Source organism: Silurus aristotelis (assembly GCF_946808225.1).
Source record: "Silurus aristotelis genome assembly, chromosome: 20".
Taxonomy (NCBI): Eukaryota; Metazoa; Chordata; class Actinopteri; order Siluriformes; family Siluridae; genus Silurus; species Silurus aristotelis.
Window position 1 is genome coordinate 16,093,965 of NC_139593.1, and position 72,089 is coordinate 16,166,053.

Consider the following 72,089-nt stretch of genomic DNA (forward strand, 5'->3'; position numbering starts at 1 on the left):
AGCTGGTGTTGGATAAGTTGCTCAGTAGCTCCTAGTTTTTTAACCACAAATGACTTTCAAGGACTGTAGAAAGAACATTAGTCATAATCTTACATTCCAGTGCTCATGTTAAACCTCACTCTCCAGTGTTCTGTATTGTTTAAATATGTCACCCAAATGAGGATGGGTTCCCCTTTTGAATCTGGTTCCTCTCAAGGTTTCTTCCTCATTACATCTAAGGGACTTTTTCCTTGCCACAGTCGTCATGGCTGCTCATCAGGGATAAATGCACACCATTCACTTTAACTCTTAAAATTCTGTAAAGCTGCTTTGAGACAATGTCTGTTGTGAAAAGTGCTATAGAATTAGTGCTTAGTATTCAGTCTAAGGCTCCCACTGGTTTGGCTGGGTTCTGCTTGATTGGAGTGGTTTCTGTTAAATTCCTACGTGAGTGAGGTGTCAAGGATGCCGATTAACATCCACCAAGCATCATTCATCTACTCTGTAACCATCCCTGTCAACAACAGGTTGGTGGGGGAGTGAATTATTAAATTTTGTGCTAATTTGGCCTATATTATGAATCTACTCCAGCATTGCTGATCTCTGTTGGAATAGGTTTGTAGGAAGCATCCTAGTTCCTGATTCACTTGTTCAGCTTGGGAGTGGTATCCAGATTTAAGGCTAACTCAAATCCCCATTAGATTGCAGAAGGGCTGTCACATGTGAGAGGTGAACTGGGTCCCTGATTAGATCGCTGACACTATGTCTTCCGATAGGCCATAGTTCCTGAAGACATGTTCTGTTAAGAACCTGGCTGTTTCCATAGATGTGGGGAGGTCTTTTAGTGGCACAAATCTGCAGACTTTAGAGAATTGGTCTACTGCAACGAATATGGTAGTGTCCTTGTGAGTTTGGAAAGTCGTTGACAAAGTCCACCTCAATATGGGACCAAGGCTGCTGTAGTACAGGGAGTGGTTCTAGTAGGCCAAACAGGAGCTGGCATGGGGTTCGTGCTTGGGTGCAAGTTGGACAGCAATCGACATATTTCTTGGTTTTGGATAATAGGGATAGCTAATAAAAAGTATTTTGAACAAGCCTGGTGGTGCGGTGGATCCCTGGATGTCCTGTGCTGAGTGATGTGTGTACCCAGTCCAGAACTCTGAGTCATATTTCAGCAGGGACATACTGTTTGTTGGGTGAACAACCAGGAGGAGCGTGCTCTCGGTATTTTCTTCCATGATATCCCAGTGACCAGGGGTGATGATAAGGGAAGTGCTGACTGTGTCGAAGAAAAACCTCCTGTGATGGTATGAGGAAGAAACCTTGAGAGGAAACAGACTCAAAATAGAACCTATCTTCATTTGGGTGGCAACAAGTATCCATTCAATTTAGTTTTAGCATTGTAAGGGTGCACTGTTTAGTGATAGGCGCTTAAATGCAGAAATGTTCACCGCAGTCCTAAGACATTGTAGCAGACTGTTTATATTAATAAAGTCCAAATCCATCCTTAATTGTTATCCCACTTATTGTTCAGGACTCAGACACAGTCTCAGTGTTCAAGTCTCAGTGTTCAAGTCTAGGCTGAAAAAAATGTGTTTAGTCATACCTTTTGTAAAGAGCAGATCTGGAGGAATCATGAATAGACTGTTATGGTGAACTGGGATGTTTGGATTCTGTTGTCTCCCCACTCTCACATGTCCACTCAGGTTTGTTGACATTGGTGTAGCAGTCTGTCTCTTTTCCCAGGGATTCCTCATGTGTTAACATCTGGCTCTCCCTTTTAGATATGCCCTCATAGTTTGTCTTGCCGGAGTCCCTACTTGCAACCTAATCACACTGTTCAGTGGTACATACCTCGATTTTCAAGTCATGGTCCGGTACAATTTCGTTACAGTTAGGGGGAAGAAATGCAAATCAAAAAATTGCTTGCCCTTTTTGATTAAATCAGTTTATTAATAATAACATTTTTAAACATAAATAGTTACATTTTTAAAACAACAATATAATATAATATAAATAACATTTAAAAAATAATATTTTATACAAAACAAAATATAATACATCACATTAATGCAATACACTTTTTATTATTTTGATTACATTGTCAAAAATGAAGTTGATTTAAATAAAACAAATGTTAACTTTTAATTAAATATTTTAGATTTGTTAGACCCCATTTGGTCAATTCAGATGTGTATGTGAGTGTGTGTTTCACATTTAATTATCTAAATATATTATCTACATAACTGTTCTTGTATGTAAGTGTGTGTGTTTTACATTCAATTATCTAAATATATGATCTACTTAACTGTTCTTATTTTAGCATACTTTAACAAATGTCTTCATTCTTCCCATCCTTCATTCATTTATTCACTCCTCCGATATGTGAAATTCTTGACACTGGACATAAAACACTACAGAATCCATAGCACTATTATTAGCCGCTAACCAGGAAGTGACTAGAGGCTAACACTTGCGATATGGATTATTTAGTGTTTTTATGCATGCGCAAAACAAATGAAACAAATCCGGTATGGATTAAGTAGCCACAGTGACACTTCATTGCCACACTAGTTTCTTTTTTATACCCCAGGCATTGTTGTGTATGATTTTAAGTTAAATAATAATAATAATAATAATAAACACACTGTTGGTGCGAGGCGAAGACTAAACAAACTTGCGGTCCGCCACTTGATACATTCCTGAGGGAAGATTTTAACTCAGATGTTCCCCACATAAAAATTATTTTGTGTGTACTGCACTGAAAGCCCTGTACAGAAAAATTCCGGTATGAATATGTGTACCGTTACACCCCTAATAAGGATACAAAGTAATCCTTATCTCCTCTCCCTGTCACCCCTCTATACTCTTTCTTTCTCTCTCTCTGTCAAGTGAAACATGCTCCTGAGGTACCAGTGTCCAATGATCCTGTTCCTACCTCTGGATAAAGTTCTCTTCAAATGGAGACCACTCTGTGCAGCTGAGAATGGCTCCACATGAACAGCCTAAATATCCATGAAGTTACTGAGCAACTCAAGAACTATGAGGATGAATCTGGACTGTAATTAATATAAACAGTCAACTAAAATGGCTTCGGAACCCAGCCATTATGGATGCACAAGCCAGTGCACTCTTAGTGCCGGTCCCAAGCCCAGGTAAATGGTTAGGGTTGCGTTAGGAAGGGCATCCAGGGTAAAACATGCCAAAATAAATATGCAGATCACAAATGAGAATTTCATACAGGATCGGTGGAGGCCCGGGTTAACAACGACCGCCACAGGTATTGTTAGCCGACAGGGTACCGGTGGAAATTGGGCTACTGTTGGCCGAAGGAGGAGAAGGAGAGGAGGAAGACGTCTACAGAGACGGCAGGGAAAGGAGCAGTGTAGGAGACTGGAGATTCGGGTTGGTACTTTAAATGTTGGTACTATGACGGGTAAAGGGAGAGAGGTAGCTGATATGATGGAGAGGAGAAAGGTAGATATGTTGTGTGTCCAGGAGACCAAGTGGAAAGGGAGTAAGGCCAGGAACATTGGAGGTGGGTTTAAACTGTTTTATCATGGTGTGGATGGAAAGAGAAATGGTGTAGGGGTGATTCTGAAGGAAGAGTACAGTAAGAGTGTAGTGGAGGTGAAGAGGGTTTCTGATAGGGTGATGATCGTGAAGGTGGAAGTTGAAGGAATGATGATAAATGTCATCAGTGCCTATGCTCCACAAGTTGGCTGTGAGATGGAGGAAAAGGAAAGATTCTGGAGTGAATTAGATGAAGTGGTAGATGGTGTACCTAGGAAAGAAAGATTGGTGATTGGGGCAGACTTTAATGGACATGAAGGTGAAGGGAACAGAGGTGATGAGGAGGTGATGGGTAGGTATGGTTTTAAGGAGAGGAATGTGGAAGGGCAAATGGTGGTAGATTTTGCTAAAAGGATGGAAATGGCAGTGGTGAACACGTATTTTAAGAAGAAGGAGGATCATAGGGTGACGTATAAGAGCGGAGGAAGGTGCACACAGGTGGACTATGTGCTATGCAGGAGATGCAACCTGAAGGAGATTGGAGACTGTAAGGTGTGGCAGGGGACATTGTAGCTAGACAGCATCGGATGGTGGTCTGTAGGATGGTTTTGGAGGTGAAGAAGAAGAGGATGAGAGTGAGGACTGAAAGAAGAATAAGATTTTGGAAACTGAAGGAGGAAGAGTGTAGTGTGAGGTTCAGGGAAGAGGTCAAACAGGGGCTCGGTGGTGGTGAAGAGGTGCTGGATGATTGGGCAACTACTGATGGAGTGATGAGGGAGGCAGCTAGAAAAGTACTTGGTGTGACATCTGGAAATAGCAAGGAAGACAAGGAGACATGGTGGTGGAATGAGGAAGTGCAGGAGAGCATGAGGAGAAAGAGGTTGGCAAAACAGAAGTGGAATAGACAGAGTGATGAGAAAAGTAGGAGATGCAGCAGCAGGTAAAAAGGGATGTGGCGAAAGCCAAGGAAAAGGCATATGAGGAGCTGTATGAAAGGTTGGACACTAAGGAAGGAGAAAAGGATTTATACCGATTGGCCAGGCAGAGGGACCGAGCTGGGAAGGATGTGCTGCAATTAGAGCAATAAAGGATGGAGAGGGAAATGTGTTGACTAGTCAGGTGTGTCAGAGAAGTATGTGAGGGTGATGCAGGACATGTATGAGGACAGTGTGACGGCAGTAAAGTGTGCAGTAGGAAAGACAGATTGGTTCAGGGTGAAGGTTGGACTACATCAAGGATCGGCCCTGAGCCCTTTCCTGTTTGCAGTGGTGATGGACAGGTTGACGGACGAGATCAGACAGGAGTCTCCCTGGACTATGATGTTTGCAAATGATATTGTGATTAGTGGTGAGAGTAGGGAGCAGGTTGAGAAGAGCCTGGAGAGGTGGACATATGCGCTGGAGAGAAGGGGAATGAAAGTCAGTAGGAGTAAGACAGAGTACATGTGTCTAAATGAGAGAGAGGGCAGTGGAGTGATGCGGTTGCAGGGAAAAGAGGTGGAGAAGGTGGAGGAGTTCAGGTACCTGCGGTCAACAGTGCAAAGTAATGGAGAGTGTGTTAGAGAAGTAAAGAAAAGAGTGCAGGCAGGGTGGAGTGGGTGGAGAAGAGTGACAGGAGTGATTTGTGATAGTAGGGTATATGCAAGAATGAAAGGGAAAGTTTATAGGACTGTGGTGAGACCTGCGATGTTGTATGGATTAGAGACAGTGGCATTGAGTAAAAGACAGGAGGTGGAGCTGGAGGTAGCAGAGCTGAAGATGTTGAGGTTTTCGTTGGGAGTGACGAGGATGGACTATAAGAGATAAGATTAGAAATGAGTTAATTAGAGGGACAGCGCATGTAGGATGTTTTGGTGACAAGGTGAGGGTGGCGAGATTGAGATGGTTTGGACATGTGCAGAGGAGGGACATGAACTATATTGGTAGAAGAATGCTGAGGATGGAGCCACCAGGTAGGAGGAAGAGAGGAAGGCCAAGGAGGAGGTTCATGGATGTGGTGAGGGAAGACATGCAGGTAGTTGGTGTTAAAGAGGCAGATGTAGAGGACAGGGTGGTATGGAGACGGATGATCCGCTGTGGCGACCCCTAATGGGAGCAGCCGAAAGAAGAAGAAGAAGAAGAAGAACTAAAATGGCTTCGGACAGCAGTGCACATAAACAGTTCTGCACTTAAGTGCCTATCAGTGAACAGCGCATATCAACAATTATAAAAACTATTGTCAGAACTATAATGAAACTATAATGAATGGACATGAGGTCCCACCCAGATGAGGAGGGTTCCCTTTTGAGTCTGGATCCTCTTAAGCTTTCTTGCTCATATCATCTCAGGAAGTTTTTCCTTACCACTTTCACCACTGGGGATAAACTTATAAGGGATACAAGCAATAAAGCAAAATAATTTCAACATCAGGTTTTTCTTGTTACATAAAATGAAATTTAAATTTTAACAAAGTTTTTATACATAAATCAGATCAAAGTAAATCATTTTTTAAAGACATCATTAAATAATGAGCTCATGGTTTGAGCATCTAGGTAGAATTGAGTTGCTACTTTCTTTACCACCAAGTACAATAAAGATACTAAATCAATAAGACACTCAAGTAAGTACACTAAATAAGTGAGGAGATTAGCACAGAACAGATCATTGTGAATTTAAAAGGTCTGTGTGTGTGTGTCAAACAGGTGTTTTCCCAAGGTGTCTGTGGACTCCCACAATACTCCCCATCATATTTCCAATTATACATAAGTAGATTGGCGACGTACAAACGTGGACATTTGCTTTCCTGTTTCTGCTTAGTTGTAAAATGTATGATGGAATTCATTAGCATATTATGCAGGCAGGCTTCTTAGTGATCTTCACTTCCTATCTCTTTCATCTGTCTTCCCCCTACTAAAACAAGATTCAGTTTCACAATAAGTCACTACCTGTTTCTGGTAACTGGAGGACAAAAACCCCAATTCAGAACTCTACACACTATTTGCATGATATCTGTCTGTAAAATAGGAAGTGATATCATCTGTTTGCCACACACATACACACACACACACACACACACACACACACACACACACACACACACACACACACACACACACACACACACACACACACACACAGCAGCCACTTGGAGAGTATACATTTTACACATATTCACACACGTCACATATTGTACTGGCTGGTTTAAATATCATTTCTTTATTTTTGCCCTCAGTGAAGTTTGATATTCTGTGAGCTTTAATGACGTCTTTTTTCCTGCTTACTGGAAGTTTTGGTTAGCTACTCTCATGACAGATCGAACAGCGTAGGTCATAAGTTTCCAGATTTTATTCAAGGGGAGCCCCCTGCGTGTCTGTAAGTCCCTTCTCTTACTGACTTAAGACTTTTTTCACTTCTTTCTCTTTTTCTTATTGCTCTGCCTTAACCAATAAATCCCTGTTTCGTTCACTTTCACTTGCCTTTCATTTTTTTTGACGACTGAACACTGTTGAATGAATTGGATTCCTGTCTGTGTCAAACCAGTGCACTCCAGAAAATGTTGACCAACTAACTTTAAAAACGAATACAAACATATGTAACAGATTTCTGTTATACACCGATCAGGCATAACATTGTTACATTCTAAAATTATGACTGATGAAGTGATAACACTGTTTATCTCCTCATCATGGCACTTGTTAGTAGGTGGGATATATTCGGCAGCAAGTGAATATTTAATTTATAAGTCGAACCCATCCATCAGGGTTGCACAAGCCAGTGCACTCTTAGTGCCGGTCCCAAGCCCAGATAAATGGGGATGGCTGCGTTAGGAAGGGCATCCAGCGTAATAACATGTGCCAAATCAAACATGCGGATCACAAATACGGATGATCCGCTGTGGCGACCCCTAATGGGAGAAGCCGAAAGAAAGAAAGTTGATGGTTAGAAGCAGGAAAAATGGAAAAAAGATCGAGCGAGTTTGACGTGGGCCAAATTGTGATGTCTGGACGACTGAATAAGAGCATTTCCAAAACTGCAGCTCTTTTGGTTCCCAGCACCATGTCTATCAAAAGTGGTCCAAGGAAGGAACAGTGGTAAACTAGCAACAGGTTCAGTATGTGTATAATGATACACTGTGTATAATAGCTGTGTACTCTTTGATAGACCTTTACTTTCCCATTGTTTTCTAGATTTGAACAAGTGGATTTTTTTTCTGTCAAAAAAATTAATCTGTGGCAACATTCAGCTGCAATCTGGACAGCTGCCCAATTCTGACCAAATTACTACCAACAATGTTTGTTTCTGAACTTTATATACATTAAAAATGCCAAACCCATATATTCTGTAATGTCAAAAATAAAAACCTTTTTTATTAAAGAATTTAGATTTTTGCTTATGATGATCATAATGATTATTAATATTATTATATTTGTTAATGCAATAACCTTTAAGGTGTCTTTGCATATATTGTGTGCATTTTCCATCAGATCGTTTGCACTTCCAGGGATGTGTGTTGTCCCTGAAGTTCTTTTAAATTCTTGTCAAATCCATTCTCCAATCCATGTTCCAAACTTTGCATAACTTTCTCCTTGACCCCCAACATCCTTCTAATCTTAATCTCCAGACCTATATATTTTTAGCTTTCTTGTATATGGTGCTCTTTTTATCTGGGATTGATACACTGATCAGCAGTCATTGTTGTCATCCTTGTAGCGGATACCAACTCAGGGTGGTTTGCTGAACTTGTACAGTCAGTCTGCATTGACATCAATACAAAGCAATGCTTAATGTAAGTCTTCTTACCATTTCTTAGGCATTTGTCCACTAAGAATTTGTTCACTGTTGTTTTCTGTAAAGCTGCTTTGAGACAATGTCTGTTGTGAAAAGCGCTATACAAATAAACTTGACTTGACTTGACTTAAGCTTTATGTTGATTGACCTGCTGGTGGTGCCTGGTGTTCAGTGCCATGTCCTGTGCGGCTATAATTAGTTTTTAATTAGTCTCTACTTTCTGTCTTATTGTCAAGTGAAACATGCTCCTGAGCTACCAGTGACCGGTGATTTTGTCCCTTTCTTCTTTAGATCTGCCTGATCCATCCCGACGCCCTACGTCTGGATGGAGTTCTCTTCAATTGGAGACCAGTCATTGCAGCTGGGAATGGTTCCACATAAACAGCCTAAACATCCATGGAGTTAATAAACACCTCAAGAACTAAAGTATGGTTTTGGACTGCAATTAATATCAAGTCTACTAAAATGGCTCAGGACCACAGGTTGCACAAACCATTTTGCATTTAAGAGAATGAAGAATCACTGAAAGTACACTTCAACGATGGAACTATAATGAATGAACATTAGGTGTCACCAGATGAGGATGGGTTCCCTTTTGAGTCTGGTTCCTCTCAAGGTTTGTTCCTCATACCATCTTACCACAGTTGCTGATGGCCCACTCATTAGGTATCTCTGTAAAGCAGCATGTCCAATTAAAAGTGCTGTGCAAAAAATAAACTGAATTAAAACAAACAAGTACTTGCTCTTTATTTCTTTCGTCGTTGTTCTAAGGGAGTACTTTGCTTTGCTTGCCTCGTGAGATTTCACAAGCCTGGTGAACAGCTATCTGGCAAGCTTGATGTAGTCGCTCAAGCCAACAATGGCACTGTTGTACAGAGATACTATATAAGTTTGGTGACTCCATGGCCACTATTAAATTCTTTATATATACTGATTTAACATCTGCTGTTGGATGGCAAAGCCTAAGAATGGTCAAGAGCTTTCCTGCGTTGGTGTCTACTCTACTATCTCAGATCTCTTTCATTCAATTATCCCTAAACTGTACATGGGGACTTGAACGGTCATTCTGTAAATGGCTGACAACCTGTTCTTTGAATGGCGCTCATACTTTAGGACCAGTTTTTTTTTTTATTATTTGTTCCTTGTTGACATCATTTGTACATCATTTCTTCATCTTAGTGTGGTGGATACTATCACTGTCTGTGATGCCATGTTACTTTCAGACATCTTGTTTGAGCTAATTTTCAGCCCATCTATCTAGATTTCATTAGCACAATTGTACAAATTTTACTTTGAGGACACTATTATTAGAGTATGGATGGTTACCCATTTGAGCTGATATTCATCTTTGGTGAACAGCTTGAGATTGTCCCTATACAGCTGACTGACGCTGTGTTAGTTGTTTTGTTAAGTGCATAACAATGGCTCTATCCTTTCCGGATGTTTGTCAGTAATATGTAAAATAACAGTGGAGAGAATGAGTCACCCTGGAAGATTCCTTTGTGATCGTGATTATGATCTTTTCTGTATTGGTTGTCCATCGTAATTTCAACTCATTTTATTTTTATATTGCTTTAAACAATGGATATTTTCTCAAAGCACAGATAAAAAGGTTATAAAGTTGCATAAAAGAATGTATAAGTTTAGTGCCTATAAGTTTATTGCTTATAATTGTACTTTCATCTTTAATAAGTGAGCCAGTGGTGACTGTGGCAAGGAAAAACCTCCAGAGATGGTATGAAAACAACACCCTGAAAGGAACCAGCCTCAAAAGGGAACTCATCCTCACCTGGTGGCACAGAATGTCTATTCATTACAGTTCCATCATTGTTGAGATATACTGTTCAGTGTTGGGCACTTTAATGCAAAACTGTTCATGCAACTTGTGGTCCTGAGCCCTTGGAGTAGACTGGTGATATTAATTACAGCAGTGGCGGGCTGTGCATTTGGTACCTGGGCCTTCAGTCGGGACTTACCTGACTTAATTCACCTCTTAATACCACAACCATCACGTCTCAATTATAGAAACTATCAATACTATACAAAAACGCAATATAACAACACGTGGCATTACAGAGAGAGGAATGAAGGGAGGGTGAATGCCATTTTTACTAAAAAAGCAAGCTCCAAACCTCTAGACTACAACTGCAACTGTGCACCTACATCATTTGGAGCCAGTGGTACCACTCGTATTCAATGGTTTGGAAGTGGCGAACAAACCCTAGCTAGCTTCGGGGTTGACCGACCTCTCCTCACAATGTCTAGCTTTTCTTGGAAATGTATTTTTAAGTGTGTCTGAGACCAAATCAATTTCTCTTCATTCGTAGGCAAAAAAAAAAGTCTATCTTTTATGTATTAATGTGTGCAGAGCGCTACAGACGTGTTTTGCTAGTCAAACTTGGCTGTAACAGTAACAGTAACCCTCTGACCAACCAATCAGAGGACGGAAAAATGCTGATGCTATTCTGGGCCAGCTGGCTTGTGCTGTGAGGTGAATTTGAAAACTGATTGGTTAAAGAAAAAGACTAATTTCTTATAGAGACTAAGGTAAAAAAAAAGGCCTGACGGCCCACCACTGAATTACAGTCCAAATCCATCCTCAAATTTCTTGAGTTGCTCAGTAAATTGGATCTTTAGGCAGCTGAAGGAGCACCTTCTCCAGCTGCACAGAGTAGTCTCCAATTGAAGAGAACTCCATCCAGATTTAGGGTGGCGGGATGAATCAGGCAGATCCGAAGAAAAGAAAATAACAGGGCCACTTGTGGCTGGTACCCCAGGAGCATGCTTAACTCTACAGAGAAGGAGAAAGTGAGAGAGAGAGAGAGAGAGAGAGAGAGAGAGAGAGAGAGAGAGAGAGAGAGAGAGAGAGAGAGAAAGAAGGAGAGTAAATTGGTGACAAGGACCCCAACACTTATGCAAGCTATTCTATATTGTTTCTCATTTTTCCCTAATTTAAAATGGTTACATTTTCATTTCTAACATGATTTGCCTTTGTTTCATTTATTTTTTACATGACAAAACCTGCCAGGGGTGTGTCGACTTTATATCCAGTGTATGTTCTTTAAGTAGGACTTATAAGGTAAAATAACAGGCGTGAGAATGGTGTCTTGGTGTGGTCTTAACTGTCGGTTGTGAAAAGACTCAAAGTGAAAATCCCTGTTTGACTCATTAAAACTGAAAAAAATATTTTTTTTTTACCAAAATCTTTAAGTGTAAGTAATAGGAAATATTTTATTTATTGAGTATAGCAAATAAGAAGATCCTCTTTCACCATTATTATATTTAACTTTGCATCATTGATTCACAGCATCTTTCATTCATTTAATCACACTGATTAACACTGCGAATCTGGATACCGGTCACCATGAAAACGCACCTTTGCACAGAGGGCAATTAAGTGCAGCCAAATATGGGAAAAAGCATACCGCCACACAAAACCCACATTATATGATTTTAAGGGCACTGATTTGATTTTTGAACCACTGAATCTGCTTTAATATGAAATAATGTCACTTACAAAATGCAACAACAAGTAACTGAATCTTATACAATGTGATATGAATCATTTCAGTATTTAAGCAATATATGAAATTAGTTTTTTTTTTAATCTGGGGTAGCCCTACTTTTACATTGTGAACGATATTGACGCTGAGAAGGAGTTAAGAGCAAATCAACTTGCAAGCACATTTACAAGTTTAAGTAAAAGCATATAGTTAAAAAGTGTCCTGGGAGTAACAATTATCTAGTAACAATATAGAAACATTAGGCATTGGATATAAACTGTTTTAAGGTATAACATTTTGACACTGTTGCCCTGTCTACACTTTTTTTATTTAACCTTTTTTAATTTTTTTATTTTATTTGTGGGTTACACAATCTGACTAATAACAACAGCTTTCGTTTCATGTACGTACAGTCATTACTCGCCAGTAATAGCCAATTACTTTCCCAGCTATGGAAAATTTTGTGACTCACCCCACCCAATATATAAGAAAAGCACATGGGGCCCCTGTAGCTGTGAACACCTAGTTTGTTTGTTTGTTGTGTATGTACGTATTTGTGTGTCTGCTGTGTGTGTTGAGGTGAAACTGCAGAGCCGTAATAACAGAGGAATACCACATGGACATGGACACTTACTTAAGAGAAACCCATATGTATTCGAAAGGAACAGAGGAATGATCGCCAACTAGAGACAACTGTTTCTGAACAACACTCATGACTGCGAAAAGCAAAAGGAAGGAAGGAAGTGAGTTTGAGCAGGTAAATGAGTTTAAAAAACCCGCATGGCCACGTGGTGCTTTTCTACAGAAACTGCATGCTGTGGTTAGTAGCCACATTTCCTCCATTCTTTTTTCTTTCAGTATTTCAGTCTCAGTTTTGAACGTTTTTGTCATTATGAAAGGTAAATAGTTCAGAAAATGTCCAAAAGTGTCTTTTACTTTATGGTTGAATGTTTATACCAGAGGCAGGTTTTTATTAGGAGTTTTATTTAGTGAAATAAAATGTCGAATTAAAGTGTAATAGACAACAAAGCAACTTGATTTTAAATGTTTTGAACTGTTTGCTATTGAAACATGCACCAAAGAAGAAATAACAGCGATTCCAATGATCACAATCAATGATACAATCGAGAAGAGTGAGAAATTGGTGAGTGACAACCACTTCAGAAAATGCTGTTAGAGCAAAATGACTCAATGTTACCACATTTAAAGGTCATTGAATTTTGGATGGATGTTCCTCCTCTCTAAAGGAAAAAACTGAAGGTGGGGGCAAACACGAACCATGCTTGCGGATGTCATTTTCCACGACACAACCTCATTTAAAGTCTTCTGAGTTGCATTTAGGCTCAATCCGCCTTGAGCTTTCATAGAAAGAAGTTCAGAACAGGCGATTATTGCAGATAGACATCTCGTTTACTCTTGTGATATGATTCACTATTTATTTTTGAATGTTATCCCTTATAACTTGATTTCTCTTTATTTATCCCATAGGTGGCTTTCACGGCAGCCCTTTCACAGCTAAGAATGACCTGTTCAGTTCAGGGTTAATGCTAATCGTGATAGGGGTTATATCTAAGTGAACACCTATGCTGTTAGCATTATTCCTGCATTGATCAGCTTACTTCAGCCTTGATATATTGGCGCATCATGGAACGCATGAAGAACATTGCTGCTTATCAAACTTTGTCAGACACAGCTAGTTTTCGTGTCCCATGCTCGTTCTTCAGACATCGTGTTAATGCTGTTCATGACTGGGGTTGTTAGAGCAGAACCTCACTCCAGCTTGATAGCATTCACACATTCCAGCAAGCAAGAGAATCCAGTCAACACAACAGTAATGTTGTTATTAGTCAGTTTTGTGTTTTATTATTTAAAAATGTATTTATAGCATTTAATGAAGCATCAGCAATGTCTCACAGGTAATGATGATAATTAAGATAACTGATGTTATGAAGGAGTCTTGTGTTTAAACTTTTTAAATTATTTGTAATAAATGTTCACAATGTCCTTGTTAGTTTTAATTGTTTTATTCTTTCTTTATAAGATCAGCAGTGAAGTCCTATTGTGTATAATCTATATTGTAGCACTATTTTGTTACTCTTTTGTGTTTTTCTTACCTGGATCATGTATAAATCATTCATTATTCATTCATATAAATGATACATTAAAGATATATGCATAATCCAATATATAAATGGCCCTGGATAACAATTTCTAATGAGATACTTGACCAGAAATATTTGAGCAATCACACTGACCACATGGCTGTTGCCGTTGCACTTCACACCTGTATCTCACGTTAAAAAATATATTTTATTACCCTTTTCCTAGAAACCTGTTGCTGTGTGGCACCATTCTAAAAAAGAGCATTAACCCTGGTTATTATTTGGGTTTCAAAGAATATATATTTAAGCCTGCTTTTAAAAATAGAAATTGAGACAAAGCAGAAAATGTTAGTATCTTATCAAAATTATTTCACTATTTCTCACTACCTTAACCCAGCTTCATCTGGATAATGCATTCCAACAATTGCATCCATAAAAGAGATTACCTTTGCACTTACACCACTCAGAGATGATTGCATTCTTGTAGAACCTTAGAAAAGTGCAAAGTGAAGTCCAGGTAGTAGCAAAATGTGCTTCCTGAAGTGGCATGCCTGTATATAAAACTCATTAGAAGCTGGTTCTCTTCGTAGGGTGACACCTACAGGCCATGGTAAAGTCAGACAGCACCCTGTGGCCTAGCCGCTACTTTTACAGTAACACTGAGATATGACTCAAGGTAGAACTCCTACATTTTAAGATTTCCATTCAGTTTAGCATTCGTCAAAGTCTTGTAGTGAGGTGTGACTGTCACAACCAGGAGATCCCTCACAGGGAATCATTTAGATTGAAGGCATTACAGGTCTCTCAGTTGCTTTGGAGCATTTCTCAGATCAAAAATAAAATTCTCAAAACTGTTGATTAAAAATATTATATATTTTGATCAGCATGACATAAATACCTGATAAAGTAGGAAACAGCAGCAGTATACAATCAATTAAATGAATGTACCAAGCATTCGCAATTTGATAAAAGCAACGAGAAATGTTTTTATGATGTGCACAATTGACTACATGATGTGAAGGTTCACCAAGTAGTTTTAAGAGGTTCGTTTTTGATCTGAGAAACGCTCCAAAGCAACTGAGAAAAACTGTAAACCAATTGTCATCATCTGTCATCTAAAATTTCCATTAGCTTAATTCTAATAAACATTTTCATTTTTTTTTATTTTATTTATTTAATTTTTTTTATAAATGTCACTTGAATTGATTCATTGTGCAGATAAATCTTGAATATCACTGGATCCTGTACTAACACTTAAAACCAAAATATTTTCTGACTTTTGTACTACTCCTCTTACCCCACTTCCTATAAATGTTACAAAGAAAATACATGCTGTTTCTGTTGGATTAAACACATAAATTGCATTTACTGAGAACTGGTCATGAGAATGTAACACCATGGTTTTCACAAGAGTTTAAGAATAGCAAAGTGCAAGTTAAGCATTAAGCAAGTGTCTGTAACAATAGAAAGCTCACTCTTTTTATTTTTTTTAAAGATATGATGTAGAATGGGGCATTGAATTATTAAATATACATTATTCAAATATAAATTATACAAAAATAATTTTCATGGATCAGTACTTTTATATTTGACATTTTCAAAAGCAAGAACTTTTGCACTTTTACTCCAGATGGTATGTGAGGGGAGAACTTTACTGAAATCAGAATATTTGTACTTTTACTCATGTACAGCATTTGTGTACTTCAGACATTCTCTCTATAAATAATCTATCTTCATCTATCAATTCACAAGCAATATGTCTGTCTGTTTGTCTGTCTGTCTGTCTGTCTGTCTGTCTGTCTCTCTCTTTTTCTATATAGATAGATAGATAGATAGATAGATAGATAGATAGATAGATAGATAGATAGATAGATAGATAGATAGATAGATAGATAGATAGATAGATAGATAGATAGATAGATAGATAGATAGAAAATTGTGTTACGGCGGAACCTAAAATGTGGTTCCTAGTTTGAACACGGAGGTATTATAATGGACACATTGCGGATGTCACAGCATGGAGCGCTGCACGCACAGTAACTGATGAATTATTAAGTTTACAGCGTTTTTTACATGTGTATTTTTTTATGTAATTGTTTAGTGTTGGCTTGAAACAAGAGTTCACATGGCGTCTCAGCGAGTTTGTCAAATGGTGCAGCGCCGTAAGTTTGTCTTTTATTCTCATTTCCACACTGACGCTGCTGACCTTGGCTAACTGATGTGGTGGACTCATTTAAATCTATATGTTCATCTTAAATAATATGTACATAATTAACAATCGTATTATTAGTAATAGTAATAATATTATTAATAATAATAATAATAATAATAATATCGCTTTAACAATAGCCGTAGACCACAAAGCACAATTTTTTAGATTCCTATGGAACAAGTCAGAGGTGACAAAAGAATAAACTCCCAGATTTCTAGACATAAAACTCTTTTTTTCTTTCATCTAAAAGGCTGATATATACCAGTATACCAGATATTGACCGGCAATATGCATTTCTCCAACCAGGGAAAATAAGCTTTAATAAAGGATGAGTGCAGGTAAGCATGTTGGAGGTCCCTTTGGAAATGACAGCTGCAGAGAAAAGATATATCAATTCAATTCAATTCATTTTTATTTGTATAGCGCTTTTAACAATGAACATTGTCTCAAAGCAGCTTTACACAGATAATGCGGTGATTAAAAATGAATATGTTCTTTATGAGTAAGTTTGTCCCTGATGAGCAAGCCGGTGGCGACTGGCGACTGTGGCAAGGAAAAACTCCCCGAGATGGCATAAGGAAGAAACCTTGAGAGGAACCAGACTCAAGAGGGAACCCATCCTCATCTGGGTTACACCGAATGTCCATTTGTGGCGGGTATACAATGTTGCGGGGTGCAGTGATGATCAAAAGCGAAGTGTATTTCTGAGTCAGTGTAGGAGACTGTTGACATCAACTACAGTCCAATCCAGGCAGGCCTGGATGAAGTGGGAAGATCCACGGGGGGGAGAGGGGCAGGAACAGTGGTCACTGGAGCCTCAGGAGCATGTTTAACTCGACCGAGAGAGAGAGAGAGAGAGAGAGAGAGAGAGAGAGAGAGAGAGAGGAAGAGAAGGATATGGATTATTAAGTGTACCTATTGTTGCATGAGAGTTAAAGTCACTGTGCAGTTTGGACTCCGGCAAGACTCGCTATAGCAGCATAACTAAAAGGGAGAACCAGAAGGCAACACAGACATGAGGGATATCATGCTGACATCCTCAGAAGCTCCCGTGTTAAGAAGAGCATCACACAAACAATTGTGGTGCAGAACAATAGCAGCATATTCACTGGACGCATGAGTCAAAATGAAATATTTACCCTAACTGATTGTATGGGGCTGCATTTCTACAAACCGAAAGAATTTAGTCGAAAGAAACGGTCTCAATTTTTACTGCAGAAAAGTATAGGCCGATGCCATCCATCATGCTGAACCATCAGGTAGGCAGCTGATCGACCTCTAATTTATTCTGCAGCATATCAATTACTCCAAACATACATCTATAGTCATAAAGGACTATTTTCATTAAAAAAAAAAAAACTTTCCCTCGTTCTTTTCCATTTTAGTGTTTGCTTTTTAATACAACAATCTGGAGAGACATAATGAAATTTATGTTCATTGATGACAGTAATCGTTTTAAAGAATATGCATCCGATCTTAACTGGTCCTGTGCCTTATTCCTTTATTAACACCGACTAGGCATAACTCAGTTTTGGAGATGCTCTGACCCAGTCATCTAGCCGTCACAATTTGGCCCTTGTCAAACTCGCTCAAATCCTTACACTTGCCCATTTTTCCTGTTTTTAACACATCAACATTGAGGACAAAATGTTCACCTGCTGCCCAAAATATATTCCACAAACAGGTGCCATGATGAAGAGATAACCAGTGTCATTCACTTCACCTGTCATAATGTCATAACGTTATGCCTGATCTATATATCGTGCTGAACTACTTGTGTGTCACATGGTATTTATTTTGTTGTCTTTTAGTTTTCTTAATATGAATGTGTATTCCTTTCAGGTTTGGTGTCCAGTGCAGCAGCCGAGCGGCTTTCCGCGTCCGAATTGCGCAGTTGGCGTAGCACCCTGTTCTCCAAAGAGCAAGCTCGACAGCGCTCGCTGTATCCTCGCATTGAGAAAATCGAGGTCACCATGGACGCACCGGGGCTACAGGGAACACTTCTGGTGATGAACAAGGGCATGTCCACACCATATAGCTGTGCAAGACGTGAGTCGGGCGAATATTTGGCATGAGTGTTGTGCATGGAACTGTCTAAGGCATCCCTCACACTGTAGCGAGTGTTGTAAATCTAGTGCTTTATATAAAAATGGAAAAATAAATGCTTAAAATTGTTGGGAATGAAATCAAATTGAGTGTTTGTGTTTTTAGTTTTTGTTTTTTTATTTCTTCATTCTTCTTTCAGATTTGACAGAGTGGCACTTGTCTAGTGCAGCTCTCGCACTGGTGGACGGAGAGCCATGGCACATGCATCGCCCACTTACTCACTCCTGCTCCCTCACACTGCTCACGTTCAAAGACACCAACCCTCAGCTCCTTAACCAGGTACTAAACCTTTACTGAAATGCTGTGAATTTGTAATGCAGGATTGGGAACAATATTTTATTTTATGTATGATCAAAACATGACTTTGCGTCTTAGGCGTTTTGGCGTTCCTGTTCAGCCTTGTTGGGACAAGTTCTTGATAATTCCTTCAAAGAGGAGTACAGTGTGGAGCTGCTGAAGATTCCTGAAGTTCCTGGTACACAGTAAAAGCTTCAGAACATGAACACAGCACACAGACAAGTGTTTTAACAATCCGTTGACGGATTACTCAGCGATATTACAATGTACAAAATATTAGCTCGCTCTGTTGATTACATTTACTCGAGTGTTAGTCAGAATTATTGGCACCCCCTATTAAGAGGATTGATAACAAAAGACTTGTGTAAAATAATCATGCAGCATAAACACCTAGTGATTTCACTTGTCTATCGAACAAGTGAATAAATTCACTCCTATAAAAATTATCTACATATGTAGACATATCAGATACACACATATCGTGTATTACAGGGTGCCAATAACTCTAGCTCTAGAAACTGTAAAGTAAAATTATTTTTAAAAAATATAAATAGTTTATTAGTCAACAGTATGCAAATGAATAAACATTGGCTGTGACCTTCTCTGCCTCTACCAGGTACACCTGCACACTTTAGGGGAATTTGTAGGCTGCAATGTAGTGCATAAATAAACAGTTACCAAACAGGTGCTGAAAGTGAAGGATATAATAAGGATAATAAAACGCTTTCATTGGCTGAAAGAAAAACATCTGCTCTACTAAAAATCTGAGATTGCTGAAGTTGACTAAATTAAAACAAATCCAACCATGATTGAGGATGCTTTTCTTGGTCATGCAGAAGTCTCAAGGAAGACAGGTCTTTCCACATGTTCTAGCTCATGTGCAGAAGCATGAAGCCATAATCAGCATTCATGATGCACTGTTCGATCAGAAAACATAGTGAAGCAGATGAACGACTTGTACAAGAACCATAGACACCGGTGGCACCATGACAATCTACACTCTATAGAAGTATGACCAGAAATGCTCAGCAAATTCCCTGGGAATATCCAGTGTATCCATAAAAAAAAACAACTGTGGTGCAGAACAGTGGCAGCAGATTCTCTGGAAGGATGGATTAAATATTTGGCTCTGAAGAAAGGCAGGTTGTTGCATTAGAATGGACATTACTCATAATCACACATTCGCTCATGATATTTCTCGCTCTCCGGTGTTTGTAATGTTGTAATAATGTACATGCTTGGTTTCACCCAAATGAGGATGGGTTCCTCGTTTAAATCTGGTTCCTCTCAAGGCTTCATCCTTATACTGTCTGAGGGAGTTTTTCCTTCCCACAGTCGCCCCCAGGCTGCTCATCGGGGATAAGAACATGTAAATTTAATTCTATTAATCGAACATTCTTTAAAGCTGCTTTGAGATGATGTCAATTCAATTTCTATAGCGTTATAGAAATGTAATTGAATTGCCAGACTGGCAGAGAGCAGTACAAGAATGAGTGTCTGCAGGCAGCACATAAGCGTGGTGAAGGTTCCTATGAAATTTTGAAGCTGCATTTAATTAAATAAACTTGACAAATCTGGTCAGAAGCAATTGTGTAAATCTTTACTGCTGGAAAGTATAAGTAGATTCTCATTTATCAGGGAGGAAGCTGATCAGTCCATGGCATTGACATCCTGCAGCATGTCAATAACTCTAACATACATCTATTTTTAGCAACAACAAATAAAGAAATCTAAAGGAGGTATTTTCGAGAGATGGTATGGCCACTACAGAGCCCTGATCTCAACGTCAATGAATCAGTGGAGGATTATATGAAGGGACAGAAGCAACTTGATACATCCTAAACCCACATAAGAACTGTGGTTAGTTCTCCAAGGTGTTTGGAACAACAAACCAGCTCCTGTGAAAAGCCTTTTGCAAGTATATCATGGAGAATTGATGCTGTGTTAAAAAAACAAAGTAATTAACCCAAATGTTGTTTTTATTCCATTTGTATGTTGGTAATTGATAACTACAAATAAATTAAATGTACACATTTGGTAGTCTTCATTTGATAGGATTTCTTAAAACTTTTGCACATCTATTTAAATAATATTTAAAATTCTTTGCAAGTTGTGATCTAAACCTGTTGTAGCCAAAAGATAATATAACAAGTGTAGACAAGACGTATGTGCCCATTTTGCCATGTGGTAGTACTGGCTGTAATGTTTCCTTGTGATTTTTTTTGTCTCTAGTGACTGCTGGTGCTTTCTGCTCTGATGTGGTCTTGGATCCTCGGTTAGATTCCTGGACTCCTTCAGAGGTGGGTATTTTGTAAAATGTGTTGTATAGTATGATAATCTGAATACTCAAAAAAAAAAAATAATTCAAACTGTTTGACTTTTATTTTAGCCATTAAGTTTACCTTAGTAGTGATTTTCATTGAGATTAAATTCAACGTTGTTTTTGTGCAGAGTACAAATACAGTCCCAATGAAATGCGGTTAGCATCTAACCAAAAGTGCAAATAGCAATTTATTTAAATTAATTAATTAATGAAATGTAAATATTAAGTTGCATCTAATGATTAGTTTGATAATCGATTAATCGGGCGGTTATTTTTTTCTTTTTTCATCAATTAATCAGATAAAATAATTCTTAGATGTTTTGTTTATTATAACTATATAAACCCCTAATTTAGGGTATTTATGTATAAAAGTGTACTTAATTTAAATCACTATGTGAATTGTTTATCTTTAATTTAGTCATTTTAAAGCTTATAGTGGCCGCTTGTTGAGGATCGCATGTGAACAAATTCACTCATGCTGGGTTGTTTCCTTCTGTAAACACCCCCCCCCCCCCCCCCAAAAAAAATAAAAAAAACAGCGTTTGATTATAAAAGGTGAAGCAAATTGTGTAAATTTTGCAGATGGCAAATTGACAACTATACTTAAAAGAATCAATATAAAATATAATAAAAAATTTTAAACAATTTTTGTTTAAAAAAATTTAGATCTAGATTATATAATAAATTAGATTTTTATATATTATAAAATATTCAAATATGGTCAAATATTTAAATTATATTTGCATCAATTAAATACACAAACATTAAAAACATGCGTTTGAGTGTAATAAAGTCGCAGTAAATCACGTTTAAAAACAGATAAGTTACTGTTGTAGTAGACAAATGCTATCCCGAAGTCACAAACCAACAGTTCACACAATAGCACTTCAATAAACTGCGCCATTTTCACATGATGTGATGTGACACCAGTGTGTTTAATATAAAATGCTCCCATACCTTGGATGACTTGGGATGCACACTTTTTTTTGCCATTTTCTCTTATCACACAAACCTGTAACTTGAGCAGCCCAACTAATCGAGAACGGGATTTATTATTAACGAATTACATTATCGATAATAAATTTTATTGATTAGTTGTTGCAGACCTAGTAAATATATAAATATACAACTATACAAATAAATATACAATAACCCTATTATGAGCGTGAAAAGGTGCATTATTTCTAACAAATAATACAGTATAAGAATGTGAACTGCGCTGAAAACAACTAAGCAGTTAAGCATTTTATTCCGTGCAAGTGGGAATCACATCCTTTTTAGCACATCTCTCAGAAACGAACCTTCCACTTAACTGTTAATGATCAAAACCTGTATGCAACTGGCTTTGAGTCCTTCCCTAAATACCCTACAGGAGAACATGCGCTCATTCACTCGTGAAGCTCAGCAGCTAATGCTTAAAGATATACCCTGGGAGCCTCTGGATGTGGCGCCTCCTGTAGCACTGGAGATCTTCTCTCATAGCAGGTATTTTTTCCTTTCTGACTAAAGAGCAGTTAAGTTAAAAACCAGGCTGAATGTTACTCATAAGTTTCTGATCTCTGATTCAAGTCTGTGGTTCCTGGTGCTTGAAATGCATAGGAGATACTGAGGATGAAATAACCAGTCCTGATTGAATGTGTAACTCGTGTAACATGATAGTAATGTAAAGGTTTCGCTTCTTTGTGTATGAGTCACTTTAAATAAGAGCTTCTGGCAATTTCCGAAAATGGTATTTAAATGGATAGTAAATGGAGACCATTTAGGTAAAAGAGGTGCAATTGAGATGGTTTGGACATGTGCAGAGGAGAGACATGGAGTATATCAGTAGAAGAATGCTGAGGATGGAGCCACCCGGACGGAAGAAAAGAGGGAGGCGAAGTAGCAGGTTTATGGATGTGGTTAAGAAAAAAAATCAAGGTGATTGGTTTGAACGAGGAACATTAAGAGGACAGGGGGGTATAGAGACAGATGATCCCCTAACTGGACAGGCAAAATAAGTGATTTGGTGCCTTTGTTTGTGTTTTCCATGTTAAGATTTACACGATTACACGATTGCTTACACAAAGCTGTTGCTCTCTGACACTTTCCTTTTCACACCTAGTTCGATTAACCCTTTCAAACAATCCCTTAGCGGTTCAGCGTGTATTTGTGAGCAAACCATGTGAATTTAATGCAGATTTAAACTGCTCAGTAATCTGTTTGTGATTGACTTGGAAAGCGCACCAACCAACCTCCAAATGGAGCTGATTGAACTTCAGTGTAGAGACACGCTCAAGTCAAAGTGCTGCACAGTTTCCATGTTTCCTCCCCGACACACTGCTCCAACTCCGTGCCCAAGCTGCTTAAACGCGGAGAGAGAGAGAGAGAGAGAGAGAGAGAGAGAGCGAGAGCGAGCGAGCGCGAGAGAGAGAGAGATGAATAGCACTGATGTGTGTTTTTATTTAAAAAAATAATTTTTCATGTGTTTACAATATTAAACTTTAGTTGTTTCCATATGAAAAGGTTCAACATTACATATCTGGATACATGGAAAACGCACAATTGCAGTAAATTTTTCAATAAATATTGAGTTTGGCCGCGACTTCGTCCCAGTTTTTTATTTTGGCCCACTGTGAATTTGAGTCGGACACTCCTGACCTAACTGAACTGTGTTTGGTTCTTTTAAAACAAACTATATGTGAAAACACCTTTATGCAAGGTTTCACTTCCGCTTTGTTACTTTTGTGAATGTTTGTCTTGTACTGTATTTGTTGCCTTTAGCATATAGATTAAAAAAGGAAGAATTTGGTTTCCAGAATCACACACCAACTGTATGCTCTGGTTCAGTGGATTCATTATTGAGCTTCCTGACTGACAGAAATGTACAGAATGTTTTGTTTTGAACTTTATCTGCACTCTTTCTGCCCTGTTAGATCCTGATTATGGAAAGGATTTCCCTTCAATTATCTTCAGTTGAAATCTGAGTGCATACATGGCATCATATTTCTTATAGTAACTCATTCAAATCACATTTTTTACTATACAGATATAAACAAGAGGAGGTGGAAGAAATGGCTGCTAAATGCCCTAGTGGCACAGTGTCATTATACAGGTCAGTACACACAATACAAACACTCATGGTTCACTAGACAATGGTGATTTGGCATTAGTCTCGAGTTTCCATCAGTGGACAGTTGATGATATCAACAATGATGGAACTATAATGAATGGACGTGGATTGGTTCAATTCTAAATCTGTTTTTTGGTATACATAAGAATAGACAATTCTTCTTAAAAAAGAAGAATTTTGAGAAAACATGCAATTATCAGTGCTTTTTAAAATCTAAAATCATGTGATAAAAGGACAAAACATTAAAATATGGAGCAGGTGGTAGCTCTTAAGTAAGGCCCTTAACCCTTGTTGCTCTGGGTAAGGGCATCTGACGTTAAAATTTGCCAATTGTCTTTATTGGTTTTTTTGTTTGTTTGTTTTTTGCAAGGTGTGGGGAGCATGTGACTCTGTCAGAGGGCCCCCTAGTGGTCAGAACAGGTCTGTGCTACCAGTATGAAGTAACAGCAATGCATACCCTGGGAGAAGGACAGTGGGGTTTGCATCGACGAGCCCAGGGCCTCTCACTTCCCCTCAACCTCACGGTAGAGTAATAATGTTACAGTTTATGTGGGTGCAGAAAAAAGGAAAGAGCGTGTCCTTATCCAGATATAAGATTAAATGGCTTACTAGTACAAAGGCATACATTGTGCACAGAATGTAGAGAGGTGCATGTGTATCTCATAAAGAATCATGGTGTTGTTTATTATTTTGGTTATCTCTGACTATTTTTTTTTTCCCAGGCTCACCATACAGTTTGGCGAAAGCTGAGGAAGAGAGCTGAGAAACTGGTAAGAAGGTTTAAACATGATTTACCGAGCACTTTTGATCATTCTGCTTATACTGAAATTATAAGGACTGAGATTTCAAGCCATTAATTTCTCTGTCTTACAGGTGGAGATTCCTTCATCTGCAGCCACTAAACCGGAAACCACATCCCCTTCTCCCAAATCTATTCCCTCACCATCCCAACACTGACCTGCAACTAATCCTGTTTATACATAAATATTGTTTCCTCATTGTGTAATTTTGCTGAATAAATCACTCATCATTGTGATTTTCTTCTATTTATTTTAAATGGATGGATGTAATATTATAGCATATCTGTGGAAACTTTAATTTAGGTTGATTAATTTTCAGAGATACTGAATTATTACAGATTCAATCTTACATTATTACAATTCATTTTTATTTGTATAGCAATGAACATTGTCTCAAAGCAGCTTTACACAGATAATGTGGTGATAAAAAATTAATATGTTCTTTATAAGTGTAAGTTTGTCCCTGAGCAAGCCGGTGGCGACTGTGGCAAAGAAAACTCCCCAAGATGGCAAAGGAAGAAATCTCTTCCTTTGCCAGACTCAAGAGCAAACCCATCCTCATCTAGGTTGCACCGAATGTCCATTTATTGCAGATTAAAAGACCAATTGGTGGATAAATTGCAAACTGATGGCAATATTTAAAGTTATAAAATACATAACTATATAGCAAAAAAAAAAAAACTGAATATGGAAATGTCTTAAATGCGTTAGTTTATAAAGTAATATTTGTATTATAAGACAATTTTGTGAATGTCTATAATTTAGTATTAGAAATTCTCTGTATTCTGTAAATATTCTATTAAAAAAAAAACCATGCTTGAGTGTTAATGTTAAAAAATTGGTTTAATTAACTTAGGTTAATTGTTATTTATAATAAATAAAAAAAATTCTGTGGTAAAAGAACAATCTCCCTGAGATGGCATGAGAAAGAAACCTTGATAGGAACCAGACTCACAAGGGAACCCATCCTCATCTGGGTGGCACAGAATGTCTATTCATTACAGTTCCATCATTGTAAAGGTGTGCAGTGCTAGGCAATTAAATGCAGCCTGTGATCCTGAGACATTTTAGTAAACTGTTGATATTAATTACAGTCCAAAGTTATTTGGTTGCTCAGTAACTTTGTGGATCTTTAGACTGATCATGTGGAATCATCCACAGCTGCAACAAGTGGTCTCCAATAGAGGAGAATTCCATCCAAAGCTAGGGGGTCAGGATAAATCAAGCAGATCTAAAGAGAAGAAAGGGACAGGAACACATTCACTTATATTCTTATCTTTTCAACTCAAACAACTTCACGAATAGGCTGTGATACAGTACGAATTTCATAACAAGGATGGAGCAGGAAACTAATATGTACCAGCTGTCCAACTCACTCTTCAGCATCTCCATCAGTCCTGAATCTATTTTCAGACTTTCACTCCAGTTTGGTTGTTGACACACTCATTCTCTTTTCTATCCCTCTCGTCTGATTGACTGCCAGCTCTTGCATATCGCTGTGTTGTTTTTGTTTAAAGCTGTTGCCTTATGACATTTATCATAGGAACAGAAATTCTCGACAGGTAGAGCCTCTGATACAGCAATCATTTAATATTGCAGGACAGTAGTTTAGAATCATATTGTGTGTCCCCAAACTCGTTTTATTATATAAACATGCTCCAGAGGTTTCAGTAACCACTGTTTCTTAGAGTATTGTAGTTTTATATATATATATATATATATATATATATATATATATATATATATATATATATATATATATATATGTATATATCTCAGTTATATATATATAAATCATGGAGGGGTCTGAAATTGTCATCGTAGGTGCATGTCCACTGTGAGAGAGATAATCTAAAAAAAATAAAAATCCAGAAATCACAATGTATGATTTTTTAACTATTTATTTGTATGATACCTCTCCTTAATACAGTGCAGTCGCCCTGTCCCATGTGCAGAAAAACACCCTTAAAGCATGATGCTACCACCCCCATGTTTCACAGTAGGGATGGTGTTCTTGGGATGGTACTCATCATTCTTCTTCCTCCAAACACGTTTAGTGGAATTATGACCCAAAAGTTCTATTTTGGTCTCATCTGACCACATGACTTTCTCCCATGACTCCTCTGGATCATCCAAATGGTCATTGGCAAACTTAAGACGTGCCTGGACATGTGCTGGTTTAAGCAGGGGAACCTTCCGTGCCATGCATGATTTCAAACCATGACGTCTTAGTGTATTACCAACAGTAACCTTGAAAACGGTGGTCCCAGCTCTTTTCAGGTCATTGACCAGCTCCTCCCGTGTAGTTCTGGGCTGATTTCTCACCTTCCTTAGGATCATTGAGACCCCACGAGGTGAGATCTTTCATGGAGCCCCAGTCTGAGGGCGATTGACAGTCATGTTTAGCTTCTTCCATTTTCTAATGATTGCTCCAACAGTGGACCTTTTTTCACCAAGCTGCTTGGCAATTTCCCCGTAGCCCTTTCCAGCCTTGTGGACGTGTAAAATGTTGTCTCTAGTGTCTTTGGACAGCTCTTTGGTCTTGGCCATGTTAGTAGTTGGATTCTTACTGATTGTATGGGGTGGACAGGTGTCTTTATGCAGCTAACGACATTTTAAAGGCAGACTAACAGGTCTTTGAGGGTCAGAATTCTAGCTGATAGACAGGTGTTCAAATACTTATTTGCAGCTGTATCATACAAATAAATAGTTTAAAAATCATATATTGTGATTTCTGGATTTTTTTTTTAGATTATGTCTCTCACAGTGGACATGCACCTACGATGACAATTTCAGACCACTCCATGATTTCTAAGTGGGAGAACTTGCAAAATAGCAGGGTGTTCAAATACTTATTTTCCTCACTGTATATATATATATATATATATATATATATATATATATATATATATATATATATATATATATATATATATATATATATATATATATATATATTGTTAAGCTGATCTCTCTCATCTGGCTTTGCTGAAATATATAGCTGTGTATCATCAGCATAGCAATGGAAGTAAATACCATGTTTATGTATAATTTCACCCAGAGGCAGCATATTTAAAGAGAAAACCAGTGGGTCTAAGACAGATCCTAAGACAGTGTGGAGAACTCACCATTTACATTAACAAACTGATAATGATCAGTCAAATTAAACTATGCCAGGAGAGAGCTGTTCCCTTTAAGTCTAGCAAGCAGTATAGTATGGTCAATAGTGTCAAAAGCTGCACTAAGGTCGAGCAAAACAAGAAATGAGACAAAACCCTGATCAGAGGCCAATAACAGGTCATTTGCCACCTTAACTAGCGACATCTCTGTGCTATGATGAGGCCTGAATCCTGACTGATACATTTTAAAAATGTTATTCATAAGTAGATGTGAGCATAACTGCTGTGCTACAACCTTTTCAAAAATTTTGGATATAAAGGGGAGGTTTATTATTGGCCTGTAGTTGGACAGCTGACATGGGTCAAGGTCAGGTTTCTTAATTAGGGGGTTGATAACTGCTGGTTTGAAGGATTTAGGTACATAACCAGGGCTAATGGAATGGAAGTTCCATCAATTTTAAACCGGTTTAATTACCTCTGGAATTATCTGTTTGAAGAAACTTGTAGGCAAGGGATCGAGAATGCAGGTTGATGATTTTGATGAGGAAATTAATAAAATTAAGTCATTCTCTTGAATAGGAGTAAAACTTTTATAATTACACTGCTGTCTTCAGTGTTATTTGTAAAATAGTTTTAGATTTTCCCTAACTGAAGTTTCATTTCAGAAGTTTACAGGCTCCATTTTAAGATTTAGAGTCCAGTTTATTTAGATAGACAGAGAAGTGGTTGAGGAGACTGAGTCAGGGACTGAGTCAGGGAATGTTAGCACCTCTGACCTTGGTGTGTTTGTCACAGAAACCCAGTATATCAAGTCACAAGGAAATAAGAAATACAGCAGAAAGGCATCCTGAAGCATAAACTATCTTGACAGAATTCTAGATGGCTAAACCTACCAAAGATGACTGCCTCAAAATGAAAAAGTTTTTACTATGTAGTTTTATATAAATATTTAAAAAGATATCAGCAAAGTTAAAAAGCATTTTCAGTTACTTTCTTGGTATTTATTTTATAATTATATGTCAAATAAACAAAGGTTTATTGACAGAATTCCCTTAGACCTTCATTAGTGTTTTGTAAGCAGGGTTTCTGTTTATTTTTTCAGAGATGTCAGTGTCCAAATTTTCTGTCTGGTAATCACATGCTCTATCACTGTACTTTTATTAATTTTATTATTATAAAGCGTATATCCTAAATCAATAAATGTATGCAAAACTGTTCTGTGACAATGGTGATTATTAAACGTGTTATTCAAATTGAATTGAAGATGCAGTAGAGAGAAATGAGTTTGAAGTGAGCTGGAGGGGGCCAGTGAGATCACATGACATAGCCCACCTCTGCATCTGTCAGGTTTGAAAGCCCTTGAGGAATGTCTCATGTTGTAGAGTGCGTGTGTGTTTGTGTGCCTGTACATCACTAGGGTGTGTTACTGTATTGCATGTCTGGCCTTGTCTTGTCAGCTGAAGCTGTCTGTGCGCAAAAGTGAGAGTGTGTGTGCGCATGTGTGTGCAAGGCGAAGTCGGTGGTCAGCACTTTGGCTGAACTGAGACAAAGGCCTTGTTGTGTGACTGTCAGCCTCTCAGCAACTGGTGCATCTGTTGTGTGGGGACAGGTGGCGGGATTTAAATGCCTGTGCAGTTGACAAGTTGCGATTCCACAATTATTTCAATCCACCCCACATATGAACTGTAGAGCATGTTTTCTAAAGCTTAGAAAAACTCATTATTGTTCATGTAAAAGTTTAGCATTGTTAGCATCTTTAGGTTTTTTTTTTCCTATAGTTTTCTATTTATTCATATTGTGTGTCTGGGGTTAAAGTTTGACCAGGTTTGAGGTAAATATCCACACTGCAAAAAAATATAGCATCCTTTCTTTTTGTCACTTTTATTTTACATTTTTATTTGCTTAATGTACCTGTACAATTAGCTTTAATCCTGAGTGCTGCATATTTCATATTCCAATTCCTCAACGTACAATTGCAACGTACATCTGTTAATATTACACAATATAACGCTGTGATATGTGATGATTTATTTCAAATTCAGTCTTAACATAAACTTAAGACTGAATTTGTGAAGGGTGAAGGGATTTTGCAACATTAAACAAGGAATTGAAGTTTTTGAGGTTGGCTTGCCAGCTGTTGTCTTTTCTCAAACTTCAGACCACAAGCAAGTGTGTAAAGGGATACTTTGGTCCTGCCCTGAAGAAAAACACACTGCCTGCTGCATGTTGTCGAGCCAGTGAAGATGTTTGACCCACAGCCCATTAAGACCAACAGTGTTAATGCCTTCATGATGCCAACACATTCTTAGCATTAATCTGTCCAACAAATACCCAACAAAGGTTGAGCAATAAAGTGAATGGTTAAACTGAAATTTGCAAAATGTATTTTTTTTTAAAAACAATCAGAATAAAATTTTAAATTGTTAAAATTGCATTAATGTCAAAAGCCTTGTTGGTGTCTCCTAAATCTTTGCTGCAAAGTTTCTTGATATATGAATGGTTTCCAAAAGAAGGCTCTAAAAATGTCAAGCTTCTTGAGAACAGATAAACAATTTAATATTGGACCAGTTTTATTTAGAATTTCATTTCAACATAGCACAAACAAACACAAAATTCGATCGGTTCAATTAATTGAATAGAATTGAATTGAACTCAAATCTTTTCACTTTGATTTCTATAGCGCTTTTGACAATATATAATGCTTTTGCCCCAAAGTATCTTCACAGAAACAAATAGTTTATAAACTTTAAATAAAAAAATTGTCTCTATACGTTTATCCCTAATGAGAAAGCTAGTGGTGATGCTGATATTGATGTCACTGAAGTCTCATTGATGGGTTATCTCTTGAATAAAGCTGATTTCCACATGGTGTAATGGAAGTAATGTTATGCCTGAAATCTCCTGTGTTAGAGACAAAGTTCTAGTAAGTATCTAGATGGCAGTTTCCTTCCTTTCCTCACGCCTAGCAGGAACAGTGGATGAACAGAGGCTTTGGAAAGCCAAAAGGGTCACACAAGAACACACCGCAAACCCCAAACGCATGAAGTATATCTACACTTACTCGGGCCAGCCCACTAGGATGTTCCGAAGTAAAAATGTATACCCAGTTGACACGTAATTTATAAGCACATGTCTCGGGTGCCTCGTTAGCGTAGTGACCCTTTTGGCCTGCCTGAGCGCTCTTTGAGCTTTATAGGGTACTGAAACCCAAGACAGGAGAAAGCGCAAGTCGTGCCACGGATTAAAAGGACTTGTCTGGTGTCCCTACACCTGTTTTTAGAAAAGAAACATCATAAACTCTAGTACAGAAGATTGTTCTCCTACTGAGCTCCAAAAGGTTGCATACTACTTGGGCTGAACACTTTAAAATCAGTATAAAATGAAGATTGCGGTTTTCCTTTCAGTCCTTCTAGCGCTGTTAATACACAGTAAGTAGCCTGACTTTTCATCCATCTGTTCTTCCTAAAGCTTCAACAATGGAATTAACTTGTAGGCTGCTTAGGAAGTGGTTGATTGTGAAGTCTGGTCAGAAAATAAACACATTCTATCCTGGATGTGCTTCTTTTCCTGTCCTAACACTGTTTCACATATTCTTAAAATATTATTATTTTTAGATATAAATATGAAAATATTGAAATAGGCTTTAGGAAAAGTAATATGTCAAATGCATGTTTAGAAAGAATAAAAAATGAATGTTTATAAAGAAATGTAGGAAAAAAGAATTCAAAGGATATAGAATTTTTTTCCATAAACAAATACATAAACTTTAATTCATTTTAAGGTACATTTGGAACTAATTTTACTGTTAAGTACATGTTTAGGGGGAAAAAGAAATAGAGCCAAGTCAAATAGCCAAATATACAGCTTTTAAAGGTCTTAACAATAAACATTTTCTGAAATCAGAATCAGTAACTAGATTAAGCAGGTAGGTAAAGTAACATACTATTAAAATGCTTTACTTATTATATATATTTTTTTTAATGTTTAAGCTTTTTGTATAATCTTGTGGACAGCAAGATTTTACAGAAAGAAGAGTTAATGTTGTTCAAGACCATGTTGACGAGATTCTAACAATAGATATGTAGCTGAAACATTTAATAAACTTTATTATTTAATAGAATAATAAATTATTTGTATGAAATTGTAAAATTGTGTATGAAATTGTGATTTTCATGATTTTTTCATATTTGTAAAATAACATTATATAAGGATAAACTTAAAATGATAAGGAACAAACTTATAGGCACTCAACTTATAATAATAACAATAATAAAAAAATAAATAATAATAATCAGCATAATAATATTAATAATAATAATAATAATAATAATAATATTAAAAATAAACATTGGCACAAGAAATCTCATATGTAAATAAAAATGAATTTAATTTAATATGTGCATTTATTTATTTATTGCTAATTTGATCAGTGTGTAAGTATGTAATACTACTATAATAACTCTAACACACATTGCTAATACAGTACTGATATTTATATACAATAAATACACAAGACCACAAGACTGATCTTTAGCAGAATAGATAAATATGTGTAATGTACAAAATATTTGGTGACCAGTGTAATGAGGGGAAAATAACGTTAATAATAGATCAGTAATTGAATAGCCAATGACCAATTGTTGTAGGGACATTGAATTTAGCATGTGAGGCATCATTGACACCAATTGTGCTTTTCCAAGTGGAAACAAGGCTCAGAAATACCAGGAAACAAAACAGTAGCAGAAATCTAAATCAGTGTTGGCAACAACTGGAGAACTTATCACTACCGCAGCTTGTGTTAGAGATAAAGAACAAAGCATGTCTTTATATAATTGGATGAAATATTTAGAAAGACCATTTAAAGTGCCGAGTCGGGGGTCACAGTGTAATTAGAAAATAAAATAGAAAATAATGTGTCCTTAATATGTGCATTTTTGTAAAATAGTTTATATAGAGTTCATTTTTAATTTGAACAGGACACTGAATGAATGTGTTCATATGGGACCACCTGGTCTTATACCCTGTTTGTTAATATTCCTGGTTTTATATATGGTTATATATGTATTTATCTTGTTTCCAGGATTAATACCTTTATAGTAATGTTTATGATTATGTTTGTGCTTTTCTTTTTTTTATTAGTTAGATTTTGTTCTGTGTACTTAAAACTATGATGTACTCTGCTTTTTTCTTTTTAATATGATTTAGATGTATGTGAAAAAGACCAACTGAGGGGAAAAACTATTAGCTGTATGTATGTTTATGTGTGTTTAAAGGTGGGTCTCTCTGTACCAGAGCCATCCGTCTGAGCCAGCTGTTCTGTCTGACAAGTGCAGAATTACATGCACACAGAGAACCATTGTTTTCTCTCTCTGTCGTTCCTTCTTACAACTTGCCAAATGGCGTACATGAGAACATTTATATCTTGCCATGAAGTGATTCCTATTTGTGTAATCATGGTACAGTAGTATTATGAATATTTATGGCATCTCAAACCTTAAGATGACATACGAAAAACAGTTTAACAATCTGACACATAGAAAACCTTTTTTAGGGTTACATGGTGGTGTGGAGTTTCATATGGAGTTTCTCCCCATGTTTGTGTCCCAAAAATGCCAGAAGGTCGATTGGCTACAGTAAATTACATCTCAAACACGGTGTTTTTCACTCATGACCAGCTGTTTTTGTAAAGTAAGACCCTGACTAAAATAACACGCTAATTTAAGATGAATGAGTTATTATAAATCTATATTATAAATGTATTTTTCTCTTGTAAAATGAGCTAGCTTTATAAGTCTATTAATGTTTGTAAGTGTATTAACTGTTTATTATTGCAGTTTAATTATGAATGTTAAGAGGAAGAGCAGACAGCATGTCCTTGTCCACAGCGTCGTTTTATCTCTTTCTTTTGGCAAAGTTTCCATGTCAATGGTCGCTATCCACCTGATTGCCTCATACAATAGCTTTTTTAGAATTTTGTTTTCTAGCCTGAGTGTTACAAAATATCCCAATAGGAAAGTGAAATGATAAGATTCCTGCTGTAGGGCCACGTTAGTCACGAAGGCATTTTGATAAAAAAAAACCTTTTCTGTGCTGTTTTAGAGCCTACAGTTTAGTCAAGTCAAGTCAAGAAGCTTTTATTGTCATTCAACCATATATATATATATATATATATATATATATATATATATATATATATATATATATATATATATATATATATATATAGCAGTATACAGTGAAATGAGAAGTTTGTCCAGAACCCTGGTGCTACATAAAAACAACATAGAGCTACATCACACAACATAGAGCTACATAACAGGACACAGAGCTTAGGACTTAATTAAGTTGTCCTAGCCACATAAAGTGCATCGCGTGCGACCGAGTGCAAACAGCAAGAAAAACAGCAAGAGCAGCAATCGAGAGGTGCAAAACAGAATGTAAACAGTATAATATAATTATAATATATTATGGATGGTGCTGAAGACATGGATGTGTATGATATGAAATGAGTAATGTGTGTGTTAAATTCAAGTTGCACAACAGTAACACACAGTTGAGTGAATGTGTGTGTGAGTTTTGTACAGTTCCATCCTGTGTGTTGAGAAACCTGATAGCTTGAGGGAAAAAACTGTTACACAGTCTGGATGTAAGTACTGAATGCTTCAGAACCTCTTTCCTGATGGTAGGTGAAGAGTGTGTGTGAGGGGTGTGTGGAGTCGTCCACAATGTTGTTGGCTTTGAGGATGCAGCATGTGGTGTAAATGTCTGTGATAGAGGGGAGAGAGACTCCGATGATCTTCTTGGCTGTTTTCACTATCCTCTGTAGGGTCTTGCAATCCAAGACAGTGCAGTTCCCAAACCAAGCAGTTATGCAGCTGCTCAGGATGCTCACAATGGTCCCTCTGTAGAATATGGTCAGGATTGGGAAAGGGAGATGGGCTTTCCTCAGCCTTCTCATGAAGTAGAGATATTGCTGGGCTTTCATGGTGATGGAGCTGGTGTTGAGGGACCAGGTGAAGTTCTCCGAAAGATGAACACCAATAATTTTGGGGCTCTTGACGATCTCCATGGAGGATCCATCGATGATCAGTGGAGACTGGCAGCTCTGTGCTTCACTAAAGTCAACAACTAGAGACAGGTTGTTAAATCTACACCAGGTTGTTAGCAGTTGTACCACCTCACTCTCCCCACCACGGTAATTGCTACACAGTTGTAAGTCAGCAGAGTGAACAGCAGTGGGCCAAGCACACAGCCCTGAGGGGCCCCTGTGCTCAGTGTGGTGGTTCCGATCCTGACTGACTGAGGTCTCCCAGTCAGAAAGTCCAGGATTCAGTTGCAAAGGGAGATGTTCAGGCCCAGTAGGCTCAGCTTCCCAATAAGGTGCTGAGGGATGATTGTGTTGAATGGTAAACTGAAGTCTATGAACAGCATTCATATGTCGAGGTAATTGAGGGCCAGATGGAGAGTCGTGGCGATGGCATCATCTGTGGAACAGTTTGGATTATACGCAAACTGCATGGATTTCAGTGAGAGGTGGTAGTTGTGTCATGATGTGTCTCATGATGAGCCTCTCAAAGCACTTCATTACGATTCATTAAAAATTTTTCTTGACATAATGTAGTGTATGTTTAAAACGCATTTAAGTAAAAAAAAAACATAGATTTGTTATATTTAACTACATTTACATTCCTCTAGAAATATCACACATGAAGATATTGGTGAAGGTACAGCTTCTTAGAGTGATGAATTTGTTTTATTCTTCCAACAGTAAAAATAACATTTGTGTCTAGTTCTATTTACTAATAAGGAAATGAGTCTGAAATCAGGAGCAGGAAACACCTCCTGATTAATGAATTTGAAGTGTGACAGCACCACAGAATGTTATGCAGCGATAGCCAAAAAAACAAAAAAAACAAATTGGGAACACTTACAGTTTCCCAAAAGGAAGCTGCTCTCTGAAAATAGATTGAGCTATCAGTGATTCTATTTATCTAAATTTCCGATTTGATTAGATTTCCGATGTCCGCAAACACATATTCTTTTCCTCCGTAGGTTCATTGTATTGTATGTGACTCCTTTTGAGATTGAAATGAGCTGTACTATACATATAATATTTTCAAAGATATATTTCTTTTCATAATTTGTTGGTAAGATAAATGGAGTGTGAGCAGTTAGATATGAAGCTTGTGGGACAAAAAGATGAAAGCATACCATGCTGGTGCAATAAAAAATAACTGGTGTTAATAGACTGTGAAAAACAGGCTGAAGGTTCTTTTACTTTTTTTTTCCCCACTAAGATTTCAATCCTGATTTTAATTTCAGTCTTGATAGATAGATAGATAGATAGATAGATAGATAGATAGATAGATAGATAGATAGATAGATAGATAGATAGATAGATAGATAGATAGATAGATAGATAGATAGATAGATAATGTACCCCTTGAGCAAAGCCCTAAAACCCTCCCCTGCTCAGTTGTAAGTCGCTCTGGATAAGGGCGTCTGCCAAATGCCGTAAATGTAATCCCAAAGGAAAATGAGCCACATTACAATTACAATCTATAGGTACCAAAGAGGCATGAACCATTTATTTCAAGACAATAGTGTTTGAGATATACTGCAAATTTGAAGCATGACAAGTAATTGTTGAATGGTGGCTTGATGACGTAATGACTGGCCCATGAGCAGAAACAGGATGATGAACAATGGTTGTAATGTCTAAACTGGGGTAGGGTTTAACTTGTTTCCTGTTCCTGAAAGGAAGTCAGTCATGGAATGATATTCAGAAAAGCTATCCAGCTTATTGCTTGTTCATCATAGCACCCTGTGTTACTGGCAACTATTGATGCCTAATCTAGATAATGTGTTTGGTAGCCTCACTTTCTATACAACAACAGTGAATGAATAAATAAAATACAAGGGGATGTAAATTTAGGGAAGAAACCAAATTTCATATACAAAGCTGTATTATTTTTTGAGAATTTAGGGACTGCATAGACTGTTTTTACTTTGTATATGGTGCTGCATGCAATCTGTTTGTTTGGTATCTTATTAATCCTACAGTAAAAACTATGAAATATTTATCCATAAAAAAATTCAATCTAATATCATTGAAGGTTCTTCAGCTTCTTCTACTGAGGGAACCCCTAAAGTTTTTTTTAGATAGTGGCATACTGTACATGTACAACAGATTATTACCATGTCTGATAGAGTTCTAAGGATTCTATCAAAAATCCCTTAAATCAACTTTTTTTTGATGTAAGGATTGATTGTTTTGATCTAAGTTTGAATTTATTTCCAGTGCTAATTATTCCAATCAATGACTTCCAACTTCAAATCAATTCAGTTCAGTTTTATTTGTGTAGTGCTTTTACAAATCAGTTTCACATATATTAAAAAGTTATAAAATTTAAAATGTATATAGGGGCCTATAAGTAAAGTGTCTATCTCTAATAATAGGTCTGTCCCTAATGAGCAAGCCTTCGGCAATTGTGGTAACTGAAAACTCCCTGAGATGGTATAAGAAAGAGATGTGAGGAACCAGAATCAAAGTGGATCACATCCTCATCTGAGTGGCACAGAATGTCCATTCATCATTCAATTGAATTCAATGAATTTATATTTGATATTTGATATTTTTGCATTTTATTTTATTTAAAGACACTGTACAGAGTCTGGCAAGACAAACTATGATGACATAACTAAAATGGGGAACCAAAAGCTCAAGAGGGTTTTCTGGGATAAGAGATAGGTGAACACATATCATGACCCCTCCAGATCTGTTCCTTTACCTGAGAAAAACATACTGACAAAAGGCTTGACTAAACAAATATATATTCAAACTAGACTGGAACACTGAGACTATATTCTGAACATTAATGAGGGAAGCTCTGCCCCCTGTTGTAGTCTTAACTATTTGAGGTACTAACAAATAGCCTGTACCTTTTGCTTTAAGTAGGTGTGGTGTATCATAATGGACCAAAAGTTTGCTCAGATGATGTGTCGTGCGAACATTCAGTGCTTTGAATGTCAGAAGAAGTATTTTGTAATCAATGCAAGATTTAATTGGGAGCCAACCTAGACTGAAAAAGACAACATGAATTGTGAAATGAAAAGCTACTACATACATGTAAACAAAACTTATTGTCCTTATATTAGGTGTTCCTGTTGCTCCTGTTACAGTCTCCTCCTCCAGCCCCATAGTAAAAGTGGAGGAAAACTCAGGTAAATGTAGCGAGAAATTGACACATGATGTAATATACCTTTCTATCCAAACACTTTTTGTTATTGATATTAATTTTTATTTCTTATGATGTTTATTGTAAATTTTTTCATTGTAGAGGCCAAGCTGTCCTGTGAGTTTAAAACAGAGAAAGATAAGAAACCTCGCATTGAATGGAAGAAAAAGGATAAGAACACCTTTTTTGTCTTCTATAATGATACCTTCAAAGGTACTTCAAAGGATACCTTCCTACTTCTATCTAGAAAACTGCCATAAATATTGCCTGAAAATTTTAAATCTGAAAATTTTCTTTAAATTAACATTTAATTTTTTGTGCATTATAAATATCCGACTGCCACACCCATATGTATAAAACCGTTTTGGGAAAGCTTTCCATTAGAAATAAGATTATTGGAATATAACGAGCGATTGATGCAGTTTATTGATCTGATTCAGTCTGAAGAGAGTTTGTACATTTAGACAAAAAAAATCTGGTGCATTCTCAGTTCACAAGTTCATCATAAATGGGTTCAGTTGGGTAGAGGTCAGGGATCTCCATGCAGAACATTTTAATTCTTCCAAACAAAGCGTGCCAATTTTTTAGACCTCGATTAATGCACAGGGATATTGTCGTGCTGAAACAAGTTTGGAGAGATTTGCCAAAAACATTTAATTTCATTGTGTGCTTGCAGCTATGTGGCAACAGTTTGGGGAAAGCCGACATTTGGTGTAATGATCAGGTATCTTTTGCCGATATAGTGTAAAGACATGCGGTCATTATAGCTTTTCTGTCTCAGGACCGTTTGTGGGCCGTGCAAAGATTGAAGGGGCAACAATAACATTACAAAAGGTGACACTGAAGGATGCTGGAGAATATCGCTGCGAGGTCAGCGCTTCTGAAGACACAACGCAGCTGGGAGAGACCAGTATCACTCTGAACGTGTTAGGTATGAATATTTGTGTAATTTGTTTAAGTGAAATTTTTTTACTTCGCCATTATTTCGTTACCGTCTCTGGATTGCAAATTCATACGTTTGTAAGTGGTTGCTTGATTGTTTGTTTTGGTCCTTGTTTCCTCTGCCTCAGTGCCTCCACACGTCCCGTCCTGTGTGATCCCGAGCTCTGCACTGACCGGATCTGCAGTGGAGTTACGCTGTATGGACAAGTACAGTATTCCTCCTGCAAGCTATACGTGGTACAAAGACAAGAAGCCTGTCATTCCAGTGCGCCATGCCAATGCCACATACACTGTCAACAAGGACACAGGCATTCTTGTGAGTCCAAATATTATGTATGCAGTAATGTATACTTTTCTTTTACTTTTGTTTTTTATATAGAAGGAATTGGCAAACCGATACATCCTCTTAAACATATGAAAACAAACTTCACATCATTACTTACATAAGCATAACAGGACATTCGGTGCCACCCAGATAAGGATGGGTTCCCTCTTGAGTCTGGTTCCTATCAAGTATTTTTCCTTATGTCATCTCGGGTAATTTTTCCTTGCCACAATCGCCACCGGCTCGCTCCTCAGGAACAATCGTATTCATTCTTTATCACCAGATTATCTGTTTTAAGCTGCTTTGATACAATCTTCTTCTTCTTCTTCTTTCGGCTTCTCCCATTAGGGGTCACCACAGCAGATCATCCTTCTCCATACATTTGCCTCTTTCCACACCACTACCTGCATGTCTTCCCTCAACACATCCATAAACCTCCTACTTGGCCTTCCTCTTTTTCTCCTTTCTGGCGGCTCCATCCTTAGCATTCTCCTATCAATATACCCCATGTCACTCCTCTGCACATGTCCAAACCATCTCAATTGCGCCTCTCTCACTTTGTCTCCAAAACGTTTTACATGTGCTGTCCCTCTAATAAACTCATTTTTAATCCTGTCCATCCTCGTCACTCCCAACGAAAACCTCAACATCTTCAGCTCTGCTACCTCCAGCTCCACCTCCTGTCTTTTACTCAATGCCTTGTCTCTAAAGCATACATCGCAGGTCTCACCACAGTCCTATAAACTTTCCCTTTCACTTTTGCAGATACTCTTCTATCACAAAACACTCCTGCCACTCTTCTCCACCCACTCCACCCTGCATGCAATTCTTTTCTCCACTTCTCTAACACACTCTCCATTACTTTGCACTGTTAAACCTAGGTACCTGAACTCTTCCATCTTCACCACCTCTTCTCCCTGCAACCGCACCACTCCACTGCCCTCCCTCTCATTCACACACATGTACTCTGTCTCACTCCGACTGACTTTCATTCCTCTTCTCTCCAGCACATACCTCCACCTTTCCAGGCTCTTCTCAACCTGCTCCCTACTCTCACCACAAATCACAATATGGTCCGCAAACATCATAGCCCACGGACAATGGTCCACAACGGTCAACCTGTCCATCACCACTGCAAACAGGAAAGGGCTCAGAGCCAATCCTTGATGCAGTCCAACCTCCATCCTGAACCAGTCTGTCATTCCAAGTGTGCAGTTGACCTTCTTTATACTTCTAAATCAACATTTACAAAGCAAATACTGCATCTGTGGTGCTCTTGGCATGAAACCATACTGTTGCTCACAGATGAAAGCTGCTTTGAGACAATGTTCATTGTTAAAAGCGCTATACAAATAAAACATTTATTGAATTGAATTGAATTAACAGACTTGGAGGAAAACACTTTCTGCCCTGTTCTGCATACATAGCTTATAGTTAGTGTATTGAAAAGGAACAGAGAGTAGAATATGGCTTCCACCTGGAGAGTGTCATGGAAATATCCAAAACTCATTAAGTCAGATTTAAACTCAAATTAAATCAAACAGAACAAACTTTATTAAAAAGAAAAATCCTCTGCAGAGTAACGTCTGTCACATACACACACACAAGATATAACTTCCCTTCTTCTTCCCAAACCCCCCTCTTATTAGTCCCACTTTGGGAATCTTTTTTGTTAGCCACATAGCATAAGAAAACAGGATTCAGGTTGATGCAAGGTTTTGACAGTTTGTTACAAAGAACGATCACCTTAATCTTGTGACACAATGTCACATTTTCCATTACAAGTAAGCCTAAACAGACTTATAAAGCCTGAGTGACATTCTGACCCTGACATTTTCAACACATGCATATAGACAAGCACTGAGTATTTGTTACTTACATAATAATATTTTCCCTTTCAAATAGATGTTTCATGCAGTTACCATTGCTGACGCAGGATTGTACCACTGTGAAGCTAACAATGGGGTTGGAAAGTCAAAAAGCTGTGAAGGAAGTCAAATGAAAATTGGTGAGTGCCTGCTTCTGTGTCCACATCCAAATACTAATCCAAATACATAGTCCAAGTAGTTTCAGGCTTATTTTTCTATGACTTGATTTTCCCTTCTTTTTATCCCACTCTCTCAGATGACCTAAATGTTCCAGGGATTGTTGCCGGAATTGTAATTTTGTGCCTGGTCTTAACTTTATGCATCCTGGGGGCCTTTTATGCCCACAGACAAGGCTACTTCAACCGTAAGTGTACAAAAACAGATGTTTAACTTCCCCGTGTACACAGGTTGCATGGCTGCAAAATACATTTAACGTAATTGATTATAGTTTATATATATATATATATATATATATATATATATATATATATATATATATAATATATATATATATATATATATATATATATATATATATATATATATATATATATATATATATATATATATATATACTCACTGGCCACTTTATTAGGTACACCTTACTAGTACCGGGTTGGGCCCTCTTTTGCTTTCAGAACTGCCTTAATCCTTCGTGGCATAGATTCAACAAGTTACTGGAAACATTCCTCAGAGATTTTGGTCCATATTGACATGATAGCATCACACAGTTGCTGCAGATTTGTCAGCTGCACATCCATGATGCGAATCTCCTGTTCCACCACATCCGAAAGGTGCTCTATTGGATTGAGATCTGGTGACTGTGGAGGCCATTTGAATACAGTGAACTCATTGTCATGTTCAAGAAACCAGTCGGAGATGATTCACGCTTTATGACATGGCACGTTATCCTGCTGGAAGTAGCCATCAGAAGATGGGTACACTGTGGTCATAAAGGGATGGACATGGTCAGCAACAATACTCAGGTAGGCTGTGGCGTTGACACGATGTTTAATTGGTACTAATGGGCCCAAAGTGTGCCAGGAAAATATCCTCCACACTATTACACCACCACCAGCCTGAACCGTTTATACAAGGCCGGATGGATCCATGCTTTCATGTTGTTGACGCCAAATTCTGACCCTACCATCCGATTGTCGCACCAGAAATCGAGATTCATCAAAACAAGCCAACGTTTTTCCAATCATCTGTTGTCCAATTTTGGTAAAACTGTGTGAATTGTAGCCTCAGTTTCCTGTTCTTAGCTGTCAGGAGTGGCACCCGGTGTGGTCTTCTGCTGCTGTAGCCCATTCGCCTCAAGGTTCGATGTGTTGTGCGTTCAGAGATGCTCTTCTGCATACCTCGGTTGTAATAAGTGGTTATTTGAGTTACTGTTGCCTTTCTATCAGCTCGAACCAGTCTGGCCATTCTCCTCTGACCTCTGGCATCAACAAGGCATTTGTGCCTACAGAACTGCCGCTCACTGGATATTTTCTCTTTTTCGGACCATTCTCTGTAAAATCTAGAGATGGTTGTGCGTGAAAATCCCAGTAGATTAGCAGTTTCTGAAATACTCAGACCAGCCTGTCTGGCACCAACAACCATGCCACATTCAAAGTCACTTAAATCACGTTTCTTTCCCATTCTGACGCTCGGTTTGAACTGCAGCAGATCGTCTTGACCATGTCTACATGCCTAAATGCATTGAGTTGCTGCCATGTGATTGGCTGATTAGAAATTTGCGTTAACGAGCAGTTGGACAGGTGTACCTAATAAAGTGGCCGGCGAGTGTGTATATATATATATATATATATATATATATATATATATATATATATATATATATATATATATATAAAACAAAACACACACACACACACACACACACACACACACACACACACACACAAGAGTACAGTTTTGGAGATGCTCTGACCCAGTATTCTAGCCGTCACAATATGTCCCTCATCCTTACGCTTGCCCATTTTTTCTTTTGCTTCTAACACATCTACATTGAGGAAATAATTGTCACTTGCTGTATAATATATCCCACCCACAAACAGGTGCCATGATGAAGAGATAATGAGTGTTATTCATGTCACCTGTCAGTGGTCATCATATATATAAAATTAATGCACAAACCATCATGCCAGAGCATCTTAATGTGGTTGACATTTGATTTAGATGTTGATTTGTTGGTGTGTCATTTATCCTGTTGCATGAACTAATCCAAAATGTATGCTCTGTATTTACAGTCATGGAAAAAGAAAGTACACCCTCCCTAAATTTTATGTTTTTATTTATCAGGGTCTAAATAGCATGTGAATGTAAGGACATCTGTTTAATAGTTTAAGATTTGCCAAACCCATCTTAAACTTTTGAACAGATGTCCTTACATTAACCTCAAGACTTTTCTGAGTCCTTTGCTTTCTTAATGACTGCAAATAACTGAAAAATTCACCTCTCCACCATCATACTCAATAACTGGTGATTTCACCAAACATGGGACTGTGCATGAGTATCAAACATCTCCTCTTGGCCTCATTACTCCATTTGTTTGGTCAGATACAATTTCACAAACTTAAGTCATGCCTTACTGTATGTACTTTTTTTCTGGTTTAGGTATGATGTAGACACATTCCACACCTGACTCTTACTTTTATAAAAGTAGTCCTTTTGTTAGTAAGACCAGGCGGCTAAATACTCTTTTACTGACTGTAAGATGTCTTGTTTATTGAAGCCGATTGCAATCCCATAATTGCTATTTGGACCCTGATAAATGAAAACATAAAATTTAGGGAGGGTGTACTTTCTTTTTCCATGACTGTAAATACAGAGCATACATTTTGTATTCAAGTGACACATGAAAGGAATCTTAACTTCACAAAATACAGTTCTTATGTAAATGCATTTTATCATCATAAATGCCATCAAACATAATTTTGGGATGCACAATTGTAATAGTGAGCTTAATTTAAAATGAAAACATTTCAACCTGTTTTTTTGTTTTTCTTTCATTGTTGCGGCTTAATCTCTTCCTGACAGGACACAGAGGAAGGTAAGAATGCTGACTTACTTTATTGATTTTGTCTGTGTGCAAGTGTGTGTGTGTGTGTGTGTGTGTGTGTGTGGGGGGGGGGTGTTTTACTGTGTCCCAAACTAAAGTATAACTTATATATAGAATTTGGTTATTTAGGAGTTTCTGTACATGCGTAGGTCTTTTGTACATTACTGGAGGTTGTTAGTGTATGGGGAATATCCTGGCTTCATGGTCTGTTTAAATAATGGCTTATCAATATCAGCATGAAGTGTGTTGTGCTTTCCATCAGCAAGGACCTTTGTACATTTTAGTTTTTGCATGCAGCTGGTTAATCCATCTATTCACACTCACTGGCTGTAAAACATTAGCATGATGCACTGTCGCCCCAACTGTTACCTCTGACCTGTTACCCCAATGGCCCCTTATTGCAGATCATTCTGGATCCAACAGTGTCATGGAGTGGCTCACATCAGCAGCCAGAACCTCAACAGATCAGAGGACATGTGAGTTAGAGTGACTGATGGCAAAAATATTAGGAAATATGAGCACAAAAACAGCTGAAATTCATGCCTAGATACTCAGTAAAACGAACAAGCCAAGAACAAGCCATGGGGTTAGACTTTCATAGAAACACTGGCCAAAAGGCAGACAATTCAGGAAATGAGACCAGTGGAAACAAGAGTGTAAAACTATACAGATAAATGTCTAGTTCTACAGTATTTTATTTTTAGGACAAAATTGTTGGATGTGATCTGGAGGAATTTGTCATCATTCTGCCTATTTAGATACTCTAAGATATTGTTGAGAGAATAACTGATTTAATGTAAGTGTGTTTTCCTTCATAGCCCCCATGCTGGTTATGGACCACCTTCACAAAATGTGAGTATTATTGTGTTGTTGTTTTTTTTGTTTTCAAATTAAACCAGGGGTCCCCAAATTTTTTTCTGTGAGGCCCACATAATTTTACCTTTTTTTAAATGGTGGGCCGATTCATTTAACTGCCTCCTAATAATGAGCATTACACAAATGAGCATGACATTTCAGGAGATATATAGCTCATTAAAAGTGCATTCACATCATAACAGCATTTTTTTTATATTCATTGCTATTCATATAACATTTACTTATGCATATGCATATAGTTGGTAGGTGAATCTAACAAATAATTAGGCTATGTTAATAACTATAGGTCGTCTAATAATGGCTTTAACTTATACCGATATCTAGATTGCATCATACTTGCTGATAACCAATTAATCGACCGATCGTTTTCAAAATACTGTATAAAAAACAAACATTATTACAAAAAAAACCCCAGTAATGAATTATGAAAATGTGCTTAAGAAAATGAATATGAATATATTAGTTAATAATGTAATTATATAATTAATATATTATAAATAATAAATATAATATAGTGCTCTCAATGCAACTCGCTGTTTCATGTGTAAAAACAAACAGCACATGGCATCTGTGATTCACCTCTAGAGGTCGCTCTCGTAATGATAGCGGGCGGGAAGCTGGAAAAACTATCGGTATGTATTTTTGCTGATAACCGATAGTTCCTGCAGTCAACTATCAGTGCCTCGACCTCTGTTAATAACTAAGGGAAATTTTGGTTTGAAAGCAAACCTTTGTTATCAAATACAAATATGATATAAGTAAAATGTATTTTTAAAATGAATTTCATCTGTCATTGTTCAGATGGTCATTCCAAATGTGGGAATGAGGCATATTCAGCCATAGTTTGGGGACCCCTGCATTAAACTATTAACTATTTTTAATCACATGTTAAAAACATCTTAAACTAGAAAGAAACTTTTTGCAAACTAAATGTTTAAGCTTTGCAAAATGCAAAACGTTAAATATTTTGAAATAGAAATTTGATGCTAGAACTAAATTTTTTCAACACATTGCCTTCCTACTACCATCGACATTTGTGTGACACACTTCTTAGATAGGTTGGGTTTGTCTTCATGCCTATTCTTATTTCTTAAAAAAAAAAAAATACTTTGCCTAGTTTGTTAGTATTATGAGATGAGGTCATTTGTTTAATCTAAACACATGCAGTTCTCAGTAATTCTTCATATTGAGTGTAAAATGTAATGGCTGCTTTAAACTGGTCAAAAAATGTAAGATTCTATTGATATCATCAGTTGAATATAATTTTCTGTAATGATGCACAAAATACATTTCTGGCATTATTTGTTAGTTTGCAATATTTACACTACTTATTACTGTAATTTATTTACTTTTTTTTTTTTTGGACTTTCACAGATTCAGGACTTCAGACACACACAGTCATTTATGCTGTAAGAAGCTTAAAATCTTCCTCAAATCAAACAACCCTCATGCAGCATTTACAGACCCTGGAAATGGAGACTGATGCTTAACTCTGACTGTTACTGTGGAGGTTAACAGGAGACAAAATTCAACAATTTTCATGCATGTACGAGTGTTTTGGGGATGTCTATTCTCTATGAACATTTGGTGTGGTAGTGCTGTGAAAACTTCTGCCCTCTAGTGAATACAGTGCACACAGACCAAATGTGCAACACTGGAAATTTTTTTTGGGTGTGCCTCCCTAAAACAGAGAATTTTAAAGTATATTACATCATTGAAAACTTGACCATCCCTGCCTCCCACTGTGCCTTGCTGAAGGGAGCATTACTAGAATCACTGGTTAGCAAATGATCTTACATGAAAAAAAAAAAAAACAACAACTTGATAAATTACCAGGATCTAAACTTTCTAGAATGCATCTCATGAGTAAAATTATCTTTGATTGTATGTAATTAAGACTATTTGTATTTGTATCTGCCTTTTCATTTGAACTGTACAGTGTTTTGATTGAAATGCATGAATGAATTGTATATTTTATCAGTATTAAAAACTTTTCTTTTGTACATGAGGGTTAATGATGCTTCTTTGTTAATGAACATTTTTATAATATAATCCAAAAATGATAATACATTTTATTAAGAATTAATATTTACTTGTGTGTATAAAGTAAAAAAAAAATGTTAATGCTAAATTCTTTCATGGGGCTCTAAATCCGAAGGTGTTAAATCAGTGGGGATCTGGGTCGGGGGGTTCAAACCCAAAAATCACCAAACTGGCACATTTGGGCCAATGAGCAAGGCTCTTAACCATCTCATCTCTGATCCCAGCTTCCTAACATCACTGGGATATTTAAAGAAAGAAGTTCACTGTGCTGTAATATATATGTGTGACAAATAAAAAAGTTTCCCCCCTCTCTCTCTAAAGATCACACAGGGTAGAGGAGTTTTTTTCTTTATATTATTAGACTTCCTTGCCTCTCCCATTGCAACAACCAGCAATGAAAACGAGTAACATCAATGCCCATGTGTGTTATCCAGAACTAATCTCTACTAACTGGACATGCTTTCTACAGAAAGTAATTTTATGCTATTTAATGAGCAAATTCATATAAGACATATAAGACATTAGCAAGAAACCTCATAGGAAACCAGACTCTATTTACTTGTACACAGGACAGTGTGTGATTGTCATTACTCTTTTACAACTGTACATTATAAAGTAAAACGATGTATAATGTTCATTATGAGCATATTTCTAACAGCTGCATGGGACGAACATGAGTTTATGCTTACAGCAGAATCTGTAAAATAGAGTGAGATTATCCACAAAAACATGGGGGAGTCTCGGGCATAAAATGGTGGGAGAAGTGCAGATTTTTAACATATGCATGTGAAAAAGCCAAATGATAGAGTTATAACAAAATCTGCAAAAACTTCAGAATGGAGAATTTGGTGCATTTCAAATACCCCAGTTAGCCATAACATTTAAACCACCGCTCTAATGTAGAGCTGCCCAAAAGATCTGACCCACTGAGGTATGAACTCCACAAGACCTCTAAAGATCCGTTGTGGTATCGGGCACCAAGATATTAACAATAGATCAAAGTCCTGTAAGTTGTGAGGTGGGTCCTTACAGGTCATCATTTTGTTAATCACATCCCACAGATAATCGATTGGATTTTCATGTTTCTGAAGCCATGCCTGTTTTGTTTATGAAGAGTGACAGAGGACATTATACTGCTATAAGTGGCCTTGGCATTAGCGATGACCATTAGCATAAAACATCTCTGTTTTCTTTTACATCATGTGGATGCTGGATACATGTGTTGCTTATCACCAACACACGTTTTCAGCATCCACATGATGTAAAAGAAAACACAGAGGAACTTAGAGTTTCAAAGTGGCAGAAAATGTCCGACTAATTTCCGAAAACTTTCTATGAAGTTCATCTTGGGAATTTTGGAAATATTCCAAATTGAAAACTTACCAGGAATTTACTGGAATTAATAACAAAATTGGAAAATTTCTATAAACTATCATAGAAACGTTGTCATAAGCTAATATAAACACAAACCAATACAGATTAAAAAAAATTACAATTGACTTTGATTTAACTATTAGTATTTATAAATGTATTTTTTGCACAATAGCTTACACACAGCACAAATAAATTTTAAACAAATGTATGTAATATTTATGTAATTTATGTTAATACTCTTCAAGGAGGATATTTTTTGACGTGGCCTCAGTGGCCCTGCAGTAAGTGTGATGTGTGCATGAGATGGATGAATGTGCAGGGAAGAAATTCAACTACAATTGCATTAAATCTGGTTGTTTTAACCAAAATTATTCTGCAATAATTTTTCCTCTAGCTACATATAACTTCTGTGTATAGGCTAATCTGCAATTTTGTAAAAGAAATACTAGTTTATCCCAATACATTTCCAGTTTATAAAATTCCTGTAATTTTACAACTCTAAATGTACAACTCTTTCTCCATCGCTTCATATTTTGAGCTGCTCAATGAGTAGCTCCTAGTTTTATAACCATAATGACTGTAGAAAGAACATTACTTATAATCACACACTCCAGTTCTCATGTTAGTTCTCACTCTCCAGTGTTCTGTATTGTTTAAAGACTATAACCACACTCTTGATGTCACCCAAATGAGGATGGATTCCCCTTTTGAGTCTGGTTCCTCTCAAGGTTTCTTCCTCATAACATCTAAAGGAGTTTTTCTTTGCCACAGTCGCCATGGCTGCTCATCAGGGATAAATGCACACCGTTCAACTTGACTGTTGATTTCTGTAAAGCTGCTTTGAGACAATGTCCGTTGTGAAAAGCGCTATAAAAAATAAACTTAACTTGACATGAACAAGTTCTGATGCTCACATGTGCATCAAAAGTGCACCATAAAAAGCAAGTAAAAACACTGTCACCTAACCATGAATAATTGGCCCTCAGATCCCCTGCTTCCAACACATCAACTTCATACATCCCACCCCATCATTTTCCTAACGAAATAAATGTAATTAAAAGGTTTAAGGTTTTTAATTGAAAGAAAAACATGAATATGCTCCTTTTCTTTTCTCAGTAAAATATTAAAATTGCCTGTGGACCTTACACAAATTACAGAATCAGCAAATAAAAATAAAGTTTAAATAAACACTGGGGTATTCCTTTACGTTTTCTGTGTAAAAAAAGAATCCTTTAAAGTTAATATTTTTGGAGGCTGAAGACATTAAAGCTGTAATGAATACTACAGTACTGCACTTGTTATTTTCAACTTTATATAATTATTACTTTTAAAGGAATCCGACATTTTTCATACAGTAGGAGAACGATGATGTGACAAAAATGAACAACCCATTTTTCAACCAAGTTTTATTAAATAATTATTTTCATAACTCAGAATGACAGACATGTAGATTTGAGCAGAAACCTGCTCACTTGGCAACCTCCTCCAGCTTGGGCTCTGTTGAAATAAAAATTGAAGTCAAAAATTAGATCAAAAACCTACAAACCTGGTTTAAAGAGTCAGCCAGACTGCCAAGTGCATACACAAGTAAGGCTTTTTAATGAATTAAGAGTTATAAAAGACTTTAGAAATATCATAAATACATCACACACACACACACACACACACACACACACACACACACACACACACACACACACACACACACACACACGTAATATATATTACAAACTTATGTAATATTACAAACTTCGATGAAAAACACTTATTCATGACACCCTTTATTTATTTATTTAGTTATATATATATATATATATATATATATATATATATATATATATATATATATATATATATATATATATAAATAAAACTCCACCATAATTACTTTAAAACATTTACAAGAATATTTTGTCTTTATGCTCTATATTGAATATGGTTTCACAAAAAATAAACATACATTTGCATAAAGTATAAATATTTGTCCATGCTCATGTTGATGCTCATGACAATCAAGTGATTAATCACAAATGTTTTAATTGATTGACAGCCCTCATTGTGTGTGTGTGTGTGTGTGTGTGTGTGTGTGTGTGTGTATATATATGTATATATATATATATATATATATATATATATATATATATATATATAAACACTTTAGGAGCCTTGGGCTAATACCCAAGAAATAAAGGAGGAATAAAGACAGAAGTTATAGATGTGTGTTCTGGTCATTTGCACAGTTCATAGACTCTACAAAGTGAACAAGTGCATTCATTCCTAAAAGTTAGCATTATAAAGATTCAGAATCAGCTTTTTAAAGCTGCACAGCTCTGTGCTGAAACTATTTTCACTGCCAACAGAGCCACACTGTACTTACATACAAGGTGGGACATGTAGTTGTCTAAAATTGTGTGACATATGACTCATATAAATGATTAAGATTAGCCTTTTTGCCTTGAACCCCCTTCTCAACAAAAAGATTTGGATTAATTTAGTTTCTGATTCATTTAGATTTATTTACTCAGTCATGTTTTTATTCTAACATAAGCCCAAACCCAATCTTCTGCAGAAGCATGACACCTTGTTGTTGTTTTTTTTTTTAATTAATTTTTATTAAAAACTATTTTGAACATAATGACATACTGTAGTCTAACAGTCTATATAATGTATAAATAAAGACACTTAATCGCTTCTGATTTTTTCAACAAAGTTGCCTGTTTCTCAGTGTGTTCATGCAGGTGTACAGAAAATTCTGCGTTCTTATTTTAAATTGGTTTGTTTAGTATGCAGATGGTGTTTAAGCTTGCTTGGGACCATGGCACTTTAAGATAACTTTTAAAGTATATTTTGACCGCCACTCAATAGTTATCCCTTGCTGTACATTGCCTGTCACCTGCAACGTTAATTCTATTGTCATGAAAGGTCATATTGCGTTACTTACTGCCACCCACTGACATGGAGGAGCATTTCCATTACTTTCCATCACAGGCAGAGACATTCAATACTGCCAAATTATTTTCAGTAACCAAATCATTTTTGGACTAATTAGGTATAATTGGATACATTTCCAATGGCACACCTGACCATCTCTCAGGGAACACATGCTCTAGAGAAACTACTGCTACACCCACAGGGAGATTTACATAAAGGGACTCTGCCGAAATACAGATCGCACTAGGTTTAGATTTGTTGTTCGGTGGGACAGAGCACTGAGAGTGTTAGTTTACCACCATGCAGCAGATCCAACACTGACCTTGGAATTTGAAGTCAGGGAATTTAGTCAGGTCACCTCCACCATATAACCTCTGCAGTTTGTTAATCTCTTCTGTCATGTTCTTCTGGTAGCTGGGGCCAGCATCAACCACTCCACCTGAGGTCCTACACAAGAAAGGAACAGGACAGGGACAATGCAAGGTCACGAAGGCAGACCATTGGCTCTCATCAAACTGGTCACGGATACTTACTTGCTCTTGACGTTGTACTCGCGGATTTTGTCTAGGAAGAGCTTCTGTACAGGGTCCAGATCTTTCACCTTGTTAAAAAGGACAGCAGAGATGCCAATGTTCCTGCGCAGTGTCACACTCACAGCCGATCGGAAGACCGAGGAAAGCTGAAGAAGCCCACGGAGCGCCATGCTGTCTCTGAACAACAAAATAAAAACACTATTTAATGCAGTAATACCTGAGGATACGTTCATTCTCAAGCAGCCCGTTCCATCACCTGACACAAACTTATAGTTAAACTATAAATGTTCTCGACCAATTAGATGAAGTTCCCTTATGAGCCTGGTTCCTTTCAAGGTTTCATTATTATACCATCTCAAAAAGCTTTTCCTAACCACAAGTCACCACTTTCTCACTCATCAGGGATAAACTTACACACACTAAACATATACAGTACATTCAATTTATAACCTATTTATCTCTGTAAAGCTGCTTTGAGACAATAGCCATTGTTAAAAAGCACTATACGAATAAAAAACAAATTAAATTTAATAGAATACAGTTTATAATTAAATATCTTTAGATTAAAAAAATATATTTTAATACTGCAATAAAGGAATGGTCCGTTCACATGCGACCCTGATTATCAGTGTTTCCCATTTTACAACCAGTCTGACCGAATAACTCAGTATTGTTTTTATACTTAATTTTTCACAATATTGCATTATATAATAGATACAATTAATGCACATCTATTGCTGATAGTTATTTAACATGTATATAAAGACACACAGGCACTAGAACAGTTCTTTCCTGCGCCATGATAGAAGCTTAAAAGCGATTTCTTTTTTCACCAGAATTTCCGATTTACAAGAAACTAAAGCGCAAGTGAATGCAGCACGACCAGGTCACTGAAATGACTTCAGCTGTCACTCACAGCGGTTTAATGCTAATGTTCATTAGCAAGCGAGACATAATCCATTAGAACAGCAGACAAAATACAATAGAAATGTGCATTAACCGTGTAAAAAAACTTAAACAAACTCCAAGAAAAAACGTAGACAATAAATTCACTACAGTTTCTAGCAAAAAAAACACAATTCACAGTAAAGACCCTCACAGTCACCTTGCAACTCGCTTCCGTTCGCAAGCAATGGCGGCCTCGCTGACGCAAAGTATTGTGGGTATTTTTCTTCTTCTCTTTCCCTCTATTATTTTTCCCTACCCATATTCCAATAAATCACACTTCCGGTATAGAGCTGCTCAGTGATTCGTAGACTCTGTGTAAGTAAAATATTTTATCCAATCAAAAACAGGAAGCGGGACCATGAGATCGAAATTCCGAAAAGGAGGCGGGGCTTTCTTGCAAAAATGAGTATGTAAACGACGGAACAGCTCATTACTGCTCTCTAGTGGGCTACTGCATTTTTTTTTACATTTTTTTTTTACAAAACATTCAGAGCATTCTACACAGTGGAATTTCTTTCTTTCTTTCTTTCTTTCTTTCTTTCTTTCTTTCTTTCTTTCTTTCTTTCTTTCTTTCTTTCTTTCTTTCTTTCTTTCTTTTAAATTAATTTCAGTATATATTTGCATGTACACCAATTCAGATGGAAAAATCTATCTTCTTCTTCTTTCGGCTTCTCCCATTAGGGGTCGCCACAGCGGATCATCCGTCTCCATACAGGGGGGTCCTCTACATCTGCCTCTTTTAACCCAACTACCTACATCTCTTTCCTCACCACATCCATAAACCTCCTCCTTGGCCTTCCTCGTTTCCTCCTTCCTGGTGGCTCAATCCTCAGCATTCCCCTACTGATAAACTCCATGTCTCTCCTCTGCACATGTCCAAACCATCTCAATCTCGCCTCCATCACCTTATCTCCAAAATGTTCTACATGCGCTGTCCCTCTAATAAACTCATTTCTAATTCTGTCCATCCTCGTCACACCCAACGAAAACCTCAACATCTTCAGCTCTGCTACCTCCAGCTCCATCTCCTGTCTTTTACTCAATGCTACTGTCTCTAATCCATACAACATCCCAGGTCTCACCACAGTCCTATAAACTTTCCCTTTCACTCTTGCAGATACCCTACTATCACAAATCACTCCTGTTACTCTTCTCCACCCACTCCACCCTGCCTGCACTCTTTTCTTCACTTCTCTAACACACTCTCCATTACTTTGCACTGTTGACCCCAGGTATCTAAACTCCTCCACCTTCACCACCTCTTCTCCCTGAAACCGCACCACTCCACTGTCCTCTTTCTCATTCACACACATGTACTCTGTCTTACTCCTACTGAATTTCATTCCTCATCTCTCCAGCGCGTACCTCCACCTCTCCAGGCTCTTCTCAACCTGCTCACTACTCTCACCACAAATCACAATATCATCCGCAAACATCATAGTCATGGGAGACTCCTGCCTGACCTCGTCCGTCAACCTGTCCATCGCCACTGCAAACAGGAAAGGGCTCAGAGTCGATCCTTTGAATGCAGTCTAACCTCCACCTTGAACCAGTCTGTCGTTCCTTCTGCACACTTCACTGTTGTCACACTGTCCTCATACATGTCCTGCACCACCCTCACATACTTCCCCTTTTGAGTCTGGTTCCTCTCAAGGTTTCTTCCTCATTACATCTAAGGGAGTTTTTCCTTGCCACAGTCACCATTCACCTTCACTGTTGATTTCTGTAAAGCTGCTTTGAGACAATGTCTATTGTGAAAAGCCCTATAGAAAATAAACTTGACTTGACATACTTCTCTGACACACATGACTTCCTCATACAATACCAGACTTCTCTCTCGGCACCCTGTCGTACGCTTTCTCTAAATCTACAAACACACAATGGAAAAATCTATAAATTGACTAAAAACTGAGTAAGACATTTTAATTCAATTCAATTCAATTGTATTTCTATAGCGTTTTAAACAATAGACACTGCCTTATGGAGGCTTTTACAGAATGTAAGAATTATAGTAAAAAGTTCTGTTATATTTAAATGTATTTGTATTTATCCATGATGAGCAAGCCTGGGGTGATTGTGGCAAGGAAAAAGTTCCTTAGATGGCATGAGTATGAAATCTTGAGAGGAATCAGAGTCAAAAGGGAACCCATCCTCATTTTCAGAGACCCATCTAACCAAAAAACTAAAAAACAAAAAAAAGCTCTTACTTATATTTGTGGTGAGTTTTGTTTTAAGTAGTTTTTCATATAAATTCTGAGGTTTGGTGATACCATGGGAGGTGGTAGCTCAGTTTTTAAAACATTGGATTTTGGACCTGAAGCTCACAAGCTGCCCCTGCTGGGCCCGTGAGCAAGGCCCCGAACCCTCAACTGCTCAGTTGAAAGTTGCTCTTGATAAGGGAGGCAACTGCTGTAAATAATGGCAGAAATTTGTGATTTCTCAAGCAAGAAGTTGGCTGTCTAGAATTTGAAAATTTTATTTTCACTTCTAACACAAACGTACTGTATAACAACATTGGCATTTAAAAGAGATGATCAGGAGACCAATCCAAACCTCAATCCGACAAAAAAACGAACCTCTTATAAAGCAGTGGTCCCCAACCTTTTTTGCGCCACAGACCGGTTTAATGTCGGACAATATTTTCAATATTTGTGGATAAGTCTGCCCCCTAGAGGATATTTAATCTTTTCTAGGTTAAACGGCACTCATGATTCATCTTTCTCCTGATCCAATATGAGCTGCAGAGACTTGGGCTTGTTAAATTTGTGATCTGACAAACAAGAAAATGGCATATAAAAATGTGAAATGAAAATGAAAATTCAGAGAATATACTGTAATGGTATAATAAGTTATGGGTATAATTGGTTATGGTATATAAAGATTGGTTATGGTATAATGGGATCGTTCTAAAAACAATTTCTTGCTTCATCTATTATATGCAAATAAATTTGAGAGCAGATTCAAAAGAGATTTGAAATCACTTGTGATTTGGGAGAGCGACCAAAAAAAAAAAACAGAAAGTGAGGTGATTATAAGCAACAGATGGACCCCTTGCATCAAATGTTTTATATTTTAGTATTGATGTTACCAATGGCTTCCTGTTGTCCTTTATTGCTTAGGCCTTATTCATTTCTGCTTGCAGCTATATTGCAAATAGAAAAAGTTTGGCTTGTAGGCTCATTTCTAATTTCTAATATATATATATATATATATATATATATATATATATATATATATATATATATATATATATATATATATATATATATTAATATAGTCTGTATATGAAACGCAAACAGTGTGACTTTAATTATATAAAAATAAAGATTCCCCACCATATACACACTTGAAAAACGATGTAGGGACAGATAAATTACTCCATATAGAGTCCTCTAACCAATTTAAAGAACAATTCGTGGTATTAGACCTCCTTCTTAAAAAGTTAAAGTATGAAATATTTTATTTAGATATATTTCATATATTTTTTGTGAATCAAACTGCAGTTTATAGAATCAGTGTTTTTGCTGTAACTCTATCCATCACTGTTACATCCTTCTAAAGTCAGGAATCCAGACACACAATTTACTTTTTATTCATTTCCTTTCAAGATAAAGAAAACAGCCTCTGAGAGGCCCAATTTGATTTAGAACAATGATAGTTTATTTAGATCAGTCTTGTCACTGTGACTAGTGTCTTCATAATGTATATCTATGTATACATGATATGTATAGATTTTTCTAAAAATAACTATTTTTTAATAAATGTAGGCAGTCAGAGAGAGAGGATGCTTGTTGTTTTACAACACGACTGGATGTATTCAATTCAGTTCATTTTATTTCAGTTCAATTCAGTTCAGTATAATACTATTTGTATAACACTTTAAATAAATAACTGAAAAAAATACATTTTAATGTCAGAAATTAATCAGTTTGTCTCTAATTAGCAAACCAGTGGCAAGAATGGCAAGGAGAAACCAAGAATGATACTAGGAAGAAACCTTGATAGGCATCAGACTCAGAAGGGAACTCATCCTCTTGTGGGTGACACTTTCCATTCATATCCATTAATTCTAGTTCCGTCCAGAGGTTATCAATTCAATTCAATTCAATTCATTTTTATTTGTATAGCGCTTTTAACAATGAACATTGTCTCAAAGCAGCTTTACACAGATAATGCGGTGATTAAAAATGAATATGTTCTTTATGAGTAAGTTTGTCCCTGATGAGCAAGCCGGTGGCGACTGGCGACTGTGGCAAGGAAAAACTCCCCGAGATGGCATAAGGAAGAAACCTTGAGAGGAACCAGACTCAAGAGGGAACCCATCCTCATCTGGGTTACACCGAATGTCCATTTGTGGCGGGTATACAATGTTGCGGGGTGCAGTGATGATGATCAAAAGCGAAGTGTATTTCTGAGTCAGTGTAGGAGACTGTTGACATCAGTGTAGGAGACTGTTGACATCCAATCCAGGCAGGCCTGGATGAAGTGGGAAGATCCACGGGGGAGAGAGGGGCAGGAACAGTGGTCACTGGAGCCTCAGGAGCATGTTTAACTCGACCGAGAGAGAGAGAGAGAGAGAGAGAGAGAGAGAGAGAGAGAGAAGAGGGTGACAGGAAGAGAAGGATATGGATTATTAAGTGTACCTATTGTTGCATGAGAGTTAAAGTCACTGTGCAGTTTGGACTCCGGCAAGACTCGCTATAGCAGCATAACTAAAAGGGAGAACCAGAAGGCAACACAGACATGAGGGATCTCTGGGATAAGAGACGGCCCACCACACCACCATCAACAAACCTGAGTGAACACGTGAATGTGAGGGGACGACAGCGTACAAATATCCCAGTTCACCAAACACTCTATATCAATGTTCCCTCCAGATCTGAGCCTTTACCTGAGAAAAAATCTACTGATTAAAGGCTTGACTGAATAAATATGTTTTCAACCTCGACTTGAACACTAGGGCTGCAATCAACCGTTCACGGCAATTGCAGCCCTAAGCCATTTTAGCAAACTGTTTATATTAATTACAGTCCAAATCTTTTTTTATGGTTCTTGGATTTAACACTCCACAGTAACCTGTTGTTGTTTGTGTTGGAGGTTGTGACACCAGAGGTAAGATTACTTATCTAGTAATTTTTTTTTTTTTTTTACTTTTTTTTTATTTTTATTTTTTTTAACTTTCAAAATCTACCTGTCTCATTAGGGGTCTCTTTATATGTTTGCTGATTCTATTCTGAGGAAGCTAGAGGGCTTTATTAGACACATATTTTTATTATGATCTTAAGATAACAAAAGTTGTTTTCTCTGAGGAGTTTTTTTTTTTTTTTTTTTTTTTTTTTAAATCAGATTAGAGTAACCCATTCCTTTAGCCATATTTCTCTCCTGCATACATCATTCTTTTTTTTTCCCTCCAGCCTTTTATGCTGCTCTCCTCCATCTCATCCTTTTGCATTATTGAAGCAAGCAGCCATTCAGGAAGCTGCTGCCTAATTCATCTGTTACATTTACATCTTCAGGCTTTTCTGTCAGCCATTAATTTTGGAGGGCTTATTATAAGTTTAGTGATATTTATTGCAGTGACTTTATAGTGACTGATGATAGTCATATTCACTTCTTCATAAGAGCCATCATTTTTGCATTTCTTGCCATTGAACAACATCACAATGGATTTGAAATTAAGCAATCAAGTCAATCAAGATGTAATTGTGAAAGAGTAGACTTTCATTTGTATTTCAGGTATAGTGCCTCCATTTGTACTAGCTCAAACCTAATTGTAGAGTATACTAATCCACAGTGGCCTGTTTCCTCGTTAGTTCAGGAGATAGCAGCTTTGGAGTTGAAGTGTTGGGTTTGCATGTGGTAGCTGTTCATGGGAGCTCTTTAAATATGGTAGTTGTTGACAAAAATGAAGGAGGTTGAAACAGACATTTCTGTTTCCATCAGCTCGAGGATTGACTACTGTAATGCTCTCTACACTGGACTTAATCAATCACTTCTCAATCGGCTCCAAATGGTACAAAACGCGGCAGCACGTCTTCTCTCTAACACCTCCAAACGCTCACACATCACCCCTGTCCTCCGCTCGCTTCATTGGCTTCCGGTGTGATTTAGGGTGGAGTATAATGTCCTGCTGTTTGTGTTCAAGGCCAATAGTCTGGCCCCGGCCTACCTTGCCGAATTAATAACGGTCTACCAGCCAGAACGCTCCGCTCCTCTAGACATACCTCTCTGGTCACTCCCAAATACAAATATAAAAAGTTTGGAGGCCGGTCATTTGCTGTCCAGGGACCAAAGCTGTGGAACGCACTTCCAGCACACATACTGTCACTGTGCTGAGTGTTTTTAAATCGCAGATGAAAACTCATTTATTCTTACAAGCTTTTAACACATAGCCCCTGATTCAACTGCTATTTTATGTACATTGTGTTCTTATATTTTATTGTCTTTTGTTGTTTTACTGGAAAGTGCCTTGTGCTCATTTTGGTTGCTGTAAGGCACTCTATAAATACAATTAGATTTTATTTGATTTGATTTCATAGAAATAGCAGAACAAGTTGGTACATTCTTAAAAAGGAAGAAGAAATGCACTGGCTAACACCAAAAGCCCTGGAAGATCACTGAAGTCATTTACAACATTTTGCCAAGTCAAGAGCATTGTAAAAGGTGGTAGGTGTATCATTTTTAAAGTCTACACCTGAGAGATGCCTTAATGAATGTAAATACAGATGTTTACAGAGAGGTAAACCTTTGGTATTTAGACTTTGATAAGTTTAAAAAAATATAAAAACTCATTGTTTGAACAAAAATAAAACTAAAATCAACTCATACCTGAATGATGGGTAGAAAAGAGTATAAAGAAGAAAACAAAGGACTCGAGCGAAAGAATCATAGCTCACACATAGTGGAGGCAGTGTTATGGCATGGGCATATACAGTACCCTCCACTTATATTGGCACCTTTAGTAAATACGAACAAAAAAGACTGTAAAAAAAATATTTATATATTGTTAGCCCTAACCTCAACTCTAACCCTAGCCTTTTAATCACACAAATACTCAACAACTGCAAACAAAACAGTTTTGCCTAAACACATTTAGATTTTTTTTTATGTCACAATTATGAACCCCTGCGTGTAAAGTCATATAAGAAAAATACATTTGAAATATATTCCCATTGATATTTTACATTTGAGCATATCTGGGTAACTAGTAACAGGTAATTATTCAATCATCATTTCCTGTTTCTCAAGAGTATACATATAAAGTAAATAGCTATTTCCTGCCATATGTGCTTCTTCTTCAAACTGTTACCCCAAAGCTTGAGGCACACAGTTGTATAGGATTTCTTTGGATGTGATATAATTAATAAGCAAAGAAGTCACTTGGAACCCAAATCTGTTCCAACATGGCAATGCCCCTTTGCACAAAGTGAGCTCTATGAAGATATGGTTTGAAGAGGAAGATATAATAAGTTATGGATATAAGGCCTGCTATAGAGCTCGGATCTCAACCCTACTAACACTTTTGGGATAAATTAGAACGCTGACTGCACCTCATGGCTCCTTTCCTACATCAGTAACTGACTTTACTAACACCCTTGTGGCTAATGAACATACAGTGAGGAAAATAAGTATTTGAACACCCTGCTATTTTGCAAGTTCTCCCACTTAGAAATTATGGAGGGGTCTGAAATTGTCATTGTAGGTGCATGTCCACTGTGAGAGACATAATCTAAAAAAAAAAAAAATCCAGAAATCACAATGTATGATTTTTTTACTATTTATTTGTATGATACAGCTGCAAATAAGTATTTGAACACCTGAGAAAGTCAATGTTAATATTTGGTACAGTAGCCTTTGTTTGCAATTACAGAGTCAAACGTTTCCTGTAGTTTTTCACCAGGCTTGCACACACTGCAGGAGGGATTTTGGCCCACTCCTCCACACAGATCTTCTCTAGATCAGTCAGGTTTCTGGCCTGTCGCTGAGAAACAAGGAGTTTGAGCTCCCTCCAAAGATTCTCTACTGGGTTTAGGTCTGGAGACTGGCTAGGCAATGCCAGAACCTTGATATGCTTCTTACAGAGCCACTCCTTGGTTATCCTGGCTGTGTGCTTCGGGTCATTGTCATGTTGGAAGACCCAGCCTCGACCCATCTTCAATGCTCTAACTGAGGGAAGGAGGTTGTTCCCCAAAATCTCGCAATACATGGCCCCGGTCATCCTCTCCTTAATACAGTGCAGTTGCCCTGTCCCATGTGCAGAAAAACACCCCCAAAGCATGATGCTACCACCCCCATGCTTCACAGTAAGGGATGGTGTTCTTGGGATGGTACTCATCATTCTTCTTCCTCCAAACACGTTTAGTGGAATTATGACCCAAAAGTTCTATTTTGGTCTCATCAGACCACATGACTTTCTCCCATGACCCCTCTGGATCATCCAAATGGTCATTGGCAAACTTAAGACGTGCCTGGACATGTGCTGGTTTAAGCAGGGGAACCTTCCGTGCCATGCATGATTTCAAACCATGACGTCTTAGTGTATTACCAACAGTAACCTTGAAAACGGTGGTCCCAGCTCTTTTCAGGTCATTGGCAAGCTCCTCCTGAGTAGTTCTGGGCTGATTTCTCACCTTCCTTAGGATCATTGAGACCCCACGAGGTGAGATCTTGCATGGAGCCCCAGTCCGAGGAAGATTAACAGTCATGTTTAGCTTCTTTCATTTTCTAATGATTGCTCCAACAGTGGACCTTTTTTAACCAAGCTGCTTGGCAATTTCCCTGTAGCCCTTTCCAGCCTTGTGGAAGTGTTCAATTTTGTCTCTAGTGTCTTTGGACAGCTCTTTGGTCTTGGTTGTGTTAGTAGTTGGATTCTTACTGATTGTATGGGGTGGACAGGTGTCTTTATGCAGCTAACGACCTCAAACAGGTGCATCTAATTTAGGATAATAAATGTAGTGGAGGTGGACATTTTAAAGGCAGACTAACAGGTCTTTGAGGGTCAGAATTCTAGCTGATAGACAGGTGTTCAAATACTTATTTGCAGCTGTATCATACAAATAAATAGTTTAAAAATCATATATTGTGATTTCTGGATTTTTTTTTTTTAGAATATGTCTCTCACAATGGACATGCACCTACGATGACAATTTCAGACCCCTCCATGATTTCTAAGTGGGAGAACTTGCAAAATAGCAGGGTGTTCAAATACTTATTTTCCTCACTGTAAATGTCCAAAAGCACACTCCAAAATCTAGTGGGACATCTTCCCAGAAGAGTGGAGAGAATTATATTAGCAAATTGGGACTAAGTGTGGAATACAATGCTCAAAAATCACATACCAAACTTATGACCAGGTGTCTGCAAACTATGGCCTATGGTTGTATCTTCCAGAAGGTCAATGATCAAAAACACATTTCAAAATCAACATAAAAAATGTTTTACTGATCAAAACATCATGGCCATCTCAATTCATTGACTTGAAAAACTGAACTGAACTTAAAAGGAGAGTCCATCAGCATAAACCGTGAGAAAATTTTTTGCAGAGATTCTGTGTGGAGGAGAGGTCTCAGAGGACTTGTCACGTATTCTCCAACCTCATAAGGCATTATCGGAAAAGAATCAGAGCTGTCATCTTTCAGGTAATTAGCACAGAGTATGCCAATAATTGTGCCACGCACATATTTTACAAATCTATTTTAATATCAGTGTGTTGTGTTGTTGATATTCATGAGAGTGGATTAATTTTGTGAATTTGGCTGAACAAAATATGAAGTCTGTTTTTCACAGCTTTGTTTGGTCTTATTTACTAATGTTTGCCAATATTACTAGAGCACAGTATGGCTATTATAGGTGTAACTGAGTTTTATGTGTATAAAAATGTATAGAACTATACTTTCTGGTCAGATTCAGTCAAATGCTGCTTTGGGACAGTTGCAAATGTTAAAAAGAACAATACAGATAAAGTTGAATTAAATTGTTTTGAAAATGGTGTACAATGAATAGGACTGTGCTTCACGGTACAGACGGATAACAATTCAAACGTACAGCAAATGCAGCTCAAGAGCTTTTTAAGAAAAAATGACTTAAATGACTGAGCCAGAGACCTGACCCAATTGAGCATGCTTTTCACTTACCCAAGACAATACTGAAGACCGAAAGAATCACATACAAACATTAAAGCACTGACAAAGCATCTCAAGGGAGGAAACCCATTATTTGTTGATGGGTTTCCAACTCTTAGCTGAATGCTCAGCACCTTTCAGCTGTATCACAAAGGCTTGTGTCAGGAATCTTGAAAAGATCATGTACTCACACCCGGAAAAAGTAAAATGAGCCAACAGTGCTGAAGTGTGCAAGAAGGCTCATAACATAAGCAGATGTTCACCCTCTAAGAGAGGTCTGTCTATTAGACTGATTATGTCAGATAGTGGCCCCAAAATCTGGCAGCAGTCCTATTCACCAATTCATAAAAACTTAGTTGAAACCCCAACAGACCTTCAAAAACGGTCATGCTCTGACAGATCCCATCTGTTTTATCAAAGGCATTGGCAGTGCAGCATATTAATAAACCTCTTTTATATCAATTTGCAAATGGGAATGCACACAGGTCAGTACTTTTTTTCAGTAGAAGCTTTCAAGCACTATCCTGAAACGCAAAATTATTAAAAATGATAAATAAAGCAAACTTTTTATTGGTTATATTATAGGCGATTGATAACATGACTTAATATTATCCCAATTAAGTCCATATTAGTTTGAGGTTGCAATACTACAAAATTTGCTAGATACAGTATTAAGGAGTTCTTTTTATTATGTGCAGCAGCATCATATTTACTGAAAATCAGATTTTTTTTTTTAGTGTATTCCTTGTCTATTAGCTGCTTTTAACACAGAGAATTCATGTATAACAACCACGACTAACGCAGCTTGAGAGTTTAAAGCCAGATTCAAATCCAAGGTTGAGATTTGTTGATGTAACAAAATATGTAATTTGGTGTGGATTTACATTTATAGGATTTGACAGACCCTTATCCAGCACGACTTACAAGAAGCTAATTTATCCACCTCAGCAATACTGTTTTAAAGGTCTTATTCAAGTTTCCAGCAATAGCAGCTTGGTGGTCGCAACCTTCCACTCCAAGGGCCAACACTTTAACCACTGAACTACCATGTAACTTTGTAGGAAAACAATGAATGTTTTTTAAGTATATTTCAAAACTGAATTTGTGAACAATGAAATACTGAATGTAATACATTTTTTGAGGGGGTGGGCAGTGGGGCGGTGGGATTGCATTTTAAAATATAATTTCTGAACCAGTGAACTTTGAAACATTTGTGTCAAAATTTTGCTTCTGTTCAGCTTGACATATTTGGACAGCTGAGAAAATGGAAACAAATGTGCACAAATGTTTGCAGATTAATGTCCAAAAGTGAGTTTGATCCATTTTAAATAAGATCTCAAAGATTTTAATATTTGTACAGACCTACTGTTTATTACCATACTCCATACACATATACACAGCCATTTATTTAGAAATATATTATTTTATTCATTTATTTTATGATTTTGATATTTATATCGAATAGGAATAATTTGCTTCCCACCAGGGAAAGAAAGAGCAGCAGTAATCTTTCAGTCTCTCATTTATTGAAGGTGTTATTATGTAAAGGTCAGCACAGTTTCATTGGTTCACTGAAACCAAATTTAGTCCTGTCCCTTTGTGTTTGTTTTTCTTTAGGAAAGAAGCAGTCATATTAAACTCTCTGGGGAAAAATATTAAAATGTTATATCTGGTCCAGGGTTTTTATTGAGGTTGCCAGACATGGCAACATAGTTTAAAAAAACATATAAAAAGAGGTCACACCACATAATATCTTGTATGTACATTCAGAACTTTATTTATGGAATACAGTGTATAAAGCATAGTGTTTCCAGTCAAAGCAAATGTTTCATACACTTACACAGAGGAAGAAAAAGTCACACAGATTGAAAATAAATCCTGCTTTCTGTATCTACAATGCAGTGCATTGCTGCATCCTAATTCCTCCCGAAGCCTCAGTCAGAAAACTGTAACCATAATCACTTTATCTATTTAACCACCGATCTCAGTCATTTACATCACCTTTTTTTTTAAAGGATTACCCAGATAGCTCAAACAAAAGAATCCCAAGAAAACATGATGTTCACGAGGACATTGAGTTTCATTTGAACACATTCTGTTTGTTGAAAAACACTGACTACAGCAGTGCAGATGCTTCAATGCATGCTAAGATGGAAAGTGTAGTTTGTGTCACATTCATCAGAAGAGCTGAGCTAAGGGTTTCAGGCCGAGAGGATTACGTGCAGTGTAAGGACCAACCACAAAAAAAATATCAATTTGCCTTATTTAAATCAGAGGAAAAAAATGATTCGGGTGTTAACTGACTGCTTTCCCATTTAAACCCACTTGCTAAGTCGACCTCATATCCCTCTGTGTTCCGTGCAATGATTTATACCCTAGTGAAAGCAACTGGCTTAGATGGATCCAATCTGGCAACCTACATAAAAACCAACTAAAACATAGCACAAGACAAAGACAGGAAAGAGATTGTACTGTCATTAAAGACTTTCTCCGTATCATTTTTTTTTTTATCTCGTTTCCTTCCATCCTTCATGTCTTTCACTTGTTTCAGTGTAATCACACCCAGTTCTGCACTGCAGCAGAAATCATCAGAAATAAGACATAAGAGGGGGAAAAAAAAGCCTCTTTGGTACAACTGTGTTCTAGGAAACAAGAGGCTGAAGGAAAGAAGGGTATATTTATATGTTTTTACTTCACATGGGATTGTACAAAAACACAAACGTCACTGGAAAGAACATACAAACACATACAGTGAATCCCTACCTCCCAAACCCTAATTACCCTAGATTCTGAAAACCCATTACAAAAAACACATCCAACCATGTGAATCCAAACGGAAACTGAAATTAAATAGTGCAGAAACAGAGAAATGGAGAGCGAGCGGGCGAGCGAGAGAGAGAGAGGGGGGGGGTGGTAGCGAGAGAGAGGAAAAAAAAAAGAAAAAAAAAAGAGACGAATAGAGACAAAATGGATCTCTGCAATGCATTAGATGAGAACACATCAAGATAGAAATATAGACACTGATTTTCCAGCCTCCAGTAGCTGGAGGAACTCAAAGTAGAAAATAAAGATAAATGAAGAAAAAAAAAAATAAAAAATAATAATAATCACGGTTCTTGAAAATTACATCTGTAAAAAAAAAAATAAAATCATCAAAGCAGAATACCAATTTGACTACCGGTAGTTGTGTTGCTCATTAGTGAATCTGAAGTCATGTTCATGAGGAGATAAATGTAAATGATGAAACCCTGCTAAAATTACAATCTCTACATGGAAAAGAACCCATTCAGACAAGTTTTTCTTCATTTTTTTTTTATCATGCACTAAATAGGTACAGCTATTCTTTTCTGCATTACGACAATACATTAGACGCAACAAAAAAAAGTTCTCTTTATCCATGTTTTTTTTTTCCTTGAAAAATCTTCAAATTAAGAATTCATTCAAGAGTACATTAGGGTTATCACTATAATCGTATTGTCATGATTTTAATCCTTTTTTTTTTTTTAATCCACACAGCACAGCTGTCATCAAAGCACACAACAGGATAAGGACAGGAATTGAATAAGGAGAGGGAAAAAAGAGGAATAGTGTTTTTAACACTAATCAGTTCTATCCCAGTGTTCAGCAGTTAAAGTAGTGTGGGAATGGACAGTAAAGGGGACACTCACATAAAAGTTTTATTCTAATCAAGAAAAAAAAAATCCCAACACCTGACCCTGAATCAGTGCTTATTGAGAGATTTTACAGTTTTGTATGCATCTTTTTGACAAGTGACCAATCACAAGTGACAAGATATGTACTACATGAAGTGAGTCCTTCCCTACACTGTCCAGATCAGGGTAGGGGTTAGGGGTTTAGGGGACTACAGCCTAGCACATGGACCATTAGTTCATCTGCTCAAAGAATTTATAGGTTGGATTCTCGTAGCCGTTCTGCTGCATCTTAGAAAGGTGGCGCTCTTCTGGAGTGATGGCAGCATCCACCTGTAAAAAAAAAAAACAAAAAAAACGTTAAATTCAACTATTCATATTTATGTGCATCTCTCATGGTGTCTAGGTGAAAGAAAAGCACACTGTCAGGAGTATTTCATGGCAGGTGTGCGTTACATCAGCAGTCATCCTTTTTGCTAACCATTTTTTCCCCATGACCCAGGGTGGGCACAATAACATGCATAATATATTTCTATTATACATATTATATGATTAAATTATTCATTCAATTATTACATATATAGTGAAAATTTAATTAACTCACTATAATTCCGAATCAGTGGGAGCTTTATATACAGTGAGGAAAATAAGTATTTGAACACCCTGCTATTTTGCAAGTTCTCCCACTTAGAAATCATGGAGGGGTCTAAAATTGTCATCGTAGGTGCATGTCCACTGTGAGAGACAAAATCTAAAAAAAAAAAATCCAGAAATCACAATATATGATTTTTTAACTATTTATTTGTATGATACAGCTGCAAATAAGTATTTGAACACCTGTCTATCAGCTAGAATTCTGACCCTCAAAGACCTGTTAGTCTGCCTTTAAAATGTTCACCTCCACTACATTTATTAACCTAAGGAAGGTGAGAAATCAGCCCAGAACTACACGGGAGGAGCTGGTCAATGACCTGAAAAGAGCTGGGACCACCGTTTCCAAGGTTACTGTTGGTAGTACACTAAGCCGTCATGGTTTGAAATCATGCGTGCCATAGAAGGTCCCCCTGCTTAAACCAGCACATGTCCAGGCACGTCTTAAGTTTGCCAATGACCATTTGGATGATCCAGAGGAGTCATGGGAGAAAGTCATGTGGTCTGATGAGACCAAAATAGAACTTTTGGGTCATAATTCCACTAAACGTGTTTGGAGGAAGAAGAATGATGAGTACCATCCCAAGAACACCATCCCTACTGTAAAGCATGGGGGTGGTAGCATCATGCGTTGGGGATGTTTTTCTGCACATGGAACAGGGCGACTGCACTGTATTAAGGAGAGGATGACCGGGGCCACGTATTGCGAGATTTTGGGGAACAACCTCCTTCCCTCAGTTAGAGCATTGAAGATGGGTCGAGGCTGGGTCTTCCAACATGACAATGACCCGAAGCACACAGCCAGGATAACCAAGGAGTGGCTCTGTAAGAAGCATATCAAGGTTCTGGCGTGGCCTAGCCAGTCTCCAGACCTAAACCCAATAGAGAATCTTTGGAGGGAGCTCAAACTCCGTGTTTCTCAGCGACAGGCCAGAAACCTGACTGATCTAGAGAAGATCTGTGTGGAGGAGTGGGCCAAAATCCCTCCTGCAGTGTGTGCAAACCTGGTGAAAAACTACAGGAAACGTTTGACCTCTGTAATTTCAAACAAAGGCTACTGTACCAAATATTAACATTGACTTTCTCAGGTGTTCAAATACTTATTTGCAGCTGTATCATACAAATAAATAGTTAAAAAAAATCATTCATTGTGATTTCTGGATTTGTTTTTTTAGATTATGTCTCTCACAGTGGACATGCACCTACGATGACAATTTCAGACCCCTCAATGATTTCTAAGTAGGAGAACTTGCAAAATAGCAGGGTGTTCAAATACTTTTTTTCTCACTGTATACAGTATTGATGCATAGGAAAAAACTGCTAAAAAATAATAAAACACCCTGCAGACGAATGAATGAAATGAAAATAAAATAAAATAATTTAAACGCTTTTATTCTTTGTGTGGGCCGGTACCAAGTAATCCATAGTTTGTGGCCTAGTGGTTAGGAAGCTGCAATGCGGAATTTCTATTTATTTGAAAGAACTCTGATTAAAAAGTGTGTGTGTGTGTGTGTGTGTGTGTGTGTATTTGTGCGCATAAAAGAGAGATAGAGAAAGCGAAAATGTGATACCTGTTCTGCTTTTTTTTTTTTTTTTTTTTTTTTTTAACTATTAAAGCTGTTGGTGTTAATTCATGGTACCGTTTTTTGGTATCTTTTTATTTTAAGTTATCTTCTCCAGATATTCAAATTAATTTTGTGGCATTATTAAAATTGCCATATTAACCATATCATTTTAATTGTGAAAATAATTCCCAAATAGATGTATACAAATTATTTTCCAAACATCCAAAATATAAGTAAGTACTAAAGGATTTTAAATATAAAAACTAATTCTTGTCTCAAGGTGTTATTTCATCTTACACAACGTAAAATTGCAACGGCTAACTTTATTATGCATTGAATGTCAAAAACATTGTCAGTTTTATGTAAAAAGTCCTCCCAAAAAGTCATTCCTTCACCACCCTTTCTTTTATTTATCCTCGCTTTTAAAGTTAATCAGGCAAAAACTTTCCCTGAAATCTTTTCTGTGATATACAAGATTATGTTATGAGTACGTTTTCTCTAAGTAGAGGTCTAACTGTATCAATGATTATAGGTTTTTAAATCAGGTTATAGGAAAAATCCCAGTGGGAGTCTTTACTTCAGAAATGTTGACTGTTTTAAACCATTTGTAATGTGAGGACACACACTGACCTCAATCACGCCGTGATGGATGGATGTGTACTGCTTCTTTCGCAGCATTACAAGAGTGATGACAATGACAGTCGCTATGACGACACCTCCTACCATCAGGCCAATAATAGCACCCTTGTTAGAGCTGACGTCTTCGGCAAAGAAAACCTAAAGAGTAGAAGAGAGGACAGAAAATTAAATGGTTAAAAAAAATAAAAAATAAAAAGGAAGACACATTCCACTATCTACTGGTAGAGAGAATTCTGTCACTAGGGAGGATGCTCAAGAGAAGATGCAGCAGCTGCCATCTCAGTGGGTCTGCGTTGCCATGCCAACTTGACCTGGTGGCATGGTAACAAGGACGAAGCTGCTCTTCTTCTGGCACTAGTTTATATCCGATCACAGGAGGGCAGGGGGCTGGTGTCCGGAAATAGTGATGTCAAGTGTGTGTATGTGTGTGTGTTTTTAAAGTAACGGAATGTATAAAACTGTTCACATGTCAGAGTGGCATTTGGAAATGTGCGTTAGAGAGGACTACATGTATATGTGTTCAGGGAAGTTTGTAAAGTCATTTAATGTTAATAAGGAGCAATTTCAACAAAAAACAACAATTCTAGAACAACAAAGCAATTTTGTGAATCACCATCTTTCTAGTTCTACAAATATTATTATATTAGTTTAAATTTACAATAACCTCTTTTCTAGATATCAGAATTCCTTTGCTCAAAAACCAAATACAACTATTACCTATTAATGTGTATAATGACGATGCCTGGCTGTTGAATTATTTTTAAATCAAAGATTTCGGAGCATTCTTGTCTTGGATACGTACCAGTTTTTGGTGGTGCACTTCATACGCAGCATTGTGCCTCTCCTCTGCCTCCATTCTCAGTTCAGGAACATCCTCAGGCTTCAGACCAGACACTGAAACCAAACAGAGCAAAGTCGAATGTAGGGTATGAAAATAATAGAAGTAATTAAATTAATTAAATTAAAATGTAAAACTAGAACGTTCTAATATATAATTTTCTGAACTTAACACTTTTGGGAATCCAAGAATCTATCATAATACTATAGTGATGCTCACAGTTAATTCAAGTGTAATACTTCACTGAACTATTTAATGTTTTGAATTAAAATGTTATTTACCTCACAAGCAGTAAGTGAATACTAAAACTTATGCTAAGCTCCATTAATTAATTTAAAATAAACATTCGTTACTAACTTTTCTTAGAAATGCAGCACATTGTATTTAGTAAATGTACCTGGACGAGTAGGAAGACCTCTGTCAGGAAAGGGACGAACATCAACAGGCTCAACTGTGGAGATAGAAGCGTTTATTATGAGCGTACATGTTATATTAGTTATGGTGTTTGTGTACATGTTTACAGAGTTTAATTGTGTTTCTGAATTGTGTTTTCAATCTCTTACTCAATATACATATTTGAATTCATAAAATCATAATATGATAACTTTCGTCTGACTAATAGATAAATCAATTGTTTTGTTTTTTTGAGTATATTAAATGGTTTAGCATTCATTTAATTAAGGAAGAAATCGTTCAACCATGACTTTCTGCTTTACAGGTGTATACATATGAGGTAACAAAGATAACATTTTCTTAGTTAATCATTACAAAGGGTGCCAATATTAGAGGAGGGCACAGTATTTACACTTACTGTCTAGCATTGTGCTGCTGCCAAATGATTGGCTGATTAGGTAACTGCATGAATGTGTAGGTGTATATAATAAAGTGAACAGTGAGTGTATATACATATTGTAGATTCAGAAAAAAAAGTATAAATCTGTAGGACATTGCATGGCCAGTGTCAGCTGAGTGTTCTCTGCATGTAACTGTGTAACAGCTCACTTACATTCACTCACTGACTCTTCAAAACACAGCTAGGCTTCTTAAAGGGATTCTCTTAAACATTAAACCCTTGAGGTTTCAGTAAGTAGGCGCTTAAAATCTTACAATGGTGACATCATCTATGAACAATGTCTGACTGTATGAGTGTGTTTGTGTGTACCATGGTTCTCTGTGTTGGGCTGATTAAAACTTTCAGGGTGAATGAAGCCCAGGTGCTCGGAGTCCTCAGACGGCAGTAGGTCGAGTGGGGCGGTGCTGTCGGGCATCAGGGCGTCATTGCCATAGCTTATTCTCATGTCACTCTGTAGTGATGCTAACTGTGCGGACATCTCCTGCTGCTCATGCTGTAATAGTTCTGTTAAGCGGGGGAAAAAAGAGAGATTAACTGTCTGAAACACTGTGTTTACAGGGGGAAAAAAAATAATCGAATGAATGAGCTCTGGCTTGATGGTGCAGTGGGTGGCTTTTATAGCACTTATGACAAAGTTTAGTAATGCAGAACAATAATAATAGGCGAAAGACTATTACACTTGTCTTGTGCAACAGGCTTTTATATAGTTTATTTTATTATTTTTTTTAATGCTATAACAGGCAGGTGAATCTTGCAGTCATCCAACTTGTGTGTGTGTGTGTGCGTGCGTGCGTGTGT

General features: G+C 37.2%; 4 protein-coding genes across 8 annotated transcripts in view; 2 read left to right on the forward strand and 2 right to left on the reverse strand.

Annotated features, from left to right (window-relative positions):
- The first annotated feature begins 15,843 nt into the window (after positions 1–15,843).
- On the forward strand, positions 15,844–24,946 carry mrpl39 (mitochondrial ribosomal protein L39). Its single transcript, XM_083522446.1, has 10 exons — positions 15,844–16,025; positions 17,918–18,124; positions 18,321–18,460; positions 18,557–18,656; positions 20,711–20,778; positions 22,174–22,286; positions 23,827–23,892; positions 24,281–24,434; positions 24,633–24,680; positions 24,784–24,946. The coding sequence occupies exons 1-10, from the start codon at positions 15,989–15,991 to the stop codon at positions 24,865–24,867; spliced, it is 1,017 nt and encodes a 338-aa protein (XP_083378572.1). The 5' UTR covers positions 15,844–15,988; the 3' UTR covers positions 24,868–24,946.
- Positions 24,947–30,935: 5,989 nt separating this feature from the next.
- jam2a (junctional adhesion molecule 2a) lies at positions 30,936–47,148 on the forward strand. 2 transcript variants are annotated; one of them, XM_083522486.1, is made up of 10 exons: positions 30,936–31,257; positions 37,988–38,053; positions 38,170–38,280; positions 38,849–38,998; positions 39,138–39,325; positions 41,240–41,342; positions 41,459–41,570; positions 44,674–44,745; positions 45,088–45,121; positions 46,520–47,148. In XM_083522486.1, exons 1-10 carry the CDS (start codon positions 31,209–31,211, stop codon positions 46,556–46,558), a joined length of 924 nt encoding a protein of 307 aa, XP_083378612.1. In that variant the 5' UTR covers positions 30,936–31,208; the 3' UTR covers positions 46,559–47,148. The 2 variants fall into 2 exon arrangements, with proteins under 2 accessions (XP_083378612.1, XP_083378611.1); XM_083522485.1 differs by lacking the exons at positions 44,674–44,745; positions 45,088–45,121; positions 46,520–47,148 and adding an exon at positions 44,248–44,633 and having other exon boundaries at positions 30,946–31,257; positions 41,459–41,566.
- Positions 47,149–49,953: 2,805 nt separating this feature from the next.
- atp5pf (ATP synthase peripheral stalk subunit F6) lies at positions 49,954–53,290 on the reverse strand. Of its 3 annotated transcripts, none has more exons than XM_083522522.1 (4): positions 53,132–53,290; positions 52,027–52,203; positions 51,816–51,940; positions 49,954–50,059 (listed from the first exon to the last, which is right to left on the reverse strand). In XM_083522522.1, exons 2-4 carry the CDS (start codon positions 52,194–52,196, stop codon positions 50,031–50,033), a joined length of 324 nt encoding a protein of 107 aa, XP_083378648.1. In that variant the 5' UTR covers positions 52,197–52,203; positions 53,132–53,290; the 3' UTR covers positions 49,954–50,030. The 3 variants fall into 3 exon arrangements, with proteins under 3 accessions (XP_083378648.1, XP_083378647.1, XP_083378646.1); XM_083522521.1 differs by having other exon boundaries at positions 53,126–53,246; XM_083522520.1 differs by lacking the exon at positions 53,132–53,290 and adding an exon at positions 52,943–52,995.
- An 11,557-nt stretch (positions 53,291–64,847) lies between these two features.
- appa (amyloid beta (A4) precursor protein a) overlaps positions 64,848–72,089 on the reverse strand; it is a 34,916-nt gene continuing 27,674 nt past the window's right edge. For both annotated transcript variants that reach the window (XM_083522317.1, XM_083522318.1), the window contains 5 exons: positions 71,601–71,795; positions 70,836–70,889; positions 70,403–70,494; positions 69,592–69,738; positions 64,848–67,078 (listed from right to left, as the gene is read on the reverse strand). In XM_083522317.1, coding sequence (XP_083378443.1) covers positions 66,980–67,078; positions 69,592–69,738; positions 70,403–70,494; positions 70,836–70,889; positions 71,601–71,795 — 587 coding nt within the window. In that variant the 3' untranslated portion in view covers positions 64,848–66,979. The remainder of the gene's footprint in view (positions 67,079–69,591; positions 69,739–70,402; positions 70,495–70,835; positions 70,890–71,600; positions 71,796–72,089) is intronic.

Coding starts and splice junctions, on each gene's coding strand:
- mrpl39 (XM_083522446.1), top strand. CDS start 15,989: ATGGCGTCTCAGCGAGTTTGTCAAATGGTGCAGCGCC. Junction 24,435..24,632: donor CACTTCCCCTCAACCTCACG/GTAGAGTAATAA, acceptor TTTTTTTCCCAG/GCTCACCATACAGTTTGGCG. Junction 24,681..24,783: donor GGAAGAGAGCTGAGAAACTG/GTAAGAAGGTTT, acceptor TCTGTCTTACAG/GTGGAGATTCCTTCATCTGC.
- jam2a (XM_083522486.1), top strand. CDS start 31,209: ATGAAGATTGCGGTTTTCCTTTCAGTCCTTCTAGCGCTGTTAATACAC. Junction 39,326..41,239: donor ACAAGGACACAGGCATTCTT/GTGAGTCCAAAT, acceptor CCTTTCAAATAG/ATGTTTCATGCAGTTACCAT. Junction 41,571..44,673: donor CAAGGCTACTTCAACCGTAA/GTGTACAAAAAC, acceptor CCCTTATTGCAG/ATCATTCTGGATCCAACAGT.
- atp5pf (XM_083522520.1), bottom strand. CDS start 52,980: ATGTCTCGCTTGCTAATGAACATTAGCATTAAACCGCT. Junction 52,204..52,942: donor AACATTAGCATTAAACCGCT/GTGAGTGACAGC, acceptor TTTGTTGTTCAG/AGACAGCATGGCGCTCCGTG. Junction 51,941..52,026: donor GAGTACAACGTCAAGAGCAA/GTAAGTATCCGT, acceptor TTTCTTGTGTAG/GACCTCAGGTGGAGTGGTTG.